We start from the raw sequence: 72,089 nt of genomic DNA on the forward strand, positions 1-72,089 counted from the left end.
TTCACATATACTGTAAGTGTAATTTATTGAACCAATCCTAAATTATAATCCTTGGCAAAATACCGGATGTTGAACGCAGTTATCAGACCAAACAAACTGCCAATTTCTTGAATTTTGACTTACTCCAGTAGCAGGTTGCGCATGCTAGCAACCATTAGCCTCCATGTTCGCTAATGAAAAAGCTTATTAATAGACTGCACAAAATGTGCTGACGATGACGTATTGATCAGAGACACAAAGCGGATCGCAATGACATCTCCTCACACCCACAGACGCCGGCTGACACTTTTCAGTCAGCCCGTCCTCCCTAAACCGAGTCGATAGTCATCCATTAAGAGCGGATAAGCTGTCACAATGACCCCTGACCCAGTCGCTGGTACCTCATGGCCTTGGCTGACCACACTAACATGAATTTAAAACCCACAGTTCTGTCACTACTGGTCTGCACCCATTAGTCATGTATCAATTTCCGCCTGCGCATGTTATTGATTTCTACTAATACCTTTGCCAGAGCATGTACATCGGCCTGATGAGGTCTTTGATGCACTGGGTAGATTTCCGTCAAAGTACAATGAAAGGCTTCTTCAGCTGAGCCCTCCCTCTGTGTCTCTCTCTCACATCCACACAGACTCACAGAAACACACACATACACACTCTCTCTCTCTCTCTCTCTTGCTTTTAAAATGGCCTTATTGCCATGTTTGGATTCCATGCAGATGTATCTGTGTCTGATGTGACAAGATTTGCACTGAAACCTAATACCTGAGTTCCTCTAACAAAAGGCTTGTGGGAGACTAAAGGTCACGGCTATTCATTTTAATTGTCTAAATTAGATTAGTCATGTTACTTGAAACAGTGCGCAGTTCCAGTGTACATCTCCTACTCCTTTTTAACATTTAAGCAGTTCACGACATCATGTCTACTATGTATTGTACATCTTTGAAGTAACTAGACTTACATGTTACTCGTTTGTAATATCATGTTTCTAATTATAGCCAATTATATGTTCCTACCAAGAACTCGTGTTATATATGGATAAAAAAAAAAGAAGAAGAAAAAAGTTATTAAAAAAAAATTGCTGACCCAGCCCAGAATTTGGTGAGGAACACAGTAGTACCTTTGTTCTCTTTCAGTTGGCCAAACCGTCGTATGTCACAGAAGGTCTCGATAGTCCTCTGAATTAATGGATCAATAGGCTATGGATCTAAAGGTCTACCGAGAGTCCAGAGCTCCCCCCAGATTCTCTCAGATTTCAGCTTTTAATAAATGAGATGTTGTTTATGTTGTAAAGTGCTGTGTCACTGACTTCTCCCAACAAGCATTTTCTGAACCTCAGAGCAATGCCCTAGAGCAGCAAAAATGCACCTTTCAATGGAGTATGCTCTGGATTGTACCTTTTCTTGTGCACCTGTCGTTCAGACAACTTGAACAGATTTTTTTTTTTTACTGGTACAACTGATGATATAATTAATGAAGAATTGCCAGACGGGCATTTACCATGAGAAAAACAGTACGGTGTGTGTATGTGTGTGTGTGCTTTTTTTTTTAATTTATTTTATTTCATTGTGAAATTTGTTTCCTCATCCTCTCCACTTTACAGATGATGCTGTTGTGGCCACTGGCTTATTTTTTTTACTGAGCCTTTGGCTAGACTTCATGGCACTTGACCAGGTTTCAGTGGGTATTTGCACAATCTCTTAGCTCTCCCAAGACTGCACAGGGATCAGTGGAATCAGAGGAGGCAACACATCACCTGCCACTGTTTCTCCCAGTGTCTACTCCCACAGCTCGCTGTCCAGGCAGATTTCTAAACTTCATTTTAGAAAACAAAAATTGGCCAGAGGTTAGGCTGAAAAAGTTTCCGTTCAACATATGAGCTTCTTTGAATTTCTTTACTCATCCAGCCCAGTAAATAAATCTATATTATGTTGTGGGGGATGTTCATTTCGTTTGTCTGGACAAGCAAACAAGCTTTAACGTTGAGTCCCGGAGTACTGATATTTCTCACTGTGAACAAATATCATTCGAGGTTCTCTCAAATCAAGTGGTGCATCTGTCTCTTTTCAAGCGGTTACCATGAAAGATTTGAATAGAGTGAAAAGGGCTTGAATCTTAGTTCCGTGATGATGAGATATGTCAATGAAGAAGTATCCTTTTTCGCCCATTTTGCTTTGGCTGCACTGAAAGTATTATGACAGAGCAAATGCAGTCACATAACATTATAAGTCAAAAATCTGTCTGTATGCATCCACTAATCAATATAGTGTATGATAATATCTGTTACTTTCAACATGGCTTTTGACTGTGACTTTTAGAGTTAGGGTCTTGTGGTGATTTAGACTCAAAGATACAGCCTCTGACTTTACAACTGTGGCTTCAAGTACTCCCCAGTTGTGCACTGGTTACTGCACCGCCTGCTCCTTGTGGAAAAATAACGCGACTACTATGGCATCAGAGTTACTTTCATTCCTGTTTTTATTAATGTTTTGGCAATACGAGTATACAAGCTCAATGATGAGCTGCAGTTTGCAAACATATTGAAGCAACCTCACGTTTGTGTGTCCGTAGCAAGTTCTGGAAAAGGGCCGGTGCTGCTGAAATTATGGCCAATTTGTTTCAGACGCCTTATGTCCTCCTCTTATTAAACTCAACTTCCTAAAAAGGAAATTAACGAGTTGTGAGAAAGGTCTTGTTCATTATCAGAATTTTTTGTAAAAAAAAAAAAAAAAAAAATCAATAGAATACGCTTGTATAATTTTCAGTCAAAAATAATGACATTTGCTCAACCCCTTGAACAGTTTGTGCTAAAAACTCAGGGGGTACAGCTGTCATGATCTATAAGAGTTACTCAAATTTTCAACAACCTGAAGAAGTGCTGGCAACTGCTGATAATGTTTTATTAAAGAAAAGGGGGGGCGGGGGGAAGTGTACCTCTCTTTGTTAGAGCACACATTGGCAAAGAATGCCTTAGGTAATGTACTACTCAGCTGCTAATTTAATGTCAAATCTTAATAGCTCAGCGATTAGCATTCTGTGAGAGGAAATTAAATATTACACAAAGAGAAAAAAAAAATCTTGAAAACGTTGTGAAATTGTTTATTAAATGATTTTTAACAATGATTGTTCGTTAAATGATTTTCATTTTAAAAAAAATGTGCCTACATTTTTCATGTGATGTGTCCATTTTTGCTTTTAGGTTAAAAAAAAACTGCAGCTGTGTAGTGGGAATGTGGTAGATGACAGTGTGGTCAATACAGACAGTGCGCAGAAATTAAATATTTTGTTATCGTCACATGCAGGGGGTTTTTTTTGGGGTGGGGGGGGGGGGGGGTTTGAGAGGGTGAGGTGGGAAAAATTATCTTTGATATTAACTGTCTTGTTAGTATTGTTGCTATTGTTTTAAAGTTTTAAACATTTCTAAAATCTTTACTTTACTTTGGCTCTTTTTGAAAAAAATGTCATAACCAAAAATGTACTTGTGAAATAGCGAAGCGAAGGATCAACCTACAGTTTCTCAGGATCTCACACTACTTCTGTTTACATAGCTGACACTCTGATCAAGAGCAGCTCGCAATTACTGTGGTCTATTTTACCTACCTCTGGAGTGCCTTTGAGGTCAAGCATCAGCAGTGAACTTTCCTGCTTGGGTTTCATGCTTTCCACCCGAGTTACTATGACACTTTGTTTTCCACCACATCTCCACCAACCAAGTGTTGGCAGCAGTTGGTATTAAAGCCACATCCCTTACGACACTGGAGTGGTTTGGATCCAGGGGTTTAGAGCACTCGGCCATGCCAGGTTGAAACTGAGAGATTACATCTTAACTTCTGTTCGGGGGAAATAATGTGGCTTGATACACATTATCATTTTTGAGTTTGCAGACTATATTAGGTACCAGGCAAAAGTGTGTATTTCTGTCTTTGGCTTTATAGCTGTGGATTCATCTACAACAAATCATTGGGTGAACTTGGAAAAAATTGGGGAAGTAATTCTTTTCATCCTATTTTGTTGTATGAACCTGCAGTCTTTTTTTCTTAGTGTAATTTTGATCATCCAATTGATTGAGAACTGCAAGAGTTGACTGAATAATGTTTGAAATGCTTTGCCAGTAATTACTGGGTTGCTTGGGTTTTTGTCATTGAAATGGACATAATAACCCAAGCCTGATGAGTGATGAAAGCATTTATTAGTTTCATTGTAATCATAAGCTGAAAACATTATTGCTTTTGAATTACGTATATTTCTGTCATATATTTCTGTCTCACATTCGTGAAAGTATATGAATCCAGTGGTTGTCCTTTAGTTGTCATGAAATAGCCTATTGTTTCAGGTTGACCACATTACTGTTTGCAGTAAGGGTGTATTTGATTTCATATAATGTACTGAAAAACGAGACATTATGGACTCCAATTGAAAACATGTGCTCAATGGGCCAGTCTTGGTCAGAACTGAGAAACGTGCTGACAGGTCTCTGCCATTATTCAAATGTTGGAGCAACACGGAATAACTTTACAAAACTCAAAAAGTCTGCGTCTGTAGAAAACCCTCAGTTCTTTCTAGCCACACTTGGCAGGAAGTCAATAGCTTGTACTAAAGTACCCATAATGCACTCCAGTCATCAATATCTTTAAATGAGTGCATATGTTGTCCTGGCATTGAGATGTTCTGATCAAGTTAAGAGTTTAATGGATTTTACCTCGCCTTGGTCGAGGCTCTGTGCAGTCGAGTGGATAACGGTGCTCCACAGGCAGCCAGAAGGTCATCCAAACCTTGTGGTTCTGTAGCAGATAGCAGGGGGAGGTCCCAGCAGTCATAAGCCCTTGTTCTAGCCAGAGTCAGGAAGTCTGGCTGCCCTAGTGATTCTCATTCCCTCTTCTTACACACACACATACTCTCACACACACACACACACACACCCACACATATACACATACATGCACAGACACACATACACACACACACACACACATACACTCAAACTCCTTCAGCCAGTCATCAACAGATCAGAAATAACGGGAGCAGGGCAGCTATACAAAGATATTTCCAATGAGCCGTCCTTCTGAGTGTCTATATAAAATCCCAAAGTTGATAGATGGATTTAATAACTTTTAAGGACAAATTTCTAAAAGAAATTTGTTTCATTGTAATGTTAGTTGTCATGTCAGAGCATACCCCATTTTTTGCCACATTTGTCCTTTTTAAGTTTAAGGATTTTAAAAATCATGCTGTGGAATGATTCACTATAAAACTAAATGCATAATAGTTTTCTATAGCGTCCCTCACATAATCAGCTGGTTTAATACCTTGCCATACCACCAGATTTAAGCCTGCTTATACGCCGGAGCCAAGCATATAAGCAGGGGGAATGTATGCTCGTTGAGTTAGTACGGTTAAATATCTCACGTGCCCAAATGGGTAAAACTAGGTTACATTCCTGTTTGTCAACTTGACTCAAGGCTAGTAGTTTGCCATCAGATATTTTACATGTTATTTTGTGTGAATGAATGCCTTATCTTTGTAGATGAGTGCTCTTTTTGATTAAATCGGTTTCTGGTGGGGTCAGAGCATTACTGTTCCACACTGTTTCGACTCTACCTCGCTCTGAACTGTATGCATGCAACTACATTGTCTCTGTGCAAAAGTTTAGAAGATGGTCAGCTGAAATAAACAAGACAGGCCCCTGTTTGATCCTGAGTCTTTGAGTCGTAGTCTTTTCTGCAGTATCACTTCCAGTGTGAGATTATTCATCATTACAAAATTCTTTGGAGAAAACATTTTATAACATTTTTACTGTAGGAGTTTACAACTACACGAAGAATATCAAAACACGAATTGCATTAAATGTAAATGTGTTGTAAGGGATCGACATTTTCGAACATTGTGGCGTCGGTAAGCCATCAGCGTAGTCTTGGACTGATTTGCATTGCAGAATGTTATGTTGGGATCTAGAAACGGGGTACCCATTTAAAGATGTGGAGAACTGAATGGAAAACTCCTATCTGTGGTAATGTTCTTCACTAAGGAGGGGAACTGGGAGGAACCAGAAAAGAAATTTCACAGTCGGCTTTGATCTGAATCCGCAGCAATGACAGAAGTAACGGACAGAGGAAAGTGACGGAAGTAATATTGCATAATACATCATTCGAGTATCGCACAGAAAATGCTTTTCGAGGTGAGCAGCGGTCAAAAGGAAAGATTGTACACTACATCGGGTTTTGTTTAACTGCTTTCTTTAGTTTAGTTGTCTGTCTGCATGCTTATTTATTGTTGTATTCATGAATATGACGCAAATCACCCTATGCTCCATTTGGCCTTACAGGAGAATGAGAGCATATTATCAAAGCAAACAAATGCCCTCCTCACAGACTAAGTGGTTGAATGCACAGGTTAACAGTGGCGAGGCTCTGAGTGGCTATGACAGGGAGGAGGCTGCGCAAGACTCCGAGAGGAAAAGAACAACTGACCCGGAAAGACTGAGGGAAGCACAGCTAGTCTGGCCCTTTAGGAAAATTTTCTCGGAGCAGCAGCTCTTGCTCACGACAAACGCACAAGCTTTCAGACACACGTGGGCAGAAAAAACATACACAAAATAATACAAATATATGAAATGGGAATCTTGTTTTTTGGGGGTTTTTTTTTAGAATGAAGCTATCTAGTATGTCTGTCATTTGTCCAGAGCTGGTTTAGATTTTTTTTTTTTTTCATGTGTTGAAATGACCGTTTGTATTTTCGGTGACATAAGATATAGAGTGCTTTGTCAGGTTTTGTAACGTACTGCACTGAGGCGTAGTAATACCACATTGACCAACATCCACTATCTAAAAAGATTCTTTTTTCTAAAGTAGACTATTTGACAATTTGTTAGTATTTCAATATTTAACTGAGAATATTTGAGACTCCTGACAGATTACCTGGATAAGAAGGCGGAAAGGAGTGTTCAACGATAGATCCAATAATTGTGTTTGTGTAGGTGCATGTGTGTAAATCAGCATCCTATCCAAAACATAACAGAAACAAAGAGTAGGCTTTTGAAAAGTTGAGATATGTTGAGAATTTATATAAGGAATTGGCAATGCAAAACTGGACCCATTTAAACTTAAAAAGATCTGTAAAAATGCCAGATTAATGACAGTAGGCTATACTGAAGAACAGATTAAAATAGCAATAACAAAATGTTGCAAATACACATTATTCAAAACGAAAACATTTCATACATTCGTCCAGACAGCACTACTTTTAAACAAATATATTAATCGTTATACAGTGACTTCATGCATATATCATACTTTGGTCCGCTCTTGAAAGTAAGCTAGTTTACGTCTCGGTTACTGCAAGTAACACTAAAGACGGAAAATATCAGATTGTCGTAAAATAACAGATTGTCCCGTGATGTTCTTCAGCCTTAAAAAAACAACTCCTTTTAAATTGTCAGGGAGATCAATTGTTCAAATAGAACACATCTTTATTCGTTGTTTAACGAAACGATTGTTTCAGTCGTTTTGACTGAAAAGTGACACATGCGTATTAGTACAAGAAGTAAAACAGACCCTTACTAACAGTATAAAATTCGTAATAAAAAGTGATGCAAGTGTCAAGGTGTTACTGAATGAAAACATTTTATCGTATATTGCATTGGAGAAAAGCTGTTAAAGAATCAGCCTGACAATGAAGTTCGTGAGGTAACCCTTTAAAATAAATGGCATTTCACAGTGCACACTGACAACAATGAAAGGCCGATTTCCAAAAGAGTCGATTTTATCATATGACCTAGTATTCCAGTAAGATGTCAATCCTGCAAGCACTCATACATCTCCGTCCAAAATGTTGAAATATTTACTGGCGTTGGACATGTATAAGTAAGGCGCGCTGTTTCCTTGATAAAAAACGGGCAAAGGCATGGGCAACAAACATCCACTCAGAATACTGTTCATACTGTCCTTGTACAGCGTTGGAATCTGCAACGTCTTCCCAACATCGGAAAAATGTTCGACTGGGTAGGGGCCCTCTAGGTCCGTGGATAACTGACGTTTCAATTTATTCCGCCGGTTCTGGAACCAAATTTTGACTTGAGTTTCTGTGAGCTGTAAGGAATTCGCAAGGCAAGCCCGTTCAGCACTGCTAAGGTATCTCTTCATATCAAATGTAGATTCCAACTGAAAGATTTGTCTCTTTGAGAAAATCGTGCGTGTTTTCTTCTTTGTCAGTGCTTTGGTTTTTTTATTGAATTTTTGATGTCCAGGACTATGGTTGCTGCTACTCGCATTCTCCATTTTTGGACAATTGTCCGACACCTTTTGAGCGTCATCTAGGCTCCGAGGGGAGACACAACATTTGGCGTCTCCAAGCGCTGTCAAATGACAGGAAAACTCGTTATATAGCCATAGAAAACACAGTTCTCTCAACACTTATTTAATATGTGTTTACAAACCAAATAGTAGCATACACTTGCGGGCAATTACTGTTTCCAAAGTTTGACATGGACATGGGCGCAAATCGTCATTTTATTAGAACATTTAAAAAACGATGGTAAGGTAAAGTGCTCCTACCTGGATCCTGTACTGTGAGGTCATCCACTGATTGTGCCGAGGTGCATCTGTTGTCTGCACCCCAATAATCATTCCTGCAAGTCGAACTGACATGAACTTTGGAACGATATGAATCGAAATCTTTGTTTAGTATATTGTCAATCGTGAATTTTAACGAGGATGGTCGGCATTGCATGACTTCTTTGCTCATATTTCCCGAGATTTTCCGTGGCCCGCTCTTTCAAATCTGACTCCGCTGTGAAAAAGAATAGGACTCCCTTAACTGTCTGAGCACCATAGCTAAACGGTCTGGGGATTCTCTCCGTTTGCATTCGGGTAAGCACTGAACCGGAAGCTTGTGCTTCAGCTGCTTTTGATTGGTGACACAGCCAAGCCTGTATGACGCTAACCTCACGGGAGGGCGGGAGACACCTTGTTGTGCATATAGGATACGTCCTACTTCTACTGTAACTATTATATTTTCACCATTGTCTTACCTTCAACAAAACAAAGTTAAACACGCATTCCCCATACGGTTTGCAAATATTTTCATTTTGGCACACGATTTAACTAATTCCACTGCAAATAAGATAGCTATGGAATCAGGCGGTGTTTGAAATTAATGAGATATCTTAAGTTATTCTTTTGATTGGTCCAATTGCAGCGTTTTGTCCAAGCCACTACTATATTAAATTCGATTCCCGGGTATATGAATATGATGAAGTTGCTTACGATATCGAATGTGGCCTACGTTAAAACTTACACCTATGTCTATTTTCATAGACCTCATACCATGTTGGATGAAAATACGGCGTGGCATCCCTTCTTTAAGTCGATATTGGAGATCATGCCTAAAAGTTAGTATGTTAAATTAGTAGGAGTTCAGATCTTAATGACTGTGTAAATATGTTTTCATGGTCGTTAAGCCACCATTCGCTGGTCACAAACAAAAGCCTAGTTAATGTTAGAGTCAGAATTTTATCTCTGCAATATATTCATAATTTCTTGTGTTAGACAAATTAATTCTTTTGTTTTACCATCTGACCCGTTTTTATTTTAAGAGAAGAGCTTATTGAGTTCGTATTATAATTACTAATTAAAGCTAGGATATCACAACAAACTGTATAGGCTATCTGAAACTAATTGGACCGACTTGCACATTTTCGCGAATTTCCATTTCTTATGTTTTGCAGGCCTACTGAAAGTACTGCATTATTGAATCTCATACAATGCTTTAGGCCGCATTATCCTACACGTACAAGTTTACATGTAAATGATCATGAAATTAATGAAATAGCCAACACAAGCGATTTGCTTTCATACGTTTTATTTTTCATTGAATATTCCATTCTCTTTAAATATGAAAAACATACATATTCATAACACAACTACTGAAATTCGTGACACGCATTACTGCAGACTCGGAAGATGATCAGTTAAGGGCGACAATAATTCTAAATGTTCCAACATACTGCCAAACTAGCTTTTACCAACGTAATATGGCTTCTGCACTTTGCCTCTTTAATAACGTGATAATGTAGGCTATGCAGTCCAGTTTTGTTTGCTCTGTAATATCACACAATACTCAACATTTGTGATCTTCGAAAAGACAGACGAGGCGTGAGTGAGGAGAGGGGACAATTCATACTGCTGGGAAACCCAACCAAATTTGGTGGAGGGACCTGTGACGCGCCGAAGTTCAGTGGTGTCCCGTTTTCACTGTATATTATCGGAACCCGCAGGACTCTTTGGGTCGTACAGGACAGACTGGTAGGCTTCATGTCAGCTGCTACTTGTCTTTTCCACTTGTTTCTGCGGTTCTGGAACCAGATCTTCACTTGCGTCTCCGTGAGGTGAAGGGCCTTTGCAAGTCCCGCCCGCTCGGAACTGCTCAGGTAACGTTTAAAATCAAAAGTGGATTCGAGCTGGAAGACTTGACTCCTACTGAAGACTGTTCGAGTTTTCTTTTTACGCACAGATTTCTCCGACTTGTCACTCTCGGATCGCTCAAGACAACAGAAATTCATCTCGTCGCCTTCGTCCTTTTTGTAGGCCGAATTTTGCTTCTCTCTGAGCTCAGCCTCCTCTTCGTCCACGACTTTATCTGTAAGGACAGAGGAATCCTGGTCGCTACTTTGGGGCACATCATATGGTTCCGTAGATTTTGGATTCGGTACATTTTTTAGGTCTGCAATAAATTATATTGAAGAGTATTAATACAAGGCGAATTGCTCTTGACAGAAGAAGCATATAGGCTATAGCCTACGTTGTTACATCTATGCATTCACTTTAAAGCAGAATAACGAATTCAGCTTCACGCATATGATAGCTCCCTTGCCTTGTTTGAAATTAACTTAGCAACTTGCTTTTGACTCAATTAATTGAAGGCTAATTAAAAAAAAAATCATTTCCTGCTTATCTAGATGCCTAAGTGTTATGTCACATGCGTCTAAAGCGTAGATAAATCATTCTCAGAGATGAAAAATCATAGGTGGGACAAAAAAAGCCGGACCTATCAGTGGTAAGTCTTTAGACACTGCATTTCAAACATCTCTCACCCCTTTGACCATATGCTTTGTCAATGGATGCCTCGCACCATTCCACAAGAGAGACCGTCTCCGCGGAGCATCGTTCCAAATACCTCAGTTGGCCCTGAACTTGGAAATGACGGTGCGCAGTTCTGTTGTGCGTCGTATCCTTTTTACGGTTACTTTCCTCATCTCGGACAGGAAATTTCGTGTCACCCTTTTGAGCTGAACGAAGCAAATCCTCGATAAAAAACGACGACACCCTTGGTGGGGGGTCTGGCATTTTATCTAGCATTATTTCCAAAATAAAGATCCGTTCGGTGATTGTAGTCCTATTCGTCGTTAAGCGTGTTTTGCTCACCTACGCGTAAACTCTGACAACTCCGATGAGCCATATCTTGTCTTTGCGGAATGCGACCATATATCCAAGAAAGTTCTGGAGAGGTAAAGTTGTAGCCTATTGTATTCCGTGATTTTCAAAGCGAAATACCCTAAACGCTGTACATCGTAGCCACGCATATGGTGCTGCGTTGAGATTGACTTTATAGAATTTCTCGAAAATACTAACTTTCTTGTTCAAACCTCAGGTTATCAGTTACTGAAGCAACCCTGCCTGTGAGATGTTTTATTTAGGTCAATTAGAGAGCAAATGAAAACAGAAAACAAGTCGTCCAAAGGCTGGATTTCTCAAAGCGCCTCAAAGTGTATGATACATCCCCTCCTAATGGTTGTTGTTGTCTCTGCAACTAAGTATTTCGTGTGACTGAGGAAATGCGCTTAGACAGTTTTGGGTGAACAAGTTGTTACGACTCTCTTGAGTTTGTTGCATAGAAGAAACCAACTAAATCTTGCGCGTTGTTAAACATCCATTCACAAACTAGCTTACTTCTTAATAATTTCAGCCTACTTTATTCAGTACTGATTCTATCAGACTTCGGTTAATCTCGACTCTGTCGAGCGCTGTCATAAATAGGCTATATTTTAAAACATTGTGCGTAGACGTGATTTTCTTCGTACCTTTTTAATTTCGTGCTTTAGCTCCTCTTCAGAATTTTAAGCTTTCCATTCTTTTAAGAAATTGTGCAACTTTAACCTTAACTGATGGAACAGCTTTGCAAGCATATTCATTATTTAGGAGCAACATTCAAGAACGTGTCTTTGACATGCTTGGAGTGCACATTTGATAAATACATGTTTTTTGCTCATTTGCAGGCCATACAAGTCTTTTGGAGCTTGGTGTTCGTCCTGTCGTTCGTGCACAAAAAACCTTAAGTGTTCTGTAGAGATCCTCATCTAAAGTAAATAAAAAAGTCTGAGAAAAGTTAAGATTTTTTCTAGTTCTTCTGAATTTATTCTCCCAGTTCTCAGGAGAATAACGGAATCAACAGTGAGAATAGTTCCGATTGTAACTAGCCTTTTAGGCTGCAACGTTTCGGCTTTTAGCCAACGACACACTACTACTACTACTACTAATTGTAATTCATTCACTGTTTAGCCTATTTGCTGTCCACTGGTTAATTAAATATCATTCTGGAACTGTTAATTGAAAACTTGATTTTTAAGCTCATTTTGGTCCAAAATTTAAACTGCTCAAACTGAAATCAGGACTAAGCAGGTGAACCATTCGTTGTGGTTGATTTGAATAATGGTAATAAGTACAACCATAATAGATGTATCCAGGCTAAATTATTTGCGGCAAATCTGCGCCAGGGACAGGAAGTTTTGTCCGTTAAGGATGTTAAGATAATAAAAATTCACGACTTTTTAACTAGGCCTCATACATGCCTTTCAAAAAGCTCTCTCTGGCTCTGATTTGTGCTACCAGTTCACAAAGAATTGACAGTAATTTTACTTTACCCCGATGAAACGTAGGCGTAATCTAAAGTTTATTTCCTTCTCTAAAAAGCACAAAAAAGTACTGAAAATCATTCGTGGCTCTCTCGGACCAACCAGGGTGTTGCAAGGTGTGCCTCGATGTGCCTTCGTCGATCATTAATAGCAACAGGGCCGCGCTGTCAACCCTCTTTAAATCCAGAGCGTCTTTTACCCCTGAAATTTGACATTTCCTTAAACGGCTTATGTTTGAATGAGAGTCACTCTTAAATGAATAAGTCTCTTTTATGAGAATCAGTGACATTACATGCATCTTAACAACATGTCGCCATCAGCCTCGAAAGTAGTGTGGAATAAAGACAGTCGGATTTAATTGGGGGGGGGGGGGGGGGGTTGTTTGCCTGTTTGTTTTTTGTTTATTTGTTTCTTTTTATAAAGGTAACGGCAGCAGGACTCTCTAAAGGTTACGTGCATTGTGTTTCTAAGAACAAAAAAAGAAAATAAGTGCTTTTTCCATTCATTCAAGCCACTTCTACCCGTTTTCATTGTTTTAAAACCTGAAATCTAACTATCTACCCCCAACAAATCTTAGTATTTCGAAAAGTCTCTTGAATTCACCGTACAGGCACACACTCACAGATTGCTGTTTCGTTTATGCCTAAATCTCGGATATTTCGCAAAATTGTTTTTTTTTTATGTCCGTGGGAAACATATCATGTTTACTCTTTTAAAAGGACTTCCGTTTGCTTTAATGTTTTCTTCCCACATGTATGTTAAAGCTATGCGCCATTAGCCATTTAGCAGAGGTTTGCATTCTGGGATAGACCCAATGGCGCCAGAATACACTAGTCCACGCCATTCGATAAAACCAAGGCGCAGATGAAAGGTAGACAGTTCCTCCATAGGACATTTCTCTAATACATAAATGTTACTGAATTCTTCGTCTCTTTAAAAAGTTTGCAATAGATTTGCGTTACCATTTCCTTAAAGTTGTTAAGTGTGCAGAAGTCAAAATCCTTTTGTATGGCTTTTAAATGGTTTTCGACCTTGTTTTATTTTCAGGAATGGCTAACATCTCCCAGTCACTGACTTCTGCTTTTTGTTCTTGGAAAGTTACGAATCCATCTTTCAGTTGTATAATGTTTTTCATGCTTCTTCATTTGAAGAAAATAATTACCCAAATAAAGAATAAAACATAATGTTAATATACTGAACTTTTATTTATATTATTGTAAATATACTATCATAACACACACACATACACACACCCAACTGAAGTCAGAAGTTTACATACACCTTAGCCAAATACATTTAAACTCGGTTTTTCACAATTCCTGACAATTTATTCTAGTAAGTAACCATTCCCTGTCTTTGGTCAGTTGGGATCACTACTTTATTTAAAAAATGTGAAATGTCAGAATAATAGTAAAGAGAATGATTTATTTCAGCTTTTATTTCTTTCATCACATTCCCCGTGGGTCAGCAGTTCACATACACTTAGTTAGTATTTGGTAGCATTGCCTTTAAATTTTTTAACTTGGGTCAAATGTTTTGAGTAGCCTTCCACAAGGTCCTCACAATAGGTTGCTGGAATTATGGCCCATTCCTCCTGACAGAACTGGTGTAACTGCACTGTAAAAAAAAAAAAAAAAAAAAAAAAACATTGCTTTTACAGAAAAAACAGGCAGCTATGGCTGCCAGAGTAATTCTGTAAAAAAAAAAAAAAAAGTAAAAATCTAACAGCCTTTAAATAGGAAAGTGCAGGTTTAACTTGTGTTGTGTAGACCAATGGTTCTGAACTTCAGTGCTGAGAAGCCCCTGTTCTGCACCTCTTTGTTTTAACTCTTTATTATCACAGTTAACTGAGTTAATCAAGGGCTTGATGATTAATTGATCAGTGGAATCAGGTTTGTCAGTCCTGAGCACCGTCCCACACTGGACTCAATCTCGTAACTTTGGACATCGGAGGCGGGTATGCTAGAAAGGAGGCTAACCCCACTGGGTGCTGGCTATTGTCACTAGCACATTTCTTCAGGTGTCAGGGAGTGAGTTTGAGTCCGGTGTGGGGCTATGCTTGTCTACACAATGCAGGTTACACCACTACTATTACAGTTTTAGCCTACTGATATATTGTTAAGTATAGGCCATCTCAAGTCTACACAGACACATCACCTGTTCTTTTAAAACCGTTCATATTAACATAATTTTACTGTAGGCCTATTTGTACATATGCTGATCTGTAAAGTGTAACTTACGAATTTGTAAAATGTAATATGCTTTCTTTCTGTATAAAAAAAAACTACCTGACAAAAACATTATTTTAACATTGTCATGTTTGCAATTGTAGCTGTATTGTACTGTTTTTTGTATTACGGTTTTTCTGTGCTTAAACTACAGTAATCTGTAAATTCTACAAAGAAATATGATTCTCTCAACATATTCGTAAAATTAGTATTTTACTATAGTATACTGTAAATCAAACACTGCATTGTTTTCTTATTTACAGTTTTTTATGATGTCATGATTTCATACCATTTCACTGTTAATTTCATGGACAAGTGTGAGTCAGGTTTGTGGGCCTCCTTGCTTGCACATGCTTTTTCAGTTCTGTCCACAAAGTTTCAATACCTTGGCTTTGTTGTCCTTAAGCCATTTCGCCACAACGTTGGAAATATGCTTGAGGTCACTGTCCATTTGGAAGACCCATTTGCGACCAAGCTTCAGCTTCCTGGCTGATGTCTTGAGATGCTGCTTCGATATATCCCCATAATTTTCCTTCCTCATGATGTCATCTATTTTGTGAAGTACACCCAGTCCCTCCTACAGCAAAGCGCCCCCACAACACGATGCTGCCACCCCCCTTGCTTCACGGTTGGAATGGTGTTCTTCTACTTGCAAGCCTCCCCCTTTTTCCTCCAAATGTAACGACGGTCATTATGGCTAAACAGTTCAGTTTTTCTTTCATCAGACCAGAGGGCATTTCTCCAGAAAGTAAGATTTTTGTCCTTATGTGCAGTTGCAAACCGTAGTCTGACTTTTTTATGGCGGTTTTGGAGCAGCGGCTTCTTCCTTGCTGAGCGGCCTTTCAGGTTATGTCGGTATAGGACTCATTTTACTATGGATATAGGTACTTTTGAAACCTGTTTCTTTCAGTCGTTCTGGGGTTAATATACTCTTTCTAGGTCAGGTACATGTATGTCTTCTGTAATTTGGTGTATGTGTTCCTATTCTGTTTCATATCCTTTTTTAAACAGGTTCATGAAGAAAAGGAAAGGAAAGGAAAGGAAAAAAAAGCGACGCAATAACTCCAACCGTCATCCCACAAATATCTTAGAGAGACAGTGCTATACTGTTGACAGCAAATGTTTTTGCGGTTGAAGATCGGTATAATGGTATTGCTTTGTCTCTCATCAGCATCACCTTGTACTGACTAACTTTTTGTCAAACCTAACTTTCTTTGTATAGCTCTGTAATGATGTACAGTTTCACTGAATTATAATTTTAACTAAAGCACAATGACATTTTCTATTTTCATAGGAGTTCCCATGTATTTTTTGGCAACTGCTACCAAATACTCTAAAATGTGTGTTATACAAAAGAAAGAGAGTATTAAACTTTTCTGCAGTTTCAGGCATAAGACTTTAGTATTGTCTCACACAGCTTAAATGCCAGTCAGGCAAAGAAACACGAGGAAACTGCATTTTAAAAAACACTCATAGTATTTTTGCACTGAAGTTTTAAAAGTCAAGGAATTGAAAATAATTGACAATCAGTAAATGTGTAGTAAATTCAAATAATTTGAATTATTCAAATTAATTGCAATAAAAAATAACTTTTAGTCAAACCTCACTGTCTTTGTATAGCACTGTAATGATGCACAATTTCACTGAATTTTTGAACTCTTCACTGAACTCTTCGGTTCATTTTGGTTCCTCTGACGCTTCCCCCCCATCCCCTCTATTTCTGACGCCCCTGAGCATCTCCCACCAAAAACGCTAAATGGTTGGCCGTAGAGTATGGTTAATTCATGATCCAGGTCATCAGTGGTCATGGTCATAGGTGGCTGGCTGCCATCGTTTGGCCCAATGTAGCCCTTGGAGTGTCTGGGTTGAAAGTTGTTGTCAAGACAGCAGAAAGCACTCCAGAAGTGACTGGGCACATTCACCCTGTTATTGATAGACTTGACTGTGTCCCCTCTGCTTGGCACTACCCCTGTGACTACAAAGGCATGGTATGAATGGCAATTTTGGCTCAAATATTTATGGACTTCCTTTTCAAGATCCCACCACAGTACCCCATTGAAATGCGGGTGTTGTGGAGCAGCATTAGTAAGAGTGAAAGTGGAATCAGCACAGCTCTGTGTATTTCTATGGTAGACTGGACAGAGATGGCCTCTATCATATCCACTCCATTTGTAGTCTCCATTTAAGGCTTGGTGAATCCCTCTGATTTGTGGTGGTTTGACTGAGCCTTCAGTGCTCATATCTTTAGGAAGGCTGATGTTATGAAGCTGCAGTGATGTAAAAAATATGTATGTTACAGAATGTAAAATGGACAAGACAAAACTGGATATTTCTCTTGCTGACAACAAGGGGGTATTTGGACAAATATATTTCCCATAAAATCCCAAATCATTGCTAATTGTCAGGAAAGGACAAGAGACTGTGACACAAGTGTAAAAGGTAGAGCTCCATAAATGAACAAACTTTCTCACACTCTCACACTTTTTATGTATGATGGGAAAAGAACTTATGAATTGTTATAAGCTATTAATGTTCTCAACATAACATGTAAATTTTCCACATGGCCCTTTGGTAATGTAGATAAATTTGCTATGACAGTTTTAAATGGCTATTATGTAACCCCAAGGACTGAAGAGTTACTCCTTAATGCTCAGGCTTCCTGTAAGCAAGTGTCTTTAATGGTATACCATGAAATGTTCACAAACAACAATTCAAAAATAAATATTCATAGACTGATTTTATACAGTTTAATTTTATACATTATTTAAGACCTCTTGGTCTGAACTTGGTGGCATAAAAAACAACCATAGTTGGGACAGAGACTTACCTGAGGTTCAATGTACCATGTGTTCTTCCTCTTGCATGTCGCTTGACCAACATATTTATATGCAGAGTACACAGGGATCCTATTTTCAGTGTCATAGAGCGTGGCAAATTCATACACATTCTGTCGTACCTGACAAATCTGTTTGTAACGAGATCCATTAAAGACTGTTGGGGGAGTTCTGTTTCCCCCAGGATTAGCAAAGAAGTCAGGACAGGTTACCAAAAAAGAAGGCACTACTTCCCCCTGTGCCAAGCAGTAAAGAAGCCACAACAGTGAAAACCTGGGACTGAGAAGGATCATGGTGAAGTTTGTCTGGTAAAGAAGACTTTTAATGAGGAGTTTTGTCTGATCTTAGAGGAGCCACAAGACTGAACTGAGGAACTTTGAAGTAAAGCTTATAAAGAACATGACTGAGGGAGGAGCAAAACGGTTCACAAACCTCACATCACATCCTGACGTGATGAGGAGATAAAAGTAAATCATCTAGTAGCACTTTGTGGAATGTTTCATCACGATACATTCAGTGTATTTCATCCTGATTTTACATTCAACTTCAAATTCTTTCAAAATTGGAATCACTCAGTTACTGTATTGCACAGAACAACACAGTCACCTCCTGACAAAAATATGTCTTTTATTTTCTATAGTAAGGCTGTCAGTGGTATTCTTAACTGTAGTTGTAGGAAGTCAGTGCGGCCAGTTTTGCTGATCAGCACAACACTATTGTAACTACTCAATATACGTGTTTGCTACATAAAAGTACATTACACATCAACACAGACACTTACATCACGATGCAATGCAATGCAAATGTTTTATACTTATTTTGTATGCAACAAGAAACCTGGTGAACTTCTATTACTTACAGATAGATAGATAGATAAATATACAGATAAATACATACATACATACATACATACATACATAGAGCGAGTGAGTGGGAGAGAAATAGGAGAGAGAAGAGAGAGACAGACAGACAGACAGACAGAGAGAGAGAGAGAAAGAGAGAGAGTTATAAAACGTTTCCAGGAACCTAGAGAACTAAGAAAGAGAAGAGAAAGCATTATTACTATATTAGTAATGGGTGGCTTGATATTGTGTTGAATCTGCAATATAAGCGTAAGCATGACTGAAAGAGGGAAACTGTCAGAGGCTGTCACCTGACTTCTTTAAAGCCTGAACTCGGGATCTGAAATGGATCTGTGGACCTGCACATCATGTATTCTTCTAATCTGACTTTAAAGGAGCTTTATCATTTTTTCATTAGATCAGCATAACAGTAAGGGATCCCATTTGTTTGTTTTAGTCAGAACACCAAAATACAAAACATGCAACTCAGCCAGTGCTGTTTGAAGGAAAAGTGTTGCTAATGTATCTCTGGATTATTTGGAATAGTTTGGATTATATGCTGTAATAAACATTTTTCTAGCAATTTGTCCACCTGTTTTGTCATTATTTTCCTCTCAGGCTGGTATAACAGATTCTGACAAGACACATAATGTGTATTTTAAAATCATGAGTACCATTTTGGTTTACCTACAGAATGTCTGCTATTCAACACCAAATCAATCAACCTATCGACCAGCAAACCAACCAACCAACCAATCAATCAATTAGTCAATCAATTCCTACATTACATGAGAGTGGAATTCATATTCATTTTGCATTTGAAATGTATTATGGTCTTGTATTATTTAGAGGATGGAAAGATTCACGAGACAAACAGAGGCAAAAACTGTTCTGTGATCATGTTTATAAGCATATGTGTTACACTGCACACATCATTATTTCCCAACCAACATTTCCAAGGCATGTGTTGCTGAGAATCATTTGTTTTATCAGTCATTGCTAATGACCTCACAACAACTTACACAAACAACTGTCTTCATGAAGAACAGCACTAAAGTACAATTTTGTTGAATTGGCAAAATGACAGTGAAGCACAGTGACAAATTCTGATTTTTCACAGGGAATATGAGCTGCATTTTTGCACCATTTGGCATTTCAAACATGACAATGTGCTACACAGAAAGACTTCATATTTTTGAGGCACACATTATTGTCCAGGTGTACACAGGAATCGCAGGTGTTATAACTAGAAATTAAGGGAAATTAACGCTTTACTGGAATGTGTACTGGAATGTGTACTAGATCATTAAAGACCAACAGGATAGCGTTAAAAATGAGAATTATTGGAAAGGCTATGGGCTGTTGCACAGTTCTGCTTTCCAAGAACTTTGAGGCATCAATTTCACACTTTTGGTTTCAGATCACTTTAAAAGTTTTAATGGTTCATGACCCCTCCATACAAATAGCTGATTACACAGCAAATTTGTTTCTTGATGTTGATGTAAATAAACTGAGTAAATGGCATTTATGTAAGTAAATGGCATCCTCTCAGCAGTAACTGCAGTAATCTAGGCCTTATAAAATGGTTTTTATAAGGTGTAATACAAGATAAAATAGCTCTTAAAACAATTCAAGACAACTTTAGTCTGAGAAGTAAAACCAAAAATTTGCTAGGTGTACAGATTTCATTTGACTATTCTAAGGAACTGGTATTTTAAGAAGTGCAGATTTTGGGAAGTGTACTTTGAAAAGTCCTGTTTTTGTAACCGTAGAACATTTTGCAAGAACAAATTCCAAGAGAAGATAAAAACATTTCGGAGGGGAAATGCCATCTAGCATTTTAAAAACCTTAACACGAGAGTTCAGCCAGAGTGAGGCTATATTGTGCCTTTCTCATCATTTGAGCGTTTTTGCAAAATATTGTTTTGGGCTGTATTAAGATGGTTGAAAATGGTAGAAAAATATGCATGTCTAATATGAAAATCTAATATAAAAGTATTCAGATCCAATATAGTAGTAGAGACATGGGCTCCTATCCAGGATTCTGAGGTGTAATTGGCTTGGCCAAGCATCCACACAAATGTTCATCAGGAGACTGTGTCTGTGTTGCTAACTTTGATTGGCTGGGATTAGATAAGTGATGGGCTGTGTTGCTACCTTTGATTGGCTGGGATTAGATAAGTGATGGGCTGTTCTGGGGAGAATAGTGTGGACCTTGTGAATAGTGTGGTTCCCTTGTGAAAAGAAGCGGCAGCTGACCCCTCGTGTTTTGGAGGAGATGTGCGGAAGGCTACACCCACCCCACCTTTTAACGCAAGGTGCAGAGGCCTAAGGCAATAGTGTTTATGATGGAGTCTGGGGTGGAGCTGGACCACTGTCAATGTGGAAGAAAATGAGATTTGGACAGGATGTGAACATGACTGACAGATCTAGGCTGGAACTGGGCCAGATTTTATGATACTGAAGGTGGAGCTGGTTCAGGTCTTGCCCTTGCTTGCATTAGATGATCAAAGCAGACCATCGCATCGTTTAGCCCACGGTGCAAACACACACAGGCCTTTTTTGTGGATGTGGGCTGGATTCGACATTTAGAATGGATCTGGTGCAGTGTTCATTTGCAATGTGAGCAGTCAATTGGTCATTAGCAACAAGCAGTTTGATTTTGCAGTTTAGGTTTGTTTTTATATTTTAACCAAACCAAGGTGCAAATGTTCCTGAATATTGAAATTGCTTTTTTGATCAGTCCTCCTGTCACATGCTGTATTTGTCTCTACCTCTTACTTGCCAGCAGATGTCACCAAGAAGTGGTCTTTTGAACAGTTAAAACAGTAAGTCATTCAGTCAATCTTTGCGGTTCAGTTTCTCAGTGAAGGTCTTGTTTCTGCCTTCTTTATGTTAAAGGTTCAACTGGAGACCACAGCTGAATGAGTGGACCTGTATCCCGTTGTGTGGTCCACTGATCTGACTTTATTCTTATTCAGATAACTGGAACCGCTCTAACTGTTGAGTCAAATGTCACAATGCACAGCAATTTGTTTTGAGCCTCACAATATGGTGTCCAAACCCCAAATCTCCAATAGACAAAGCTGCCATCCCAGAGGGATGTGTTGACGTATCTTGTTTGAGCCGCTGCTCCCCAACATCACTGCAACTCATGTCTTTACTGTTCTCTGTGCAGATGAACCTCAAAAGTTTCTTTTCTCATATGTAGGCTGTTTCTCAGTGTCAGTGAGAAACAGCCCACACTCATCAGTTAAACTCATTAATTTCCTCATAGTTTACTTCAGTACAAATCTATCGAGTTTATAGACTTTCCACCTGTCTGTGATAACTGGAAACATGTCTATCTAATAATATCTGTGTTAGAAATTGTTTTGGATATGGGCGTGTGCTAAATGAGTAAATGTCAATGTAAATGTAACAAGATTTGTTCAATCATTTTAAAACAAAAATAAATCTGACTTTTATACATTTTTTGTCAGTTAGAGGCACCAAAATGAGTTTTAAAATGTGTAAAATCAGTTCATTCTCAGATGGATAGATCCAGTGACTTCAATTTATCTTGAAAATAAATGTGTTTTGACACTAAAGATACGAGTGTGTATTTATTAATGCATTCATTTATGAGCACTGAACAGCAGAACAGTTTCTCACTTCAAGGTTCTCTGTAGCTTCCATGAGCTAACCACCTAAATCAGCTCAAGACTTAAGTTTACACATTTCAAAATCATTACTGGCAGGAAAATCATTACTGGCTGTAATCAGCAGTGGGAGCAGCAATTCCCTGTGCCAAAATCTCCAGTTCAAAACAAATTATTTACAGTGTTTGGGCTTACAGTTAATTCAAAAGCTGTAGAAATAATAATTAAGATGATGAAATGGTAATCAAATCAGACATGGCACTGAGTAATGTATTTCTTCATTATGATCAGGACACAGTAAAACCAGCTGTCATGGGTGGAAAGGAGAGCTCTACCAACTTGGCAAACTCCTGAGACAGTTCAGAGCAATAGTCTGCCTTATCCCCTTCATGATCTACCACTCAGTGACTGACAGTGGTTGGTTATGTCTTACCCCACACAATATAGACATGCATACACAAACACATACACACATACACACCTTTTACATTGCGACTATGTGTGAAAAATTAGACATGCCCTCTAAATAGTGAAAAATGTATGATGTGTGCTAATATCTACATTTACATGCAACACACTGACATAGAAACACTGCTCAGAGAAATGGCATGAAACTTTTTAAAGCTTTTGTTCATTTTATTTTAGCACTTAAACTGGCAACCGGCACTCACAGTATTTATTTGAAAATTTACAGGAATATTGAACAGTTGGTATCTGAAAATTTAGGAGCTATTGCAAATCAGTCAATCAGTTATTTTACTGATCACTCATTGCTGTTGTTACCCTGTGTTTACCCTTTACCATATTTGCTTTGTATTGCACGGCATTGAAGCAAGTTTTTATAGAGAATCGCTGCGAATCAGATTCATTTCACGACTTAATGCAAGGGTCTCCCTCGCTTGCCCTCAGCATCGCCCTCCAAACACTTTAAAGGTTTTACCATACAATGCGGTTAACCGTCTATCCAGGGCACTTACAGTCATACTTGCTGGTTGTTGATTGCTGTTTGGACTCAAGTAGCCTACAGACTGGATGGGCCTGCGGTTGTTGTCAAGACAGCAGTACGCACTCCAGAAGTGACTGGGCACATTCACCCTCTTATTGATAAACTGGGCTGCGGCCCCTCTGCTTGGCACTACCCCTGTGACTACAAAGGCTTTGTTTGGAAGGCAATTTTGGCTCAGATGATTGGCTACACTTTTCTCCATTGCCTTCCAATGGCCCCTATTGAAAGACGGGTCTTGTGGAGCAGCGTTAGTAAGAGTGAAAGTGGAATCAGCACAGCTCTGTTTATTGGTATGGAAGACTGGATAGAGATGGCCTTTATCATCTGGTTGCCCTGCGTAGTCTGCATTTAAGGCTTGCTTCTTCCCTCTGAATCCTTGTGGAACAGAGCCTTCAGAGTTCATATATGCAGGAAGTTGTCTGTTATCAAGCTGCAATGTTTTGAAAACAAGGAATAAAAGGCATATTAGGAAACACACTGTGCATGTTACAGAAGGTGAAATGTAGACCAAACAGGACAATAAATCTTCTTGCTGAAATCATGGGGCTGTTTGGACAAATAAATTTCCCATAAAATCCAGAATCAATGCTAATAATCGGGGAAGGACTTTCTCACACTCTCACACTTTTCAGGTGTGCTAGAAAGAGAGCTTATGAATTGTTATAAGCTGTCACTACTCTCCATGTAACATGTCGATTTTCCACATGGCCTTTTGCTAATGTAGGTAAATTTGCTATGACAGTTTTAAATGGCTATTATGTAACCTCAAGGAGTGAAGAGTTACTCCTTAATGCTCAGTCTACCTGTAAGCAAGTGTCTTTAATGGTATACCATGAGATGTTCACAAACAACAATTCAAAAATAAATATTCATAGACTGATTTTATACAGTTTAATTTTATACATTATTTAAGACCTCTTGGTCTGAACTTGGCGGCATAAAAAACAACCATAGTTGGGACAGAGACTTACCTGAGGTTCAATGTACCATGTGTTCTTCCTCTTGCATTTCACGTTACCAACATATACATATGCAGAGTACACAGGGATCCTATTTTTAGTGTCGTAGAGCGTGGCAAATTCATACACATTCTGATTCTGCTGTAACTGACAAATCTGTTTGTACACAGGTGTACGAAAGACTGTTGGGGGAGTTCTGCTTCCTCTGGGATTAGCAAAGAACCGATTACAGGTTCGCAAAAAAGAAGGTACTACCTTCCCCTGGGCTAAGGAGTAAAGAAGCCACAGCAATGAAATCCTGGGACTGAGAAGGATCATGGTAAAGTTTGTCTGGAAATGAAAAGTTTTAAATGACCTTGGAGGAGCCGCAAGACTGAACTGAGGAACTTTGTGGAAAACCTTATAAAGAACATGACTGAGGGAGGAGCAAAAACGGTTCACAAACCTACCATGACATCGTAATATGATGAAGAGATGAAGCTAATTTATCTGACAATGCTTTGAGGAAGTTTCTACCGCATTCTCTCTAATGTCTTTCACCCTGGTTATACATTTAACTTAAAATTTTCAAAATTTCAGAATTTGAAATCAAATATATATATAGTGTCATGCTGATCAGCATGACACTATTGTAACATCTACTCAATATATACGTGTTTGCTACATAAAAGTACATTACACACCAACACAGAAACTTACGTCACGGTGCAATGCAATGCAAGTGTTTTATACTTATTTCTGATATTATGGTGGAATTTAATTATTTTTAGATAGATAACTAAATTTATAATTTATTGTTAGATACCAGACAAGAAAGAGAGAAAAGAGAGAGAGAATTGTGAAAGGTTGAGTGCCTGACATTGTGCTGAATATGCAACATCTTAAGCATGGCTGAAAAATTAGAAAAGAAGTATATTGCCAGACACTTTCACCTAACTTCTTTAAAGCCCAAACTGGGGACCTAAAATGGAGCTTTGTGGACCTGCATTTTATCATGTATTCTTCCAATCTGTCTTTACAGCAACTTTATCAGTTTTTCGTGTAACGATGGTTCTAATGAAACACATCACAATACAAAAATGCAACTCTGCCAGTCTGGGCGGCACGGTGACACATTGGGCAGCGCTGTTGCCTAAAAGCAAGAAGGTCTCAGGTTTGATTCCTGGCTAGACGTCCAGGGTCCTGTCTGTGTGGCGTTTGTATGTTCTCCTTGTGTCTATCTGAACATGCTGACAATGTACAATAAGTCAGAAGAGAAGCATCACCCAGACACAAGGATATCATTTTGGACAGAGCACTGTGTAATTTGGCTGAAGTCTTTTGAAATAGTGCAAGAGTGCAAACATTAGTCAATCCAATGACTCCAACATAGTGTTGATGTATTTTGATTGTGTAACTACACCACAACCAAGTTTTTATCACCACTTATCATTAGCTATGAGAGTTTGAAGTCACCTTTAATGAGGAAGTGAACAATTCCTCTTTTATGGTACACACAGTTTTTACAAGAAAGTGGGTCTTCTTGCAAATTATTAGACGATTACAAGTAAAAATTCACACAGAAACATCCTTATCCATGTTCGTCTTCAGTGGGGTAACTTATCAAAGTCAAAGGTGCAAGATGGTGTTGATGTGCTGTGTTTATGTTACTGCAGCATAACATTATTACAATGGCTGTTTCAATTGCCCTCATACATCAAATGTACATTTCTCTCATTGTTTCCTCTCTGCTTTGCTCTGCTTTGAAGTGGCTTGTCTGACAGCAGGGAATGGGCAGCTTTATGGTTCATCTTTCTACCAAAAAGTTTGTCCACTTGCACAACTCAAACGCCAATGACACTGTCATCAATAACAATACAAGTTTAGGACATAGGCTTCGAGGTTCAATATGTAATAAAAAAAAAAGATAAAGCATTTTAACCGACCTCAAAAAAGGAGATTCTGTCCGTGGATCCAGAGAATCACCTCCAGACAAAGACCAAAGTGTTTTATATTCTATAATACAGCTGTGACTGGCGAGTTTGAGTGTATAACAGAAGATAATGCAGACAGAAATCTGATCACAGGGCCAATCTATGATTAACAAATTCATGATACGTTTTCCTGTGTCAGGAAAAATAAACTTTTTCACATTGTTGACTTATCATTTTTGATAGATAAGTACATTTTTAAGTAGGTGGCAAGAGACACAGAGAGAGCGAGAGAGAGAGAGAGAGAGAGAGAGAGAGAGAAGGGTGGGGGGGGGGGAATGAATTATGAAATGTGAAATCCACTACTATTACCATATTAGTGCTGAGCGGCTTGAGAGAGCAACTTCTGAGGTGCAGCTGAGAAAAATAGGGAAGGAAGATTCAAGCGTAATCTCACTTTACACACACCTCTTGTTCTCCTCTGAACATACTTTCAATCTAAAAAGGTTACTGACAGGTCATATTTAAGTCATCTTAAGATTCATAATACTGTATCAAACATGGATTTTAATCAAGGTCATAAGTTGCAAATAAGAAGTATATCTGGGCCGCTTCTGGCCATTCAGGTGCCCTAAGCGTTATTTCCTCCTGGAAAATAAAAATCACAAATATTTGGAAGTGCAATCTTCTTGAAACCAAAGAAGTATATCTGTAAGCGATGCACAGGCGCCATCCCAGTTTCTTCTTTTTTCTCTTCCCCCGACTCCTGCTGCCTTTTTGGGGCCATTCTTTCCGAAATTGTTGCATTAGCCTCAGGCCTGAGTCTGTCAGGTGCAATCAAACGAACCACAGGGAGATGGAACATTTTTTGATTTCAAGCAATTATGTATGTCTTGTATCGCGTGTAATGGTCTGACGGTGCCCACTGTTCTTGTGGTTCATCTTAAATGTAAATGTCACAACCTGCACCGCCATTTTGGACTTTTGGTTTGACATGTCTTTGTGCTCCTGTTCTCTGTCTGTCTCCGCCCCTCACCTGTACCTGTTTGTCTAATTATTACCTTGTTAATTTTATCCAATCCTGTTTTGCCCTGTTTAGTTCTCCCTTGTATTTAAGTCCTAGTGTTTGCCTTGTCTTTGTCTATCGTTGTTTGTGTTAGTTTGCACAACAGTCATGCTGCACCTTTTTTGTTATTGGTTTTTTGTTCCTTTTTTGCACATGTATTTTGATCTTCAGTTCCAGTAAAGTCCTCCGTTTTTCACTATCATCATCGTGTCTTTGCACTTGGGTCCTGCACCACATCACCAGCGTGACAGTAAATCATTTTATCATTATGATCACTGTGATGATCATTAGGCTGTTTTGGTTCCCCCTCTGACACTTGGTGCCCTAGGCACAGCGGGTGATGCAGGTACGTTACGGTGGCCTGGAAGTATATTATATTTCGTACGTGGCTTACAGATAAATGAAAAACGATAGGAACAACTAATTGCAGTCAGTTAACAACTTATTTTTGTGTTTAACCGAAACATGAACGAAATCACAAAATAAGTGAAGGCATTGGTGTGAGCACTGAGTAATACATTTCTTCATTTAACTCATGACAGTATCTAATATCTGGTGTCACTGATGTCTTGACAAACTCCTCAGGCAGATAAAGAGTAACAAGGCCAGATTCTCTCCTCACAGCAATAGCATGAAAATCAATTAAATGCAAGTATACATGTACAGACATAGACTTACATGGATATATAACAATTAAAACCACAGCTCATTATCTGTCGAATTTCTTTTTTTTCTCTCTCTACATCTCTGGGTGTGTGTTTGTGTGTGTTAACCAGTGGGTATATAATCATTTATACACATTCATTCTGTTCTCTGTAATGACCTTTATGTCTGATTTGCTGAGTTAGCTCTCTCATCTTGGTTAAAATAACGGTTTGGGTATCGCCCTGCTCACAGTGAAGTTCTCAGGCAGAAGAGCACAGCATCATCAGAGATAAGGTCTTGTTTTTCAGGAACTGGCAAAAAGAACAGTTGAAGGTTTGTGAAATAAAGGAAAGAAGAGGAGTTGCTTGCCTTTTGATTCTCTCTCTTGGAAAGTGTTCTTAAGTCGGTCAGGGCTTCACCAGAGAGCAGGATACAAGTGCGGAGCAGCAGGGGGTTTTTCATCCCAACAGGCAGGTGTACAGGCAGGATTCACACGAGGCTGGGTTTGGACAGGCCTCGAAGAGAAGAACAGGCAGGAATCAAACTTGATACAAACAGAAGTGAGAAGCAGGCAGGATACAATCAGGCAGATACAAACAGGATGTCAGAACATGCTGAAGTTCAAAGTTTGGCAAAACAGCACTCAGCATACACATTGTTGGATTTCCTTGTGATTTTACAAGTAAACGAACCGGAGCAAAAGCGCGCTTGGAGAAAAGCTTTATTTGGTGGTGGTGGAACCCGGCAGCAAGTCCGCTTGCGCCGCAGCTTAACTCAGAGAACTGTTACCATGATCAGCCTTTTATACCATGAAGCAGACAGACAATAGGTTTACAACGTTGCTTGGTGCAAATCAGAATCTAGGTGTTAATGCTAAAAGCCCTTTTGTCCGTGATGACTGCCATTCGCCCATTACCGGTTGTATTTTGCCTTAATCAATTGCTCTTGGCTCCAACAGTAACGCGGCACCAAAGGTGGGAAGCTTTCTTTGTATCTATGGTAATAAGACCATCAGGTTAAACAGTTCTCCTATCATGAACCATGTCTGTTCAGATGTCACTATAATCTTAGACATGATAAGTGTAGACTTTGCTAAGGCAGAGTGAGATACAAAGAGAAGGGAAGAAATAGGGGAGAGAATCAATGGATTACAAGGTGGGGACAGATGAGAGAGATGATGAATGATCAGACCGATGATTGGTAAACTGATCGCTGGTTGCTGAGTGGCTGAAGTCGGCGTGGAATGAGACAAGGTTGGTATAAATAGCCTTAATAGTTATTCAATCCAAAATAAATGAATTAATAAAACAAACACGATCAACTCGATTACATTCATATCTTTATTTACTCATTAATCGGAAACTTTTCTCCACTACATTACGCATGCATGCAACATGTTCATGACTAAACTGACATGAGACGGACAGTCTCAGTAGGTAAGGGGTCTAGTTATAAGTGCCTTAGTGCAGCTGTGAGTCCAAAACAACAAAGGCAGAAAACCTAACAACCAAGCAAGCAAACTGACAGATCAACACACAGTGCAAAATGCAACATCATCCTGTACCAACCATCTAACTCAGTGGCTCCCCACCTTCTTTGTCTGATGTACCTCTTGAGCTGTTTAACCATGCCAATAGTACCCCCCTCACTCATGCATGTTGATGATTCTCCTAACTTTGTTCTGTTAAACTCATATTAAACTTTTAATATCTAACACAACCAGTTATCAAATGGAAATCATTTGAATCACTCCCCTTTAACACAAAGACATTTACACTTATTGTGAGTGAAAAAAAAAATATTCGGACTCACCCAGTAGCAGTTTTCAACTCCTTTTCATCAGTCACCTGAGCTTTAATGAGGCACTTGAGCTTGTTTGTCTCTTGTTTGTCTTTCATAAGTTTTGATAGTTCTCAGCTAGTTCTCAGAAAAAAGTCCTCAGTTGTACCAAGCCAAGACTCCCTGAGTGTTTGGTGTTCTGGTGCCGTTGTAGATGGGCTGGCGGCTTCACTGAATTATTTGTTAGGACCTCGCCACTAAGAAAACACTGGGGCTGCGGTGGATCCGCGGACCTGCAAGTAAATCCATACAAAGTATATTTTTCACTGAACTGCTGGTGTTTGGGCTTGGCCTCTTTTTGCCTTTTGAAAGACAAGTTAACATTAGTGCCTATGGACGGTTAGAAAACATGTTAGCTCAGCATCAGCTATCTAACATTAGCTTGTTACTAGTTTTGTACCTAAGGGAGGTTAACTTGATTAGACTGCCGTTTGCTAAATATTTTGAAATGATAAGAGAGCGTTTGTTTGCTTGCCACACTTGTTCGCATAGAGTGCTGGCTTTGCCATGACTATAAAAATGGTCGGGTAACTTAATCAACAGACGAACAACACGGTGCATCCCGTGTGTGCAAAACAAAAAAAATAACAAAAATCTTGCAAAATACAGTTATTAACTTTTTAAAGGAAAGCTTTCATTGTGTGTGTTTTTTTTCATGTTGCATTGCAATAGCCTGTTTAAAGTGATCATATACCAAACAACTAATCAATGCTGATACTGTATGCTAATAGATAAAGGAGTGATGATAATACAGTACATGCTTTGAATTCCTCTGATATAGCAATGCAGTGTTCCGAGCAGACCAGCTGGCATGCAGCAGATGATAGACTGCTCATTACAACCGTGAGAGAAAGGCCACTGCGGCAAGACCTGTGGATCACAGATCCTTTGAGGTAGAACTGGACACTGGAAGTGTTCTTAGGAGGAACTGCCGTCACTTCAGATGGGACCAAGGCCCAACTCCCAGTTTACCAACACAAAGAGGGACAAAGACAGTTCCATCACCAAACAGTGCGCCTGGTGACATGCCACAGATGGTCACTACCAAGTCTGGTCGTGCAGTGGTTAGACCAGAGTAACAAAAAAACTATACACACTGAGAAAAAAAATGAAAGATGGAAATTTTGTTATTGTTATTTTGACATTGTTGGGATATGTTGTAATGTCGCTGTGAAAATATTTTATTTTGCCATTGATATTGAGTGAGGATTTGGTTTGTTTATTGAGCAATAGAAGTTAAGAAATGAAAGTGACAAGCAGTTATTTTAATTGTTGTGAAAGCTGAAAGTTACACTGTTTATTTTTTGACATTGATATTGAGTAAGGATTTGGTTTGTTTATTGAACAACAAAAGTTAAGAAATGAAAGTGACAAACAGTTATTTTAATTGTCATGAACGTTGAATGTTATTCTGTTGAGGAAAGAAGGAAACTCAAACTAAAAAAGAGAAAGGATGTAACAACATTGTTATGTGGTACAGGTTGCAGCACAGATGCAGTTAAGGGACACACACACACTTGAGTTTGTCTGCATCACTGCACACAATATTGTGAGTCTGTTGATTTAATAAAGCGTTAAGCAGCTAATATGCTTTACTCGTCCGATTTGTATATCTGGATATAAGGTAGGATAGAATAAAGTATCTCCTGATGCAATTTGAATGATTTCTCTCAGTCAGTTATCTTCTACAATGTTAAATGGGCGGCAGTTTTTAGCTATCCAAGTAACCAAAGCATTAGTTGCCTTGTCACTTACAGGTTTTGTAATTCACCCATGAGTACTACAGTGCTGTTAAGTAGCCCGGCAAGGCCCCCTAGAGGTAGTTTCGGTAGGGTGTTTTGCGTTGAGGTGATATGTCAAAGACGACTTACTTTTGTGGTAGCCTAATTAAATGCACTTTGCAAACTGTGCAGATTACTTTTGTTTTCTTCACAAATCCATCGGGCAACTTTCTAAAGTGGAACCTTCCGTCTAAAACTCCTTCCTTGTCCTTATCCATCTTTAACCAGGACGGTTTGGTTTGGCAGCTTACGTCATCACAGGTCATAGATCAGCCACCGCAGGTAGTAAACAAAATGCAGCTGTTTTAATTGCGTTGATTTTTTCAAATGCGTTCAATATTTCAAATTAATAAAAAAAAATTAACGTGTTAATTTTTACAGTACTAAACTGTACCAATATTTGTTCAGTCGTTTTAAAACAAAAATAAATTGAAAAATTCTCATTTTTATACCTTACTATTTCTCATCTCAAGGTCCTCAGTTGCTTCTATGAGCTGACCATCTAAAAGAGCTCAATACTACAGTTTACATCACAGATATGGAAACATAAATGCCTCATTGGCCACTGCTTTATATGCGTCTACGCTTCCGCCATATTGGAGCGGTCATGATCCACTTGTAAACTAATACAATGTGTATTGAGAGATGCAGACCTCTCTCCAAAATCGACTGTCGTTTAATTCTGAGCCGATTTTCATGAAATTAGCTAGTTGTTACCAAAATATTTAGTAAGTAGCGCTGTAATAAGCGGGATAATGCAGCTTTGTGTCGAGGTTCTGCATAAGCCTGTTGGCGTTTATTTCGCAATAACAACCGGCCCGCTGTAAATGAACCCTTCATAGTTATAGTCACATTTTTACATTCAAATATTTTAACCTAGCCTAATTGCCCTTCAGTCACAGCGTTATCTCTGCACACGCCGCTTCAGCCAGGACCTCCTGTTCAATTCCATCGGGGCATCAGGTAGGACTTACATTTTTGATTACATTTGCTCCAGTTTTTGGAGAAATTCACAAAAGCTGAAATTCTAAATAATTTACACTTGATGTTGCCTATTCGTAGAACAGAGCTGGTATGTCCCAGAGGAAGCTGTGGCTATTTAGAAGGTTAATGTTTTGGCATAGAGCTGATTAGACCCTCCCCAGTAACTGTATTTAATTCCAGTAAATAACCATATCATGTTCAATGTCTCACATTTATAACAAACCAAAGTTCATGAAAAGCGAGTTACAGTCGTTTTTTGTACGGAAGTCTGCATCTCTGACAATACACATTTTATTTGTTTACTAGCCTTTTGAGGAGTGAGTTCTTTTGACAATGCCTTGCCCTAGAGAGTGAGTGTATTTTCTCCTGTCCTTCTAGAATTTCATACTAACATTCTGGAACTTCACTGTTAACTGAAAAGTCCCTTAGTGGAATTGTCGCATCATAATACGGACTTCTCTGTTCTCTAATGTTCTAATCACATATTTGTGATCGTACTAACCAGGGACCAACCAGAGCTCATCACATATTTGTGATTGCACTCCTCAAAGGGCTAGCGGATCTTGACCGCTCCAGTATGGTGGACATGCAGACGCATAGCAGCGACATACAGCAGGGGCCAATATGGCATCTATGTTTCCATAGCTGTGGTTTACACACTTAATAGGAAAACCATTATCTTATATAGCTCCCTCTGGCTGTAACCAGCAGTGTGAGTACCAATTCCTTGTGCTAAAAATCTCCAGTTCAAAACAAATCATTTACAGTGTTTGGGCTTACAGGTGAGTCAAAAGCTGTAGAAACAATAAAACCTAAATAAGATCCCCAACTTGCAACCAAATCAGACATGGCACTGAGTAATGTATTTCTTCATTATGATCAGGACCCAGTAAAACCAGTTGTCAAGGGTGGAAAGGAGAGCTCTACCAACTTGGCAAACTCCTGAGACAGTTCAGAGCAATAGTCTGCCTTATTCCCTTCATGATCTACCACTCAGTGGTTGATAGTGGTTAGCTCACTTATGGTAGCAGTTGTGAAGGATAAGGTCAAGATATTAAAGAAGTCAATTTAAGGGGGTTTTTTTTGTTTGTTTGGTTAGTTGGTTGGTTTTTTGGTGTATGGGTGTGTGACATACGCTATAGAACAGATGTTTATATATATATATATATATATATATATATATATGTATATATGTCTGTGTGTGTGTGTATAATGTCTGTATTGCCTATATTGACTCACCTAAGGCTGGGTGATATATCGAATATACTTGATGTATCATGGCTTGTTCTGTGTTCGATGTAGTAAATGACTATATCACGAACATCGAGTACAAATTGTCGCATAACTTTTTTAAGCTGCTGGCATGAGACTTGCTTTGGCGTTTCACTTCTTCTGCTCTCTCCTATGGCCATATGATTGTAACAGGCAGAGGGTTCCCCCTAACAGCATGTTCTGTGGATCCTTCCAAATACTCTGTAACTTGGGGAAACACCCATTTCATAAATAGCCACACTTCATCCGGTTTTATGCACGTTCCCTGGGTTTCCGGTGCTGTGCTATGTGCATGGTGTCTCAGCAAACACGTTGTTTTGCTAAAAGCTCCACAAACTAACTTCGTGTTCTGGGTCAATTGTAAGTTTTAGCCTAACGGAGGTGAGCGCGGTATAGCCATTGCTTTCTTTTATTGGGGTTCATGGCTCAAACTGACCACCAATGTTTTACAGGATCCGTGATTCCATTTTTATCTTGGTTTGTGCTGGTAGTCCCACTGGATGAGGTATGTTTTAAGGTAAGGTAAAGTACCTTATGCTGACCCAACCCAATACTCACCATTGTCTCGTTTTAGCCAATGTATGCTCAAGACGGAGTAGCACCTGCTACCCTGCGGGATCCAGGTAATGGTTTTACCCCCTGTATTAGTGTTTTAGTATTTTTTTGGGACTGATTTATAAAATCTTAATCAGTTTTGCGTTGTCTTCTAGGGTCAGAGACACTGCTGTTTTGCCTCTTAGTCGTTTTGCCTTGTAATTGTTTTGCTTATTAATTGTTCGCTGTTTTACTTGCTAATTGTTCGCCGCTAGCTTACTGTTTTGTCCTTAGCTTTTTGTTTTGCCTCTTGCTCACTGTTTGTCCTTAGCTTCCTGTGTTGTCTTGAGTTTATTTGTTTCTTTACGTTTTGTTTCTTTTTTTTCCTGTTTGGTCTATGGTTTATTTTTTTTTATTACATTCTGTTCATGGTGTATTGTTTTACCTGATCAGGCAGGCAGCCTGATCAGTTTGCTTGCCTGAGTTAGTTTGGCTTGTATCATCCTGCCTCGGTTTATTGTTTTGCCTGCTTTACTGTTTATTATTTTGTCCGCTTTACTCTTTATTGTTTTGCTTGTTTGGGTTTACTGCTTTGCCTGCTTTCCTGTTTATTGTGTCGCTTGCTTTACTGTATACTGCTTTGCCTGAGTTTTGTTGTAAACCTGCTTGTTGGGTAAACCAACTGCTCTTGCTCTTGCTTTCAGTATTAGTTCCTTCCTCTGCAATAGAAGTGACCAGTGATGTGTCTGGCGGTCGTGCTGAAGTCTCATAGCTGGGTTCCCTAGTAACCCTTGCCACTGCATACTTAATTTATGTGCTTTTCTTGCACCTAACCCCTTCTTGCTGTGTGTGTGCTGTGTATCTGTGAGTGTGTGCATGTTCACAGTCATGTGTTGCGGTGGAGAGTATTCCCCTCCCCAAATTAGGTAAGCCCCCCATTAGCTCCCTCTGCAATCGGCCTGCCTCACTCTTTCTTGGCGCCCCTTTGAGGCATCCTAGTAATCTTAGTGGCAGTTGTAGGCACAGAAACACCTTGTTTAGACTCCTCTTTTATGCTCTTATTAAGTAGTAAATGAAATTCTTTAGTATCTAAATGAAGTGCTGTCTTGTGCATTAACACTCTCTTGCAGCTCCTTTCTCCCATTACAGTAAATTTAAATAAACTTTACTCTTGACACCTGAAAACTACATCTCTGCTCTTAAGGACCTGTGCAATACTTGCTGTTTACTGAGGGATTAGATATAACGCTATCTCTTCAGGTAAAATTCTCAAAGTGCCATTGTTGGTATATATATTGTTCCGGGGGGGACCATTTTACTTACCCCCCATCACATATATGTTTAAACTTCAGTATAGAAGCCCCTCTCTGCTGGCACGCTTGACGCTTGCAGAACACAGGCAGTTTCAGTCCGTGTAGCCCAGTCAAGGTACAGCTCACTGAACTCATGCTGGAAACATCAGGAGATTGTTGGGATGGTCTGTCAAGGATGGCTGGGACTTGGAAACTACAATGCCAAGGGATGGAGCAAGGCCAATGCCAAAGGCAAGAGAGGACTCACGGTAAAGAGGGTCCGAGAGGCAGTAGAAGACGACCACCACATAAAAGTGGTAGGGCTCCCCTTACGTCCGGATTTTGTGGAGGTATTGAATGAATGACTCTGTAATGTTGACTTATTCTAACAAGTCTGATTGATTTTTATTTTTCCTTTCAAGTCTCCTCCCGATATACTCTTCATTGCTCTTATGTGCACACTTTACCTTTCCCAAATTGAAGTTCTTAAATTTTATTTATTTCTTATTATGTATTTTATTTTTATTTTCTTTGTAATTGTTAAAAAAAAAAAATCTGGATGGCAGGAAAATGAAAACTATCTCTGGCTTGATGTAAGTTTTGAAATGTATGCTGCTATCTCAAAATAAAGAATTAAGAAAAAAAAAAAAGTGGTAGGGCTCGCCTGCCAGGGACAGTGGATGCAGTGAGAACAGGCACTTGAGCGATCGCTGTCCTGGAAGGAACTCTGGGGTACCAACCAGGGCAAGCTGACCCTCTTCCTGTGTGCTGTGGCTGGCCTCTTGCCAACTCCAAACAACCTAAAGATCTGGGGCAAAGAGGACGACACGTCCTGCAAGTGGTGTGGAGCAACCCTTTGCACCCTGAATCTCATCTTGACTGGATGTCCCAAAGCACTGGGAGAGGGCCGATACAGGCGGAGGCACGACAAGGTCCTTATAGCAGTTGCCAAATGGACAGACCTGCAGAGGGTCAAAGCCACCAAACCTCAGGTACCAGCTCCCAAAGTTGTCATTTTCCAAAGGGAAGGAGATAAGGCTCCTTGGGCAAGAACAACTGCCAAGAACCCACCCTCCATTTTGCATCAAGCCTCTGACTGGGAGATGCAAGTGGACCTGAAGAAGAGGCTTGTCTCTAGTAGCTGAATTCACAGCACCCTGGGAGGACAGGCTAGCCATCTCTCACCAACAGAAGAAAGCCAAGTACCAGGATTTGATTTGAGTAGGCTCTTATGAAAGGACGGCAAGCAACCTTATTTCACATCGAAGTCGGCCGCTGTGGTTTCCCAGCAACATCAGTGTGCCATTTCTTACAGAAGATGGGTTTGGAACCCAGACAACTGAAGAAAGCCACTGGGGAGTTAGCCATGGTGGCTGAGACCAGTTCAAGATGGTTGTGGTTGACGAGAGCCCACAGGTGGAACCCTTCTGCAGGTGAAGGATAATTCGGTCTTCGCTGCCACACTCAGGCAAGGCGTACAGACTAAGGGACAAAACGCTTGTGACCCTGAGATACCTGCTGAAGATGCAGAAGGGTTCCCAGCAATTCGAATGCTCTGACCACTCTGCCACCAAGGAATACCATCAAGAGGAGTAACTTGCAACACCATATCATAAGTAGCTCCTGCAGTTTTTGCTTGTAGCAAAGTGTCTCTGATGTTTATCTCACTTGCCTCACCCCATGACAATGCAGACATGCAAACATAAACTCAAACACACACACACACACACGCACATACACACACACAGTCCTTTTGCCCTGTGTGTGCGAAAAATAAGACATGCCTGTTGAAAAGTGAAAAATGTATGATGTGTGGTAACATTTACATTTACATGCAACACACTGACATAGAAACACTCCTCAGAGAAATGGCATGAAACCTTTCAATGCTTTCATTCATTTTATTTTAGCACTTAAACTGGCAACCAGCACTCACAGTATTTTAAAATTTACAGCAATATCAAACAGTTGATATCTGGAAATTTTAGGATCTGTTGCAAAGCACAATCAGTTATTTAGCTGATCACTCATTGCTGTTGTTACCCTGTGTTTACCCTTTACCATATTTGCTTTGTATTGCACGGCATTGAAGCAAGTTTTTATAGAGCTGGCAGAATCGCTGCGAATCAGATTCATTTCCTAACTTAATACAAGGGTCTCCCTTGCTTGCCCTCAGCATCGCCCTCCAAACACATTAAAATTTACACCATACAATACGGTTAAGAATCCATCCAGGGCAGCTACAGTCATACTTGCTGGTATTTTATTGCTGTTTACACCCAAGTAGCCTTGAGACCAAAGGGGCCTGAGGTTGTTGTCAAGACAGCAGTACGCACTCCAGAAGTGACTGGGCACATTCACCCTGTTATTGATAAACTTGGCTGTGGCCCCTCTGCTTGGCACCACCCCTGTGACTATAAAGGCTGTGTTTGGAAGGCAATTTTGGATCAAAAACGTAGCTACTCTTTTCTCCAGCTTTTTCCACTGGCCCCTATTGAAAGAAGGGTCTTGTGGAGCAGCATTAGTAAGAGTGAAAGTGGAATCAGCACAGCTCTGTGTATCTCTATGGTAGACTGGACAGAGATGGCCTCTATCATATCCACTCCCATCGTAGTCTGTGTTTAAGGCTTGGTTATTCCCTCTGACTTGTGGTGGGACTGAGCCCTCAGTGCTCATATCTTTAGGAAGGGTGGGGTTATCAAGCTGCAATGTTTTGAAAGGAAAGAATAAAAGGCATATTAGAAACCAAAATGTGTATGTTATGGAAATTAAAATGTAGACAAAACAGGACATTTTTCTTGCTGAAATCATGGGCTGTTCGAACAAAAACATCTCCCATAAAATCCAAAATCAATGCCAATGATCAGAAAAGGAACAAGAGACTTTGACACAAGTGTGAAAGGTACAGTTCCATAAATGAACAAACTTTCTCACACCCTCACACTTTTCAGGTATGCTAGAAAAAGAGCTTATGAATACTTATAAGCTATCATAAGCTATAAGCTATCATAAGCTATATTCTCAAAGTAACATGCTATTTTTCCACATGGCTTTGTGGCAATGTGGATAAATTTGCTATAACAGTTTTAACTGGCTATTATGTAACATCAAGGACTGGACAGTTCCTCTTGTATGCTCCATCTTCCTGTAAGCAAGTGTCTTTACTGGCTTCCCATTAGATGTTCACATAATTCAATAAATAAGTAGAGTGATGTTATATATTTTAATGTTATGCATTAAAACCTCTTGGTCTGAATCTGGTGGCATAAAAACAACCATATTCAGGACAGAGACTTACCTGAGGTTCAATGAACCATGTGCTCTTCCTGCCGCATGTCGCATGGCCAACAAATTCATATGCAGAGTACACAGGGATCTTATTTGCAGTGTCATAGAGCGAGGCAAATTCATACACATTCTGCCGTACTTGACAAATCTGTTCATAACTAGGTCCAGCAATGACCGTTGGGGATGTTCTGCCTCCTCCAGGATTAGCAAAGAACTGACCACAGGTTTGCAAAAAAGAAGGTACTACCTCCCCCTGTGCCAAGCCGTAAAGAAGCCACAGCAATGAAAACCTGGGACTGAGAAGGATCATGGTGAAGTTTGTCTGGTAAAGAAGACTTTTAATGAGGAGTTTTATCTTATCTTAGAGGAGCCACAAGACTGAACTGAGGAACTTTGAAGTAAAGCTTATAAAGAACATGACTGAGGGAGGAGCAAAACGGTTCATAAACCTAACATCTTCATATGACGACAATCGTGACATCCTGATATGATGAGGAGATAAAGCTGTTTTATCAGACAGCGCTTTGTGGAAGTTTCCATTGCAATCTGTTCAATGTATTTCACCCTGTTTATACATTTAACTTAAAATTTTCATTCATTCACTCATTCATTTCTGAGCCGTTTACCCTAATTAGGATTGCAGGGTGCTGGAGCGTAGACTCGAACATAGTGTTGATGTATCTTGATTGTGTTACTACACCACAACATCACTGTAAAGGCTATTCAGACACTTCTCTTGCATCATAACATGCAAGTTTTCATCATCACTTATCATTTGTTATGAAAGTTTGAAGTCATGTTTTATGAGGAAGTAAGCAATTCCTCTTTTATGGTACACACAGTTTAAACAAGAGAGTTTGTCTTGTCGCAAACTATTAGATGTTTATGAGTAAAAATTCACACAGAAACATCCTTATCCATGTTCGTTTTCAGTGAGGTAACTTATCAGCAAGTCAAGGGTGCAAGATGGTGTTGATGTGCTGTGTTTATGTTACTGCAGCATAACATTATTGTAATGGCTGTTTCAATTGCCCTCATACATCAAATGTACATTTCTCTCATTGTTTCCTCTCTGCTTTGCTCTGCTTTGAAGTGGCTTGTCTGACAGCAGGGAATGAGCAGCTTTATGGTTCATCTTTCTACCAAAAAGTTTGTCCACTTGCACAACTCAAACGCCAATAACACTGTCATCAATAACAATACAAGTTTAGGACATAGGCTTAGAGGTTCAATATGTTATAAAGATAAAGCATTTTAACCGACCTCAAAAAAGGAGATTCTCTCTCTAGATCTGTTTTTCTCTCTCTAGATCAGTTTTTCTCTCTCTAGATCTGTTTTTCTCTCTCTAGATCAGTTTTTCTTTATTTTTTACCCTCAAGAAGCCCCCGGCAGGAGTCTTAAAACCTGGTTGTAAATGCACACAAAGAGTGACTGTATTCCTATATTACGCCTTCTCAGAAAAGCACAGTATCATGGAATACACAGTATATTGGTATAATGTAACACTATCACCATGCAAATGTATTCAATCTCAAAGGTGACGTTTAAGAGAAATGCCACTAAATTTAACTGCCAAGAGGTGAAGCTACAGCACTTCTTCACACAGCCCAAGAAATTTCCTCATTGATTAAACTAGAGGAATTTAATGGCTAGATACACCAAGGCACTTTTCCCTTTATCTTTAGCTGAAAAAAATATTGCCTGTAACAAACAGCCAGGGAGGAACAAATGACATTGAATTGAATCAATATTTGAATTGAATACTGATACAAACAGTTGTTGTACATCTTTTTGTTGTATATGTTTCTTCAGGGGTCCATCCTGCAACCAAAAAAAAGGGAAAATGGGAAAACAAAATTTACTTTTCACAGAGCTGGGTTTCATACTCTTATCTGAAATGTATCCTGGTCTAGTTTTAGAGAGCAGCTTTTGGTTTAACACATTCCTTAATACTGATGTTAACATGGTGATTTCATCAGAGCATGTGCTTAACGCACTGTTTGTGTTGACGGAAACCTTGAATTTTGAGGAATATGCAAGTGGTTTTGTAGGCAAAGTGTGGAACAGCACAGTAAAATAAAAGAAGCTTTTTGTGTCCTGATAATTGATCATTAAGACAATTAATTAAGTAATTTAAAAAAAACCTCAGAAAGAAAGGTAAACCATTTGTAAGTCAGGCAGCCAGACAGTGAATCAAACCAAAAGCACGACTCACATGTGAATATGTCGGCTCTGACCACATTGCTTTCCAGAGAGATATTCCGTCCTGCATCCATGTGTGGAGACCATAACAGTGTACTTTCGTGCTGTTTTCAGTTTTGTGAAGGTGTATTTTTTTTCAATTACTCCGCAGTCATATGGATTATCTGGTATATAACAATAAGTTGTGAATTTATTGTTAGACACCAGAGAAGAGAGAAAGACAGAAAGAGAGAGAGAATTATAAAAAGGTTAAGTAGCCTGACATTGTGCTGAATGTGCAATATCTTAAGCATGGCTGAAAAAATAGGAAAGCAGCAGACTATCAGAAAGTATCACCTAACCTCTTTAAAGCCCAAACTGGGGACCTAAAATGGAGCTTTGTGGACCTGCACTTTATCATGTATTCTTCCAATCTGTCTTTACAGCAACTTTATCATTTTTTCATGTCATATGAGGTATGGTAAGGCTGCTGATTGGATTGTTCAAATAAAAAAAAAGCACAATTAAAAAAAATGCAACCCAGCCAGTTCTGTTTTAAGAAAATGTATTGATGATATTTCTTTTGTTTCTGAACTTGCTGACAATGTACAATACATCAAAAGAGAAGCATCCCCATGCTCATGTCACCACATAAGTATATTGTTTTGGACTGAGCACCGTGTAATTTAGCTGAAGTCTTTTAAAATGCAAGAGTACTAACATTGGTCGACCAAATGTTGACTAAGATTGTGGTCTAGACTCCAACATAGTGTTGATGTGTCTTGATTATGTTACTACACCACTGTAACGGCTATTCAGACACTTCTCTTGCATCATAACATGCAACTTTTCATCATCACTCATCATTTTTTATGAAAGTTTGAAGTCATGTTTTATGAGAAAGGAAGCAATTCCTCTTTTATGGTACACACAGTTTAAACAAGAGAGTTTGTCTTGTTGCAAACTATTAGATGTTTATGAGTAAAAGTTCACACAGAAACATCCTTATCCATGTTCGTTTTCAGTGAGGTAACTTATCAGCAAGTCAAGGGTGCAAGATGGTGTTGATGTGCTGTGTTTATGTTACTGCAGCATAACATTATTGCAATGGCTATTTCAATTGCCCTCATACATCAAATGTACATTTCTCTCATTGTTTCCTCTCTGCTTTGCTCTGCTTTGAAGTGGCTTGTCTGACAGCAGGGAATGGGCAGCTTTATGGTTCATCTTTCTACCAAAAAGTTTGTCCACTTGCACAACTCAAACACCAATAACACTGTCCTCAATAACAATACAAGTTTAGGACATAGGCTTCGAGGTTTAATATGTTATAAATATAAAGCATTTTAACCGACCTCAAAAAAGGAGATTCTCTCTCTAGATCTGGAGAGTCACCTTCAGACAAAGGCCAGCTGTTTCATATTCTATAGTACAGCTGCGACTAGCGAGTTTGATTGTATGAGAGAAGCTAATGCAGACAGAAATCTGATTATAGGACCAATTTATGATTAACAAATACATGATAAGTTTCCTTCTCTCAGATAAAAGAAAAACACTGTATTTTCCACATTTTGTTGATTTTTATCATTTTTGTTAGATAGCTACATTTATAGGTAGGTGGAAAGAGAGAGAGAGAGAGAGAGAGAGAGAGAGAGAGAATGAGTTATGACATGTGACTACTACCATACTAGTGCTGAGTGGTTTCAAAGAGCAATTTCTGAGGAACAACTGAAAAAAAATAAGGAGGGAAGATCTAACAGTAATCTCTCTTTACACACATCTCTTTTTCTCCTCTTAACATTTTTTTTCACCTGAAAGGTTGAAATATTACAACAGTATAAGATACAGAATTCTGTATGAAACATTTTGTTGGTTTGTTTTGATCATATTTTGTACACATTTGGAATTTCATTGAAAAGTTTCTTTGCATCTTTAAACATGAAGGAAAAAACGTGCACACCTAAACATGATGAGAGTAAATTTTATTTAAAATGACAGGTTGAAAATGAAAAGTACATCATATACCTATCTTATGTGGCTTTCAGATAAATCTATAGGAACATCTAAGTACAGTCAGTCAACAACTTATTTTTTCTGTTCAACGAAACATGAATGAAATGGCCAAATAAGTGAAGATAGTAGTGTTAAGTACTGAGTAATACATTTCTTCATTTAACTCATGACAGTATCAAAAATCAGTTGTCACTAATGTCCTGGCAGATGACAGTAACAAAGCCAGATTATCTCCTCACAACAATAGCATGAAAGTCAATTAATTACAAGTATATATGAGCATACATAGACTTACACGGATATGGTTATTTGTGAAATCTGTGTGTGTGTGTGTGTGTGTGTGTGTGTGTGTGTGGAGAGATTTCCCTCATTGTTTCTTGTACTTTTTCTAGTCAATCGTCCAAAAGACCATGTCACTGAAGTTCTGTTTGAAAAGATCCTTTAGCTGTGCCAACAAAAGAGAAAAAAAGATCATGTGTAATTGAATCGAGAAATCGGTCAAGTAAACATCTCTACGCTACGATGTTCTTGAAGCTTATCTTCCCAGGTATGGCTGGCACTGAAGAGCACAAGGAAGGAGAACACACATTCAGTTTTCTTTATGTTTTACCCTCAAGAACCCTAAATTTAACTGCCAAGAGGTGAAGCTACAGTACTTCTGTGCACAACCCAAGAAATTTCCTCATTGATTAAACTAGAGGAATTTAATGGCTAGTTACACCAAGGCACTTTTCCCTTTATCTTTAGCTGAGAAAAATATCGCCAGTAACGAAGATGAAAACCCAAAGAAGAACAAAAGAGAAACATCCCCATATTCATGTCACCGCATAAATATATTGTTTTGGACTGAGCACCATGTGATTTAGCTGAAGTCTTTTAAAATAGTGCCAGAGTACAAACACTAGTCAGCCAAATGTTGACTAAAATTGTGGCCAAGACTCCAACATAGCGTTGATGTATCTTGTGTTACTACACCACAACATCACTGCAACGGCTATTCAGACACTTCTCTTGCATCATAACATGCAACTTTTCATCATCGCTTATCATTTGTTATGAAAGTTAGAAGTCATGTTTTATGAGGAAGTGAGCAATTCCTCTTTTATGGTACACACAGTTTAAACAAGAAAGTTTGTCTTGTTGCAAACTGTCAGATGTTTATGAGTAAAAATTCACACAGAAATATCCTTATCCATGTTCGTCTTCAGTGGGGTAACTTATCAGCAAGTCAAGGGTGCAAGATGGTGTTGATGTGCTGTGTTTATGTTACTACAGCATAACATTATTGTAGTGGCTGTTTCAATTGCCCTCATACATCAAATGTACATTTCTCTCATTGTTTCCTCTCTGCTTTGCTCTGCTTTGAAGTGGCTTGTCTGACAGCAGGGAATGGGCAGCTTTATGGCTCATCTTTCTACCAAAAAGTTTGTCCACTTGCACAACTCAAACGCCAATAACACTGTCATCAATAACGATATAAGTTTAGGACATAGGCTTAGAGGTTCAATATGTCATAAATATAAAGCATTTTAACCGACCTCAAAAAAGGAGATTCTTTCTCAGGACCTGGAGAATCACCTCCAGACAAAGACCAACTGTTTCATATTCTATACCATACTAGTGCTGAGTGGTTTCAAAGAGCAATTTCTGAGGAACAACTGAAAAAAAATAAAGAGGGAAGATCTACAGTAATCTCTCTTTACACACATCTCTTTTTCTCCTCTTAACATTTTTTTTCACCTGAAAGGTTGAAATATTACAACAGTATAAGATACAGAATTCTGTATGAAACTTTTTGTTGGTTATTTTGGATGATATTTTGAACGTATTTGGAATTTTATTGAAAAGTTTCTTTGCATCTTTAAACATGAAGGAAAAAACGTGCACACCTAAACATGATGAGAGTAAATTTTATTTAAAATGACAGGTTGAAAATGAAAAGTACATCATATACCTATCTTATGTGGCTTTCAGATAAATCTATAGGAACATCTAAGTACAGTCAGTCAACAACTTATTTTTTCTGTTCAACGAAACATGAATGAAATGGCCAAATAAGTGAAGATAGTATTGTTAAGTACTGAGTAATACATTTCTTCATTTAACTCATGACAGTATCAAAAATCAGTTGTCACTGATGTCCTGGCAGATGACAGTAACAAAGCCAGATTATCTCCTCACAACAATAGCATGAAAGTCAATTAATTACAAGTATATATGAGCAGACATGGACTTATACAGGTATGGTTATCTGTGAAATCTGTGTGTGTGTGTGTGTGTGTGTGTGTGTGTGTGTGTGTGTGTGTGTGTGTGTGGAGGGATTTCCCTCATTGTTTCTTGTACTTTTTCCAGTCAATCGTCCAAAAGACCGTGTCACTGAAGTTCTGTTTGAAAAGATCCTTTAGCTGTGCCAACAAAGGAGAAAAAAAGATCATGTGTAATTGAATCGAGAAATCGGTCAAGTAAACATCTCTACGCTGAAAATTTCTACCGCTAACAGCAGTGGTGCTGGATCTGACAGAGAAAAAAAATCAACCAAGACCCACAATTTCCTTGACTAATCAAATCAGTGTTTAATGCTAAATTGGGGTCTATATCAGAGTCAATAGAGAGGCCTCCTCCTTCATAGCAAATTAAAAAAGGAATCAGTGTCGTTAACCGGTGGGCATAAAATCATGAATACACATTCATTCCATTCTCTGTTATGACTTTTATGTCTGATTTGCTGAGTTACCTCTCTCACCTTGTTTAATATAAAGGTTTGGGTATCGCCCTGCTCACAGTGAAGTTCTTTGACAGAAGAGCACAGCATCATCAGAGATAAGGTCTTGTTTTCAGAAACTGACAAACAGACAGGTGACAGTTTGTGAAAAAGGGAAGAAGAGGAGTTAGTTGCTTTTTGATTGTATTTCTTAGAAAGAGTTCTTACAGCGCCAATTTTTCAGTCAAAAATAAATGAATTAATCAAACAAACACAATCCACGCAATTACATTTGTCAGCAAACTGACAGATGAACGCAGTGCATAATGCAACATCATCTCGTACCAAAGATCTAACTAATCCGCACATAGTTATGTCCAAATACAACCTGTCAAAACGCTCATATATGCTCAGACATGCAAAAAAAGGAAAAGAAAAGAAAGAAAGAAAGAAAGAAAGAGAGAAAGAAAGAAAGAAAATAGGTCTAATTTAACCAAGTGTTGCCAGCGCCGTTAGATCCAGATTACATACTGGAAAACTGAACAGAAATATGTCATATGCAAAAGCATTTGGAGTCAGTTCTCTAGGAGGAGGTCCTTAGACACTTACCCGTAAAGTTATAAGCCTGTGACGGACGGCTCTCGGTGCCATTCGACACCACAGTAACATTGAAATTGTACTTTGTCCCTGAATGTAAATCGTTAAAGATATGATCGGTTTTGTTAAAAACAATGGCATTTCCCATAAGATTCCAAAAGGTGGACTTATACATCACATTATACGTAAGGTTAACTCCATCAGACGCTTCCGGAAGTTCCCATTCTAAACTTATTGAAGTTGTGTTGGTGTTCTTGAAGCTTATCTTCCCAGGTTTGGCTGGCACTGAAGAGCAGAAGAAAGGAGAACACAAATTCAGTTTTTCTTTATGTTTTACCCTCAAGAACCCTCCATGAGGAGTCTTAAAACCTGGTTGTAAATGCACACAAATAGTGATTGTATTCCTATATTACGGCTTCTCAGAAAAGCACAGTATTTCCAAGGTGCTTGGTTTGATGGTTTATAAACAGCCCATTGTCACCAGGATAGATGAGTTGACTTTGGAAGGCATGACATTAACATTTGTGTTGTGTTAGTTCTAAGTGAAATAATGTAATATTATCACCATCCAAAGGCATCCACTCTTAAAGGTGACGTTTAAGAGAAATGCCACTAAATTTAACTGCCATGAGGTGAAGCTACAGTACTTCTGTGCACAGCCCAAGAAATTTCCTCATTGATTAAACTAGAGGAATTTAATGGCTAGTTACACCAAGGCACTTTTCCCTTTATCTTTAGCTGAGAAAAAAATATTGCCAGTAACGAAGATGACAACCCAAAGAAGAACAAAAGACATGATAATGAAGCAATATTTAGATTAAATACTGTCACAAACAGTTACTGAGCATATTTTAGTCATATATGTTTCTTCAGGGGTCCATCCTGCGAGCACAACAAAAGGGAAAATGGGGGGGGGGGGTCACATTTCACAGAGCACATAACACTGGGTTTCATACTCTTATCTGAAATGTATCCTGGTCTAGTTTTAGAGAGCATCTTTTGGTTTAACACATTCCTTAATACTGATGTTAACATGGTGATTTCATCAGAGCATGTGCTTGACGCACTGTTTTGTTTGACGGAAATGTTGAATTTTGAGGAATATGCAAGTGGTTTTGTAGACAAAGTGTGGAATCATCATCATCATTATCATCATCATCATTTTCTGCCACTTATCCAGGAATGGGTCGCGGTGGCAGCAGGCTGAGGAGGGTACAACGACTGCATGACTGCCCCCGCGCCCCGATCCGCCTGTCGATCTCCCACTCCATTTTACCCTCACTCGTGAACAAGACCCCCAGATACTTGAACTCCTCCACTTGAGGCAGAAACTCAGCCCCAACTCGGAATAAAAGTGTGGAATACCACAGTAAATACCACAGTAAAATAAAAGAAGCTTTTTGTGTCCTGATAATGGATTATTAAGACAATTAATTAAGTAATTAAAAAAAAATTCAGAAAGAAAGGTAAACCAGTTGTAAGTCAGACAGTGAATCAAACCAAAAGCACGACTCACATGTGAATATGTCGGCTCTGACCACATCGCTTTCCAGAAGGATATTCTGTCCTAGTGTGGAGACCATAACAGTGTACTTTCGTGCTGTTTTCAGTTTTGTGAAGGTGTATTTTGTTTCATTTACTCCACAGACACGTTGATTATCTTCAGGGATGAGCTTCACACAGAAGCCTTGGTTAGATCCAGCTGGCTCACTCCATGTGGCTGTGATCTCTGTGCCAGAACTGTTCAAGTTCAAATTTGTCACAGGTCTGGGTACTGTGGAAATATTTTATGAGGAAAAACAATTAGAATTGAGTCCTTAATGAATGTATCACACTGGGTTACCAAGAAACTCAGTCAAGCATGTGAACCCAAGTAAACGTTATTCAGTTGCCCTAAATTTTTGATGCATACATTTGGATGGTCGCTCCAAATTTTAGTTTTGCCCCAGCAATACATGGTGAACTAGTTTTAGTTTAAAGCATTGCACGTGTGCATATTCAGCTCTACTCATGTCAGACTGAACCATCTCTCTGTGCTCTTTATGCTGTTAACCTAAGACTAAGATCTCAATTACTGTAAGTCATAACTAGTAGGTGATTTGTTATTTTTTTAACAGGGGGGATGGGAAAATGGTCACTGACACTACTCTATGGAGTTTATAGGGGGATGGCAGGTTAACAAGGGGGATGCGATAGGACACGGTGTGGAAAGTGCCGTTTTAAAGATGAGAAGATTCATGTAAAGACAAGCTTCAGTCAGAACCTGAGTTGTACTCACATGTGTAGCCATATGTGGACACTGTTTCTCCCTCCACTGAGCGATCTGGTACCAGTGCCGTCACCTTCACTGTAAACTGGCTGCCAGGTGACAGCTGAGTGTTATTGATTACGTTGATTACGCGTACCCACATGACATTAACAGTGTTGTTGTAGACAATAGTATCTTCAGAGGGTTGGGCTCTAGTGTCTTCTTCTGTGACAACTACACGAAAATCATAGCTCTTCCCCTTGGGTACGTCCCACCAGACAAGTAACTCTGTAGTGCGATTGTTCCCAACACGAAGGTTCTCAATTTTATCTGGCTCTGCAAGACGGTGATAGATTAGAGACTGTAGATTTGTGAACTGTGAATAATATCGTAATTAAATTCTGATTGTTCTTAACTGGAAATTTGCACTCACTTGTGTAGACAGATTTTTTGACAGGGTTTCCGATAAGTTCACAATTATTTACTACAACTTCTACAGAGATATGGTAATTCTCTCCCGGTATGAGATTCTCGATCACGTATGTCTCGCTGGGAGATGTGATCACCGTGCTCTTGTCACTGCTGTTCACCGTTATTGTATAGTTGTCATGCCCCCCTTCTGGTGCAGTCCAACTTAAATTTACCCTGGTGTTGCTCACCGCCTCAATGGTGAAATTAGTAATGTTATTAGGCTCTGAAGAAATAAAGACAGAAGAAATAAAAGAGTTTCAGAACTCATACAACTCCTCTATTCTCTTCACCTTGCTTGTTACATCTGTCTGAGTAAACTACAGATTAGCCCATAATATTAGTCTAGTATTTTTGCAAATTCATTGTTAACAAAATCGTTAATGTTTAGTTAAGACAGGCAGAGGTGAATTTATTTATGTGACCATAAGAAAAAAATAACTAAATGTCTCAGTTTGTATTAAATATCTCACTTGGTATTAAATTCTATCAGTAAGATCTGCATGGTCAAACATTTACTCGAAGCATTTGAATGATCAAATACGCCTCACAGCCTTGACCAGTCTGGACTCACAAAACAGAGAAAAGATTAATGAGGGACTATGAAAATGTCCCAGCCATCAAATTGTACATAAGAAGTCTCAACCACTGAAAGTCTTAAATCAACACAAGAGGCAACGGTAAATGTACATACTGGTACAGAAACTGCCGTTCTGAGGGTTTAGATCCCTGCCACACTTGACAGGAAAGACCTGGATCTCGTAGAAGGCTCCAGCAGTCAGGTTCTGGATCTCAGTGGACAGGCCTGTCTCGTCAGTGATTGAATGGACCAAATCCCTCGAAGACCATTTGACTACCACTCTGTAATGGGTGATGTTAGTCCCTGGCCCTGCGCTCCAGTTGATGAGCACCTTGCTCTCTCTGACTTCAGACGTGTTCACCTGGCCATAAAAACGATCTGCGTGCAGATGGGTGCAAAGGGGAAAAAGAGAGAATTGACCAAAAAAAAAAAAAAAAAAAAGGGCAGCTAGGATTTTTTGTTGGGAAATGAACGAATTGTTTACACAAACAGGATTTATAACAACAACAACAAAAAAAAAAGATGGTGGATGAAACAGAACAGAGATAATTGATGTGTTGCTCCAAAAACACTATTCACTCTCTACCAGAATCAGCTTTTCCATTTTCCAGCTTTTCCAATGAATTACTTACTGTTCACCAAAAAAAGAAAAAAAAAATTTTTTGTTTTTCTTGCTGTGCGAGAAAAACAAAAAGTCAATTCATGTACCTTGAGGGATTCCTGTCTTACCTTCATAACAGATGAAGGGCAAAAGCTCATAGCAATGTCTTTCCCACCACATCCCAGAACTGAGCAGAGAGACACAGGCATCTTCAATATAACCATCAGGGTCTGGATCACTGCTGCTATTGGTGTTGTTGGTGGTGGCATTCACAGTCGGGACGCACTGCACCGTGGGAGATGGACTGGTGTAGGTTGTCGTGTGCGTGGACGGGCTGGTGTAAGAACTGTAGCTGTAATTAAAAGTACTGTTTCCCTCCCAGTCGCTCTCATTCAGGCATGCCAGTAGTCTGTACAGCTGGGGACATCTGTCTCTCTCGCTGAGCTCCGCTGCCCGGCCAGACTCGTTAACCTCATTAACTCTACACTCGTTCACAGTCGCGTTGGCACTTTGGGGTTTCGGGATTTCTTTGATCTCTTTCTTTGGCACTGGGTGACCTGGATACCAGTTCTGATAGAGAACCGGGTCATCGTTGGCCCAGCGGGACCACGGCAAAGAGCCGTTCATGATCCTTCGGAGTCCGATCCAATGGTCCGTGGTGAAGTTCCGCATTAGCCGTTCGACATTAGTGGGAGTGACGGGGGCCAGGTCCTTATAACACATCTGGCAGAACTGTCTGGCATCTTCCCAGGCAGACGCATTGAGCTGTGGGAAGAACTGTCGCTCTGCTTGGCTCACCGATGCTAAAAGACAGACGCCAGAAATAAAAGTTCAGCAAACACCAAGTCAACGAGTAGAGCAATGATGCTGTTGAATCAAAGTTATATTTCTGGTATTACAATATACTGTTTTGTGTTTTTGGTAATTATTTAGGTGTAAGATGTTGTGACGTGTCTAAAACACATTTTCAGTATTATATAATATAAAACAATATTATCTAATATTATATCTCTCATCTACATATTGTAATACAGTATGTAATACAACATTATGCAATATTGTATTTTTCCACTACATAATAGTGGAAAGTAAGTGCAAATGTACAGGGAACAAAGTTCATATGTATGTTATTCCCTCTCCGATGGAGAAGAATTGCAGCGAAGACAGTACAAGAAGAAAGTCTACACACTCTTTCCAAAGTTTTCTTCTTTAAAGTATATTAAATTGCTTAACAGAATGAAATTAAGGCACACTAAATCAGAATATATCTTGTTTGCATATTTGCAAGAGACACCTTCCGAGTGAGAACCTGTCAAACTTTCTGAAAAAATAATTCAAAATAAAAACTTAGAAAAAACTGAGTTAGCACTTGTTCATATAATCTTATTTTCCAGTTATGGTCATAATCAATGTATCTGTACTCACACAATACTTGTCAATACACATACAATTCCACATTCCATCCATACAAATTCAAGCCAAATTTAGCAGTTTTATGTATCAAAGTGGTATTGTTTTGATTAGGGATTTGAGAACAACAAAATTATAAGAAGGAATTTATTGCCCATTTGTCAAAAGACGTAACTGACCATCTGTATAATTATGTAGGACTGCGCACAAGCTCACGCATATTCATCAAATGTCACATTACCCAAAAAGAGAGGGAAAAAAAACACCAAAAATGCATAAATGTTGACTTTTTTTTCCCTATTTTACATAACTGGGCAGGTTTCAGAATTATATCCCTTTACAGGTGAAAAGTATTAAAAAGGTAAAGATGTCCACATTTATTGCCTGTCTCCAATGGCATTTTCCAGGGATGGTCAGGGGCTTATTCCAAATTCCCCGTGACCAGATGTATAAAGTTTGATCAGTGTGACCAAGTAAAGCAACCTATCCATGATGATTTTCATGCATTTTAAAATGCACACAAAATGTCAGTGAGGACCTGTGTATTTCTCATTTGCATACTAGCCTGCAATGAACTACTTCACAAGTTTTCAAATACACATATTACTGTGTGTTTGTATTTCACATGTGCTTTTCACTGATGATTCTGATGATTTGCCAAAAATAGAACAGAAGAGATAGGTAAAAAAACAGAGCCTGACAATAAAGATTTAATTAAGTCAACGAGGACAGAATCTCAGGGAAATCAGAGGTTCTCTCCTGAACGACGTCACTGTCATCAAAAGAAGAAGAGAAAGAAGTTGAATCTACAGAGAGGGAAAACATGATTTAAGAAAATGACACAAGAATTGCTATGCACTGTGAAAATCACCTTATGAAAGAGTTTTGTTTGAACAAACATATTGAACTGATCCTCCCCCAAGTCTTATTTATTTGCCCTGCGCACATTTAGTTTGCATAAAGGGGATTAAAATAACCCAGTTGAAACCAGGAAGTCTTTTGTTTGTATACTGATGATTTACATAGAAAATCATACTGAAAACAGTGCTGTCAGTTGAGTCTGACCTATATATGAAATCTAATAAAATAACCGAATTGTTTGATTAAATATTTTTAAAAAGCGCTGAAAGTAAAACATATTCATGTGTGTCCTTTTCCTTAGGGAGACAACAAATTTCATACATTTGAATTACGCATCTGATCTGTCTCAATCCTAGTCAGTTATTGTTCTTTTTGAAGCGAAAATTAAGTTAGGTTTTTGGATGGGGAAAGTGTCTAGTGATTTGAAGCGATGTGTTCCAAGCTTCAGACACTCACCCATAAATAATAGGAGTCCCAGGAGCAACATCTTGTGGAGTAAGTGTAGCAGTACACGCAGTTATTCAGTGAGCAGTGGCAAAGAGAGAAAACCGTCTGACCCGTAAAGCAATTGCGCTGGCAACACACATGGTTTAAACAAGAATACACAGTATATCAAGAGCAAATGTTAAGACATCATCAAAAATACATGTAGCAAAAAGTCATTTTGAAAGCCAGAGTCATTTCTTTAGCCAAATCATTGACCAATTTTTCAACTAGGCCTACGTATATGTAGGCCTAGTTATGGAAACCCTGAGATATAGATGTGTGTGTGTGTGTGTGTGTGTGTGTGTGTGTGTGTGTGTGTGCGTGTGTGTGTGAGTGTGTCTGTACACACACACTCACACACATACATATATGTGGCGGCTGGTGAACTGGAAACAGAGGAGGAATAAACCTCCCTTTTAAATCTATCATTAGTTTCAACCTTTTCCTGTTAATCCGTCTTGATTAACAATTAAACTTACCATTCGCAGAATAATTGACACCAATCGCGTCAATAGAGCAAATGATTACCAGTGGCATTTTGTGATAGTATTATTTCTCTTTACTGAACTGTGTTACATTTGTTGTACCCACACGTTCTTGTAATTTGTGGATACTTGTACTTTTCGCTCTCTGCCCAGCGTCAGGAACATTAATGTCAAATGCGCTCGTCTGCAAAATTCTGCCGTTATAAATGCTCGCGAAACACGATGGATTGTTTGAAGCTTGTGTGATATAGCGAAAGCTACAGCGTGAAATTGTTTAACAAGGATGGCAATTATCTGAATACGTATTGGAAAACTAAAACTAATCCCTCAGTGTGTTTTACACGCGTGTTTTGCTGTGTTACGAAATTCAAATTTAAATAAACGGAAGTAAAGTTATTGAAATCGATATCAAGATCTGAGAATAAGCTTTTAGGTTAGAAAAACAGGATCTTTTATCTGTATAATGCATCAGCATTGAGTGAAATGCACAATAAAGTTTAGCACTCATGCCTCAACTAGTTGCAAAAAACAGTAGCCTAACTCTGTCACAAAATGACACTGATATTCATTTACTCTATTCACGCGACTGGTGTTAGTTTTATTGCTATTCAACGCGGATTAACGGGGACTAGTTGAAATCACCGAAAGATTTAAAGGGGAGGGTTGTTCAGTTAGTTATATTCGGATATTCGCTGGATACTCGGCGGTCGTGTAAGGGACCGTCGGCAAATTACACATTTCATGGATGTTCGCTTTTTACATGCTAGCTGGTATTAAAACAATATTCACTGAAAATAAATAAAATGAGCTTTACACCTCTTTAACGTTCTAGTGATTCATAAATAAAGTAACTGTCTTCCCACGACGCATATTTGGAGTAAACTCTTTATGGAACGTTCTTAGAGAAATATTCACTAAAAATACAAAAAAAATGACCTTTCTCATTCTAATGGCTGTAAGTGGCGCAGCATTAGAGTGTATCATTTACTACAGGTGAGAATTTGTTGAAAAGTCAAATAACAAGGAACTAAGAAGGATTTGTTTCTGAAAAACATTCACTAAAAATCAACTAATAGACTTTATTTCATCATGATTGCTGTAGTAGTTCCCATTTATAGTGTGTTGCTTACTACAGGTGAGATTTTTGAAAAAGGTCAACATATTTGGAAACAGAAGTCATTTATTTCTGAAATATATTCACTAGAAATCAACGACATGACCTTTTCTCATTCTGATTGTGGTAGTACTTCCCAATTACAGTGTCTTGCTTACTACAGGTGAGGTTTTTGTGAAAAGTCAAATTATATGGAAGCATAGGCCAATTATTTCTGAAAAATATTCTTTAAAAATCAACTAAATAGCCTTTTCTCATTCTGATTACTGTAGTAATTACCAATTACAGTGCATAGCTTAATATAAGTGAGAATCTTTTATGAAATGTCAATTTATACGGAGGCAGGAGTCAATTAATTCCGTATAACTTGATATTTCACAAAAGATTCACTTGTAGTAAGTTACGCAGTGTAGTTGGGAATTACTACAGCAATCAGAATGAGAAAATGTCATTTAGTTGACTTTTAGTGAATATTTTTCAGAAATAATTGACTCCTGCTTCCATGTAAGATGACATTTCATAAAAAGTTCACTTGTAGTAAGTTATGCACTGCAATCGGGAATTACTACAGCAATCAGAATCAGAAAAAGTCTATTGGTTGATTTTTAGTGAATATTTTTCAGAAATAATTGACCCCTGCTTCCATGTAAGATGACATTTCACAAAAATTTCACTTGTAGTAAGTTACACACTGTAGTTGGGAATAACTACAGCAATCAGAATGAGAAAAGGTGATGTTGTTGGTTTTTAGTGAATATTTTTCTGGGAGAAAAAGAATCCCTTTGAGTTCCATGTAATTTTACTTTTCAGGAAAATCTCACATAAGTGACATACTCTAATTCTACTACGCCCATCATACTGAGATATTTATCAGTTCAGATAATTTTATGGATTTTTTTGGTGAATATTTCTCTTAGAAAGCTTCTAAAACTGGGAATTTCTTCTAAATATGCGTTGTGGAAAGTCAGTTATTTCGTTTTTTGAATTACTAGAACGCTGAAGAGGTGAAAAGGTAGCGGCTGAAGGTATAATGAAAGTACCGTGAGGATGTTTTTCGATAAAAATCGATAGCGACAATAAATATTGTTATTGTCTTCTGACACACCATATTATAGTGTACTTTCCATGCCCTCGAACATGTAAAATTACATGTAAAATTAACCTGAAGTGCTTTGTCGTGTTCGTATTTCGGAAGGTTTAAAACCGAATATCCAGCGAATATTCCAATCTAAAACCAACTTTGCCACGCTGGGTTATTCCTCTGTTTCCAACTCACCAACCACCATTGATATATTGGTAGTTACCGGTTTTTACCCGGTAAGATTTATAAAGAACCGATAAATAAAAAATATAAACAAATAAACTCACCTACACTGATGTCTCTTCCTCTCAGTCTTGTCATTTTTTGAGCGAGAGTGTACACCTTTTCAGGCAAATATGGAACCAGAAGTATTTGCATGTGCGCAACCTCATTGGCCGTTACATTTAAAATTGTAAATTCACTAACACCAGACTGAGTTGTGACACAGGTCACAGTGAAATTCGTCATAATTTTAAGAAACGTAAATTCTACTCTAGACGATGAGTTTCCAAAATCCATTCCTTAAGGTTCTGTGATCATGTATGATCATTACGTATCATGTTGATTTTGGATAAGAGAGCACAAGGGGGAAGGGGCAAAAGAGAGAAAAAACACCCCTAACAGACTGAAAACCGGGCAGGTGCTTATCATTACTTATGTTTAAATGTTCAACTAGCTTTTAATATATTTTCAAGGCAGGTATGAGAGTTAAAAAGTCTTAAAAATAGTGTCAGTACACCTACTGCTCCAGTACAGTTCAGTTCCATGGTAAGAGGATACACCGACATGAATGTGAATTCTTCATCAAGCAAGAGCCTCAGTCAGCATTTATTACAGACAGCTGGCACAAATCTACCTACACAACAATAAACCAGGAAATTTTGCAGCAGCCTGAAAATTCCAGCTTCATGATCCAACATCAGGAACAGGGAAAGCGAGGTCTACATGTCAGAGAACAGCTTTGGTTCTACAGTGCTGATTCTGAATACCTCGATTCTGAATAACCGGGTTACTTTGGTGCCCAATTTGATTTGGCTAGTATAAATCAGTCATAACTATTATGGCTAAAATAGGACAGAATATAACCTGGCTGAATACTCAGTGAAGTCTTTTATGTCAAAAACATTATTTTATGTAAAATAACTGTTCTAGATTTCAATAAAGGAACAGTTATAAGCAAATCACAAAACCACCAGACAAAATATGTTTTTAGCAAAGACATATTTTATTAAAGAAAGTTTTATTTCAGCTCTTTCATTTCAGGATGAATGTGATGCATTCTTTTTCATGAGGAAAAGAAAACAAAGAAATGCAAAAATTGCCCATATGAGAGAAGAAACTTTTGCATTTGCACACATCGTGGTGCATGCAAATATGGACTACTGGCAGTAAATACAAGTGTCATTTGTTTGCGTAAGGAAATCAAACCATACGTGTATCTTTACCGTTAAGGTTGCACAAAAGCTTACAGTGGCTGTGAACTAAGCCTCCTACATAATTATCATATAAAAAAAAAACTTAAGCCAAAAAAATATATTTTGGTGATAAAAAAAAACAAAACATACAAACATGTAAATAACATTTAAAAAAAAGAGCACAAAAGAGATTAAATCCACCCCTTCAGAGACACCAACGTTGGGGAAGAAGTAAAATACTTTCACTGTGACAAGAGGACGAGCAGAAACGCGAATCAGCAAATGTTCAGAAAACTGGTCACCAAGCAACCACCAGAACTAAGTTCTCAACAAACTCCAACCTGTCAGACTGGTCCAAAGCGAATCATTTTAGATGGTTCAAAAACAAAGCTCTTGATGCAAACGGCACTAACCACCACCGCTAAACAAACAGGCAAGGGCTCTAGAGCGTAGACGCGCGCGTCACCCATGTCTTTCGGAACTACTAGCAGAGCATTAGACAGGCAGTAACAGTGTAAAGGGGGTTTTCCTGAAGGGAAAGACATGGAACGCTGTGGAAAGATGAAAGAAACGCCGCTCGTTTCAGTCTGTGTCGCTCCTCTCGTCCTTGGTAAGCAGCCTCTTCCCGTTCTTCGGCTGCACGGGCCCCGGCTCGCTGACGAGAACGCTCTTAGCGGCCCTGACAAGAAAACACAGAGAGCCGCTTTCAGCACGGACACACAGACGTGCTGTTATTTACATGTCTTTTTTTGGACCACGTCCGTCGTTTTTTTTTTAACATTTACGGTTGGTTTCCTGGAAAAGGATTAAGCATAAAACTGAAATAAAACTTCATTTAGTCATGTGTGGTTTTTCATTCATCTTCCCTCTTTTCCCTCTTTAAATCTGACAACAAGTATACCCCCCCCCCCCCCCCCCCGTGACCCTGATTAAAGAGCTGAGTAAGTTATGATCTGACCCCAGCTGATGAGCTGAGCTTTACACAGGGGGGGTTGGATGTTTTTAGGCCAAAGTCCTTACTGTTTCTGTCTATATTTTTCCTGGTCAGCAGCAGGCATGAGATCCATCAGTTCCAAACTGTCGTTCAGTCTCTTAAACATCTCGAATCTCTCTCTACCACGTACCTGTGAAGGAAGGAGGGGGAGAGGTGTTAAACAGAGCATGGTCACCCCATCATGAACAAACAGGGGTGTAATCTTTTTTTTTCTTGTGACAAAACAGCCACGCATTGATCCCCTTTCCGTGGCTTTGTTAGAGGACTCGAGTCACTTACGTGTAAAACGAAAACATCCTCCTCGCCGCTGGAGTCGGTTTTGGTTTTCTTGCTGGATCCAGGTTTGGCAGTGGACTGCGACTCCCTGGGTGATTCTAAAACCTGAGCCTCTGAAAGTGAAAAGAAGCCATAATCAGTGTTTGAATATACTTCCATTTCAATTCATATCCACAAAATGATCCCCAAAAGATCAAAATTCAAAATTTCGAAGCACGGTTTCTACTGAATGCACATTGCTTTCGCACCATCGTAAAGTCGAAAAATCTTAAGTCAAACCATTGTAAGTCGGGGACTGTCTACATACTCAACAGACCTTTCTTTCTCAATTTGTTTTTTTTTTTCTTTTTAAACTTACTTCTCTTGGTACCCATAGCAACCTTCTCCCCGCCCTGTTTCTTGACGATCTTCTCCTCTTCGGATTTGAGATCACGGCCTGGGCACGCGCAAACGCGCACCTCGAAACAACGGCGTCCCAAAACCTTACCGCTATTTACGGGAAGAGAGGGGAGGGGGGGGATTATTAGGGGTCTGTCTATACTGACACGCCCATTACATTTGACTTGTTATGTAAATACACTGCTGGACCTACTCGTGTGTTTCCAAGGTGACGATGGTGAGAATGGGCCGGCGGTTCATGCCGCCCATACAGCTGCTGTGACACATGTAATTCAGCAGGATGGTGGTGCCAGTTGAGCCCAGCTACAAAGACCAATAAGACCAAACAAGACAGAAAAATATATACATCACACGCTCAAACAGGCACACACGACAGTGCAGCCAACAGGCGCGGAAAAAGAAGCAGCGAGAGAAATCCCTCCACACACAAACACAAACACACACACACACACACACACACAAAGATTTAATCGGTTTCAGGTTTCTCAGTCCTGACTTAAAATAAAGACATGCAGGACAGTGGGCCCCTCGGGAGTTGAGACTGGTCTAGTAGGGCAGAGATGCAAATATTACAACCAGTGTTTACAAACATACAGGTTGCGTGATGACCCAGAGATGCATGAATGCAAACAAGAAAACGCACGCAACACATACACACTCGCAGAGAACAAACACATGCAAATACTAAAAAAGAAAACATTACAGCAGCGACACAGATTCCATGACACAGTTTCTAATGCAGTAATATAAGTCACAATTTAATCTCGCGTCACTACGTGAGAACCACATAAATATACATTATTATATCTGGTGTCGAGTCTGAATGAAATGTGTCTTTTATGCTCATGCGAGGGTGTGGCAGGACCTGGGGACGTTCGTAGGGCACGGTTACACTCTGTCGCTTGGTGTTGGTGTCCTCCTGGTACTGAGCTCTCTGGCCGCCCTCCATGCGGATCAGGTGACTCCGCTGAGCAACCTCTGTGGATGGAGGAAAAGAAAAGAACAAGACTCAATTTGGCTTTCAAACAAGTCTTTGTGGTTACAGCATTGGTCAAACTGAATGGAAAAAAGCAATGTGGCAAATGACTGGTGCGCCTTGCCCGTGACAAACGGTTAAAAAACAAACAAACAAAGTAATGCTGCACTCACCTTCGTTGCTCTCGGCGACCGTCTGGTGGTGGGGGCAGCGGAGCACCACGTCGGAGATGAAGCGCGGTTCCTTGTAGACGGCCATGGCCCGCACGAGGGCTCCCTGAGGAGGCTCGCGCTCCAACACAATCTCCATCGGACAAGGTTTCGCAAGCTGACAGAAGAGCTTGTTCAGCTTCTTAGAAAACTGCAAAGCAAAGGAGAAAGAAGAGTGAGACACTGCTTGGAACAAGGTATTGCTTAGATATTTTATAAAACTGTCCAAATAAGGTGGACAGTTTTAGTACTAGATGTGGGTTTTTTTTTTCCCCCTCCAACCGGGACCATGAGCGAATATTAACTCCGACATCTTGGGCATGTAATGAGTACTTCTAAAATGGAAAAAAAAAAAAAAAAAAGGACCGGTTTCTTTGACTCAAATTCAATTTGTTGTTAAAATGTTTTTAAAATGTCAAGTGTTTAAAACAAAAACAAACAAAAAGAAAATGCTTATTTAAATAGTATTCAAGAAACTCTGAATACCTTACGGTGGAATCAGCTAACGCAGTGATAGTTTTGATCATAAGGAACAGCAGGACGGCGGAATCTGACCTCATCCAAGACTTGAGGACATGCCCGGTCATGTTATTACAATGAGTTACCATTCAACCAGTCACCACATCCCACTGCTAACAATGGGACAACAAGAAGGACGCATAGAGGGAATGCGTGATTCTCCCGTCCCGTTACTCTTATATTGATGCTATCCACTCGGATAAAAGTTGGTGACCTTCTGACTCGTGTTTTCTAGAAGATGTTTCAGGCCTCAAATGAATCGCAAACGGAACAATACGCTAGGCTAGACTGAGCTACAATCAACGTGGAGACCGAATGAATGAAAAACTCAGAGCAGCGCCTGCTTTGGACTGTGAAAGGAGCGCCAGGTAATTCTGTTTTTCCTCTTCTTTTATTTGTTCCATCGTTCAGGAGCAATCATGAGGCTGATTTATTGGTTTCTGAAACTGTCTGAGGAATCGTTATGTTTTAAGTGATAATTCAGATCCTTCATGGGAAATGAACCACAAGCTTGTTTGAGGAATTCCAAAAAAAAAAAAAAGTCAGACTGAAATTCTTATTTAGGAGTGTTTAAGTCCAGAAATGTCCATATAATTGTACCTATATGCAAACTGTAATTAAGATGGCTTTGCAAGTGGGAAAAATCAAAGATTTCTCTAAAACTTGAAGATTTTTTTTTTGGTTTACCAAATTGTAATTTTCTAATGTGTGGATTACTTTCTCACGCATATAATCCGCAAGAAAGATAATTCTAGACAGTTTTCAAGGAAAATCTCTTTGCAGTGATAATAAATTAGACCAAAATGGCACCAAGGTTTTTTTTTTTTTTTACTTTACCATATACAGTGCATCAAATTCACGTCAACACTGAAATCCATTTCATATCACAGATGAGATAGTGGATCTGTACTGTCAAACCAACTGTACGAAACTGGTACTTAAAATTCAATAATAACAAACCTACTTACCTAGAATTAATTAGTGGATATCTTTGACTGCCAAGTCACTGTAAAACTTCAGTTTACTACATTCTTTACTTGGCCTCTAGATGGCACTATCGCATTTTTCCATTTTTAAGGACTGAACAGGCCAATCGAAACTATTCCTAAGATGTACTGAACGAAAATACACGAATTATTCCCGTAAGTCAAAGCCCAAAAGAATCTGTGCTCCGAACTCACGGTTGATGTCGCTGACTTGGCCGTGCTGGACTGGTGGAAGACCACCTGAAAGCCATACTGGCCGGGGTAGTCGGCTGTGGTGGGCACGGCGGTGGCGGGAGGGGGCAGGCTGTCCAAACGCTCTGACTCAGGGGCTGGAGGGGCCCCCTCAGGAACGAGGGTCTTCTGGACAAAGTCCTCAAAGTCCTGAGTGAAGGTGACATAGGGCTGAAAATCACAAAGCAGGTTAATCGTCATTGCGTGTCTTGAGAAAACAAAACTGGCATGTACAAATATACACATGGAGAATGTCTGTCTTTTTTTTTTTTTTTTTTTTTAAAAAAGAAAAAAAGGCTATCCATGAGATCCGTAACCTTGTAAAAAGTTCCGTGCCTCTCTCTCGTGAAGGTTATCAAGTTTCACATTTGGAAGTTGACATATTTTCGTACATGCTTCTATGAAATGTTACCAAAAAAAAAAAAAGAGAGAAGCCATTTAAGGTACAACTTCTGTTAATGGCAGCAATGAGCTCTGTTCTAAACCCCGAGTTTGCAAAGTAAAGGGTCAACTCATAAACAAGGAGCAACATTTGAGGCAACATCATCTTCAAATGTATTTTAGGTTAACTGCAAAATATGCAGTAAATACGCAATGTCTCATAAACTTGTTGGGTATTGGGATGGCGATGTGAGATATAACAAAACAGAGATTTAAGTTACAGTTTCACTGTGGCTCTATACATGCCGCAAGTATTAACCCTGCAAATGAATGGAGTGTGTCTGCTATGCAATGCAATCAAAATCATTTCCAACTATTTACGAAACGCTAGTTTACAATAATTCACAATAACGGCGACGAACAATAAATATAAAACTAATTTAGAATAAAACCAGCTAAATTCTGCACTCTCTATTTTGCAAAGTGTCGAAAAGGAAACGGTAGCCTAATGAAATAGTTCCAGGACAACCTGACTTTTTGTGCAACTGTACAGCTATCAGGAAAACAGCCATCATGCCCTGAATGTCTTCATGCATTTTATTTTAAATTCCATTAATTCAGCAACTAGTTAATTGATCACGTTTTTGCTCAGCGCCCATCATGCAGTTCCTTACGGTTCTACCGCAAGTGAATAACACAGGTTTGATGCGTGGCCGCGGCTACCTGAGACGTTTTGCACAAAAAAACTTGCATTTGCAAACAGTTCTCTGCTTTATAACCAAAGTGCTACCACACAGCTGATGTACTTCCCCTTTTCAGCACCGAACCCTCCGCCGTTGGATGGCCTACATTCTTGGTCTCGGCTGTTATTTCAGGACGACTCATTTTAGTACTTTGTTGCTCGACTGTTTCATTTCTCTCTGCGTCGCACTCCGGTTACGTCATCGCAGAAGCAAGGCCTAGGCACCGCAGACCTGTGTGCGGGTAATGCTAAAGCAGAACCAAACGTCTGCTCTCCAGCCTCATCAATGTCGTCAACTTTCCCGCCTCATCAATGTCTGCTATTCGGAAATCGCAGCCCTTTGCGAAGCGTTCGCTGCGGAAATTCCGTATCACGATCACGATAAAAAAAAAAACAAAAAAAAAAAAACGATGCAACGTGCAGGCCTAGTGAACTATTTGTGAAAAGTACATTTTGAAAAAAAAAAAAAAAAATCAAACATACCTCAGTTGTACCCTCTGCTGACTGTAGTTCCTGCATAAGATCACCAAACTGCCTAAAAAAATATAAGCACTTAGCATGAGGCACCATTTCCTCAATATCACAGTCAATTATCATTAGAATTCATTTTATGATATCACTTTTCTTCTGCCTGCCAATCAAAACAGTACGCAGAACAGTGCAAAGGAAACAGGTCATAAAAGCAGGCAGCAACATAAGTTCACTAACAGGCATGCAAATAAGTCAAAATGGAAAGCAACAGGCAAAAGGGACCAGACACTTTGTGACTAATTCCCCATCCACAAAGCCCCTACATTTTCTACTTAATTTTCGTTTTTTTCCTGAGGTTGCATGCTGGAAATTCCAGTTGCTAGGTTTCTATACACATATTCCCTCTGAAATAAAATAAAATTTGAATGAAAAGAGAAGCAGAATCATGCTTTCCAGAAACATTCTCTTTCGCTTCCTTATCATGTAATGTTCATATAAAATCAGATGCAAAATGCGTTGGCAAGCACCGACCGGTCTCTAGGACACCGCATGACGTCACGTTTCCCCCAAAGTGTTTGCCCTCCACTTCTGAAGTGAACTTACATGTCATTATCCAGACCCATCCACAGCTCCTGAAAGGTGTCCTGACTCATGGGCAGATTGGCCGAATCCATATCACCCATCCCGGTTCCCCTCCACTGGCCCTCTGTGCTCAGGAACCTGGATGGACAACGAGGGGGATGAAGGGGGGCTGGGAAGGGAAAGGGGTGGGGGTTGGGGGTTCTGTTTTGTTTTTGTATTTTTTTTTTTTCCTTTTTTTAAAAGAATCTTAAAGCATCTGGAAATGAACTGTGCCTGTCAAGTTAAAATGTAGTAGAAAGAATAAGCAGAGCAGCATAGGTTGTTTCAAGTTCAAAACTGCCTCTCTTAACATTAATTCTAAGCGGTCTTTATCCATCTTGGGAATCACAATTGATCATCATGAAGACGCAGTCCATGGAGGACCTGGTTTTTCAAAGTGAACCCGTGAGAATGTATCACAGATTGGGAATTCTGAAATGTTACAATGACCATCACTTCAAAGCTTAAACCGTTTAATTAACTGTCAATCAGCACGCCTGAACATTGTGATGCAAACGTAATCAGACACTTAAATACAAAGAACTACAAGCTTTTGTCGAAAAATCGCACTCCCAAATATGAAATATCATCTTCCAAGCCCCACTTAAAGGTTAGGTAAACGGTTCATCATAAAAGAAGCTGACCAAAATGTTACTCGCGTTTGAAATTACACGCTACAACGACGGACGTCGCCGACTTTTCCAGACCAGCACAAACAATGCAGAATGCATTGCACGTGCTTTGTTTTAAAAGGATGAAGATGAGACAATGGCGGCTCAAATAACGAAGGAGACACGGTCGACGCGCGAAAAGATTAAAACTAAGAGCTGCTCGCGTGGACAAGGTGCAGGAAGTATTACAAAGGAAATCGCTCATTATTGGCACATGCAACTTAGTGCTCAACTTGATAGACGAGTAGCTAGCCAGTTAGCATAACAATGTAACTTATCCAGCATCGACCGCAAAGTAGTTCCATGTGTAAATTCCATGATATGCTCTCATAAGGAAAACTAACACTATCAGCTATCTACATACACTCGTACAATAAGCCTGAATCTAACCATAGCCGAGTGACCTATTTTACAAAATTAGCAATTTCCAAATGGTCGAATCACTTCAGCGTTTAGCAATGGTAGGGGCTAATTCGCCGATATTTAGCATCACAGATCAATACTTCACCTCGGGTTGAAATTCCCACTTTTGGAGTCTCAGATAAAGTCGTGATACTGGGTTGGGATATACACGTATTTGGAGAGGGACAGGTCAATAAAGACTGCCTCGGAGAAGTCGCTGACTTCGCGAAATACCGTCGACGTCCCAAAACAGACACCGTACTGGGACTTCCCGAAGAAAGTTGTGATTTTTTTTAATGGGCGTGTTTCGTTACGTGTCAGAAGTTCATAGGCCGCCAATCAGAGGGGTGATCGTCAAGCATGTGTATATTTGAACATAACAGCGCGTATAAATTTTTCAGTCGGGACAGAAGAATACAAAGTTTATATAGAATTTATACGTCATTCTGTCCAGTCTCTGATTTTTTTTCTTACTGTTTACTAACTCACTGGCTTTGTTTTACTGATTCTGTGAACAGCTTTCAGAAACTATATTAAGTTTGAATAATGTAGGAAAATTGCATGACATACTATCTGGATATCCTGAATTAAAAAGCAGATATCTGCTGTGTTTGAAAATCACCATGTACACTGCCGTGCATTGTGAAAATTAGTCTTTCAAAGCTTGAAATTATTACTAGTCCTAAAATATATATGGCATACTTTTAATAGTTGCAATATGTGAGTCAAAGCAAAAGGAAGTTTCAGGCAAAAATCTCACAGAAAAGTTCTCCTACAGATCACGTTACATTTGACCTTGGATTATAGTGACACTGACATGCACCACTTCCTCCTCATACTCTTTTCCATCCAAGATCTTATGATGCCCTTAACTCAGATTTGGTACTGAATGTGATCCATTCCACCTCTTCTGTAACATTAAGAAACATGACTCAACAGACCCCCAATGGGTTTGCTATGACAAGGGGGCTTGGGCTTTCATTTAAAGTAGCCCTTTTGTGGGTTCGGAATGTGAGGCATTTGGTCAGAATCTGAGGGTTCCACTTGGTGTGCAAGGTGGACTAAAGTCTTAGAAGTTCCGGCTCTGCCCTTTTAGACTTTGACGACTGTTATTACATAAAAAGTGTATGTGTGTGTGTGTGTGCGTGTGCGTGTGTGTGTGCGTGTGTATGTGTGCGCGTGTGTGTGTGTGTGTATGTACGTGTGTGTGTGCGTGCGTGTGTGTGTGTGTGCACGTGTGCACACGTGTTTGTATCTATGGATAGAGAACAAATGCCGCATGAGTAGACTGATGCTTGTTGTCAAAAATCTGTTGTGAGTGATTCATGTTAGAAACTCAAAGACTGTTAGGTAATGTATTTGAACACAAGCTATAAGTATCAAATTTGAAATGACTCAGTGTATGCATAATATCCTTGAGAGCTCTTGTTGTTGTGGTAAAGAGCAGGATTCCTGTTGGATAGTGTGAAACGTACAGAAGTTTCCCAAATTATTTCCGGGTTTGCAGCTTTCTTGTTGATTTAACAACAGTTTCAAGCCAATAAAATGTTGTGACTTTTCCATGACTGATCCACAGAGGTCCAATGTCTGAATTCTGAATTTTTGAGTGAACCCAGACGAACAGTTTGCAGATAGGTCTTTCTTTTTCTAGAAACATATTTTAAGTAAATAGAGCTACTTAGCATATCTGAGAGTAATGAAGAATGAACATTCATTTTTCTCCTGTTCATACACACTCTGCTACCCCTAGTCAAGGCCTCTGGCTGAAATGCAGTGTCAGTCATGCTAGTTTATTTTGTAGAAAGAACCCGTGTACATTGTTTAAATGAGCCAAAAAAGCAGGGTTATATACCCAGAACCCATGAATATTTAATTGTTCTGTATCTTATTGGTTAATTTTGGAATCATCCAATATGATGCATTGTAATTACATTGTAAATACAGGTCTTGCTAGACCTTTAGGTTAGCATGTGATGCTGTGGGCTCAGATCTGCCACATTCAAAACCTACGCTTGGTTCTAGCGGTTCACAGAATCCACGAATGGAGTAAGGTCTACTCGGAGCAGTGTGAATTTAGAAGAGAGGCAATTCTTCATTGGAGCCCATAATCTTACCAATTTCCTTTATTAGACAATGCAATGGAGATGTGTAGACATAGAGCCTATTGACAGAGTTCCTGGACAAGGGCTAGGTTTAATGCTAGACAGTATTTTGCATTCTGAGTGGCAGCTGGTAGCTATGTTTCCCACCACAGGGTGTCAGACTGTTCTTACTGTCACCAATGTCCTTCAAAACAGGCTGTTACATCTCTGATCTCAGATATTATTGAAGCTTGTCATGTACGAAGACAGCATTTGATCAAACATTTTTTTTTAATGGAGTTAATAAGGTAATTAAAACAATGTCATAATCCACAGTGAAAATATAGCGTCAGTTGAAGCTGCCTGGTGAATGACTTTATGCAAAGTCTAGACAAACTCCATAATTTACACAGTTTAAGGAAAACATGTAATGGTAGTATACTTGAATCAGCCTGGTTATGATATGTGCAGTGTTGATATGTATGACAACATGGAATGGGCTATTCAATGTGTGTTGTCATAGAGCTAAATATTACTGAGGACGGAACACTCCTGCAGCCAAATTAACATAATCACCACAAGGACTGGCAGTCACATGACCTTGTGTGTGTGCATGTGTGTGTGTGTGTGTGCGTGAGAGAGAGAGAGAGAGAGAGAGAGCGTGTGTGAGTGTATGTACACGTGAATGGTTTACTGCATGACTTTCCTGATAACAGCGATAGGCATCTGTAAAGAGTTTTTTGATGGAAATGTTGAGCACTGTAAACCTTTGATATTGGAGCATCAAACATCACTAATCTGAGCATTGGCTAAGCTGTGTGTTTTACTGCAGGGTAAAACTTTGACAGGAGATACACACTGACACATGTATCACCTGGCCTCCATTCTGCTCTTACTCCCTTAAGGTCTATTGACCTTTCAGTCCACTTTGACCTTTCATGCCTTCAGTAAGACTGCTATGCTTCCATCTCCTTTGTTGGCTGGAGGTGACCTTGAGGAAAAGTTAATATTCTCCAAAGGAAACACACTATCTCGTACAAAATAATAGTACAGCAGAGTCACTTCAGGCAAAACATAGCCATCAAAGCTGGTTATATCCAGTGATTCGGGAATCTGCTTGCAATTATGCGAACTGTTCCACTGATAAAAAAGTCCTCGTTACCTTTGGGACTTTTTCCAGTTCAGTTTCTTAATTACTCCAACAAAAGTGACAGAAAATGATTTCAGTGGAAGCGTTAAGAATAAAAAAAAAAAAAAAAACCACAAACGTTTCGGTAATGTCGTCTAACATTTGCGCTCCCTTATGCAGACTGAGGGTTGGAGACCAAGGACACTGTCTGTGAGGGATTAGGTTACTTTGGGTTTAGTGAGAGAAGTGCACATGACTCTGGCTGGGCCCCTTACTTCAGCTGCCTGGTGTCAAGTTCGTCTCCACTCTTTCTCAATCATCCACATATCAGAGCAGGAGCGAGAGGAGTGGGAGGAGGAGGAGGAGGAGGAGGAGGAGGAGGGGAGGACGCCCGGGACATGGGGGGTGGGGTGGGGGTGGGGGTGGGGTGGGGGTGGGGAGGGGGGGAGGGCAAGAGAGGGAGGGATAGAAAAGAGGGAGGGATAAAAGGTGGCGTGAGATGAAGGTGTGGTTAGCTAAAGGGGTGTGAGTATGGGTGGTTAGGCTTCAGGAATATAGAGCGAGAGATCTAGGACAGCCGTTTTTTCCATTGCGTCCGTGGCATCTTCTACTCCACATCATGATCACGTCTATAGCACCGCACTCCCACTAATCCCCACTCCCTGATCAGCCCCCTGGTCAAAAGCCTGAGTTTTACAGTCTACAATCGAGGACCACCTGTTGCCTGGGAGGATTAATCTCTTTTTCATGTGGCGCAGGGGTGAGTTGGTGCGGTGGGTATACTGGCTGAGTGTGTGACCACTTTGGCATCTGTTCTAAAATAGTAAGGGATTTATGGGTGATGAAAAGACATGGACAATGGTTGCCAGGTTGCCTCTGGTCCAGTCCTAAGGCTGTGACTGTCAACTCATACCTACAACCAGATGAATTTTGGCACTAAGGTTCCTTTCTTGCTATCAAGTGCCCCAACCCCCCCCCCCCCCAAACCCCCACCCACCCCCAGCCCCCTTGACCCCAAATAACTGAGCTTTGTCCTTTCTCAACCTCTATCAATGAGGAGGAGCAGTAGTAATGGCATTCATGTGAGAAAACATGAAAGATATGCAGCACTGATTTCTCAAATTTCTCACATTTAGGAAATGAAGAACTCTGGTTAACTAATCAACTGATTTAAAAAAAAATAATAAAATAGAATAAATAAATAAAAATTAAAAATAAAAATCATACATCACTCTTGATCAAGGCTAATTGGTTGTTCTCATCACATGGGCTATATTTTACAAGGAAATCAAATGCTCAAAAAGGTGCAAGTTCTGATATTATACAAAAAGCACGGCATTGCAATAAAGAATGATTTATCAAACAAATGACTGAAGCAAAAATACATTTACCAAACTCCATGCGCACCAAACTTCAACTCTTTTTTTCTTAATTTATGTTTCCCACAGCCAAACTTTCTCTTGAAAATGACTGCAACCATTGAATGTTACCTTGGAAAAACCTACACTTAAACTAAACTTCACACACACACACACACGCTTGTTCCCGGTACTGTATACACAGATAATACACTCCTCGCGGCTTCAGCCAATGACAGATAAGGTCAAGACAAATTTGTGCTCTCGTCTCGTCCCACGAGACGACCTCTGGTGCATGGCTTGAGGGGGACGGGATGGCTGACACCCTTTAGCGTAGTGGCTCTCCCCCCTCCCCTCTCTTTCCCTCATTTAAAAAATTCCAGGAGTGGTGTGCGAGTGTGTGTACCCATGTCATTCTGTCCAAACTGAACCAGCGCTCTATGAGTAAATTACAGACACTGCAGTGACTATTAGGCTTCTACAAGAGAGCGCGCCGTAATATACATTTGGATTCTCATGTTGCCATTTTTTCTGGACCCTGCTTTTTCTGTTCTCAACTAAGTACTATTTAAGAGACGAATTTACTTTCCTCCATCTAAACTCGTTTGGAATTACTTACTTCACGTGGTCTCTGCCGGCAAGAGTGCGCTCTGAAAGCGCGTCAAGAGTCTGGATTGAATCTGCGTCTCATCCCTTCAAAGTCATGCCGGCTGGGTTTCAGCAGCTAGGTGGGGAGGTAATATCAGTATTGGTTTCCATGTCAACATAGTGTTTCTACCCAAACCTAATGATCATGGATTCAAAATTTTAAACCCGTCATCCGGCGGTGGATGACAAGATTTGTTCAGTTCAACCGAATTATAGACAGCTTTTTCAGTTCACTCGATTAAAAATTTGTTCTTGCAAACATCATTTTTTAAAACTTTTGGTCTGGCTGCCACTCACAACCTTGAATGAAACCGTCTGATTTTAAGACTATGATACATTTAAATAACAAAATGTCTTATTTATTTATTTATTTATTTATCTATCCATCCACGTGTTTCAATGTTTATTGTTTTCCCTTAGCTGCCTTTTAAGTACTTGGTTTCCCGTAGTTGTTGTATCGTAGTTTTCAGTTATTTATATTCTGCTTTACAAGGATTTTAAACCAGAAATGTGTTTACTTATTTGATAATATGCACTGAATTCGGGGGCAACATATTCACTTCGTAAGCGAGGCAAGAATACCTACCACCTCTCCATCTTTAACAAAACGAATACCTGCAGAACTTTCTTTGACTTCAATTTGTGTGCTGTTAGTCAGCGTAGCATTGTTTTACTCAGACAGAGAATTTAAATACCGTCATGAAGGGAATGGCTATGCTTTTGTAATTTTACTGTCTTATGCGCATGAATCCAAATGGCAAGTACAAGAAATTATGACTGTATGTGTACAGCACGTTAACAAACCATACGTCTGTACAGCACTTGTAGAACAACCATATCTAGCATTATGCCTTTTCTAAAGTGCGTCACACAGCAAAGTGTGAACATGAATCTCTGAAAAGAGTGTAAAGAGTTTGTTTATATGTGGCAGAATCCTGCCAACCAGTATGGTGCTTTACAAAGCCTGTGTTTGTAGACAGAAGTGACCTTGACAAGGAGAAAGGGAAAGAGAGACCTGGCTGTCTTTTGGGCAGGTCATCGGGACTCATTCGGGAATGTGGGTTGGTGGGTCATAGACCTCTGCGTTGTGGTTTGTCCTCACAGAACCAGAATCAGGGCCAGACATGTTTTGGCAATAGATATAGAGAGAAAGTTGACCTTAAGTCAGCTGATCTCTTCAGCAATTGACATTATATTACAATAGTAATTTCATAAACCCATTTCAGTTATGTATCTGACAGCATTAGAAACCTTAATGAAAACATATGAAAACACTATATGTTGTGTACTAAGACTGTTTGTAAAAGCTGGAGAAATGAGTGGTGTCAGTTTGGTAGCAATGATGTCATTACTAAGGATAGAACAAGAAATAATGAGAAGCCAAGACTGAGCACAACCCTGAGTCATTCTAATGTGTCAGCTGACCTCCTGTCATAGGTAGATTTTTTCACAGCTTTGTTTTAACCGTCCATTTTCACATTCATTTCACTTTGCTCATGCAAATTAGTCATTAGAACTAAATCGTTCTTTTTTTCCCTTCTTCTTGCCTTCGAAATAACTTGAATGTAATGTACTTAAGTTGTTTGCATTTTCTAATTGGGTCAAACACAAATCTGTATACTGTTCCTTTCTCTTTCTTTGCCGCTCTCTCTTTCTTTGTTTTGAGTTTTGATTACAAAACACAACTTATCCTGAGACTCAACAAAGCAAGGTCACGTAAGCGAAACACGGA

At 39.3% G+C, this 72,089-nt stretch overlaps 4 protein-coding genes across 5 annotated transcripts in view; 1 reads left to right on the top strand and 3 right to left on the bottom strand.

Moving 5' to 3' along the window:
* Positions 1-10,099: 10,099 nt before the first annotated feature.
* LOC115816237 (homeobox protein HMX1-like) lies at positions 10,100-11,336 on the bottom strand. The gene is made up of 2 exons (XM_030779202.1): positions 11,084-11,336; positions 10,100-10,713 (listed from the first exon to the last, which is right to left on the bottom strand). Exons 1-2 carry the CDS (start codon positions 11,334-11,336, stop codon positions 10,100-10,102), a joined length of 867 nt encoding a protein of 288 aa, XP_030635062.1.
* A 25,655-nt stretch (positions 11,337-36,991) lies between these two features.
* On the bottom strand, positions 36,992-39,332 carry LOC115816238 (endonuclease domain-containing 1 protein-like). Its single transcript, XM_030779203.1, has 3 exons — positions 39,033-39,332; positions 37,987-38,437; positions 36,992-37,161 (listed from the first exon to the last, which is right to left on the bottom strand). Exons 1-3 carry the CDS (start codon positions 39,330-39,332, stop codon positions 36,992-36,994), a joined length of 921 nt encoding a protein of 306 aa, XP_030635063.1.
* A 17,757-nt stretch (positions 39,333-57,089) lies between these two features.
* Positions 57,090-65,381, bottom strand: LOC115816578 (cellular tumor antigen p53-like). Of its 2 annotated transcripts, none has more exons than XM_030779557.1 (11): positions 65,248-65,381; positions 64,051-64,167; positions 63,460-63,511; positions 61,818-62,024; positions 60,082-60,268; positions 59,798-59,910; positions 59,126-59,235; positions 58,892-59,022; positions 58,537-58,646; positions 58,284-58,387; positions 57,090-57,942 (listed from the first exon to the last, which is right to left on the bottom strand). In XM_030779557.1, exons 2-11 carry the CDS (start codon positions 64,128-64,130, stop codon positions 57,846-57,848), a joined length of 1,191 nt encoding a protein of 396 aa, XP_030635417.1. In that variant the 5' UTR covers positions 64,131-64,167; positions 65,248-65,381; the 3' UTR covers positions 57,090-57,845. The 2 variants fall into 2 exon arrangements, with proteins under 2 accessions (XP_030635417.1, XP_030635416.1); XM_030779556.1 differs by having other exon boundaries at positions 64,051-64,198.
* Positions 65,382-70,412: 5,031 nt separating this feature from the next.
* Positions 70,413-72,089, top strand: part of LOC115816577 (solute carrier family 2, facilitated glucose transporter member 4-like) — an 11,213-nt gene continuing 9,536 nt past the window's right edge. The window contains exon 1 of the mRNA XM_030779555.1: positions 70,413-70,445. Within this exon, the coding sequence (XP_030635415.1) occupies positions 70,413-70,445 (33 nt within the window). The remainder of the gene's footprint in view (positions 70,446-72,089) is intronic.

This window comes from Chanos chanos, chromosome 7 (genome assembly GCF_902362185.1).
Source record: "Chanos chanos chromosome 7, fChaCha1.1, whole genome shotgun sequence".
Lineage (NCBI taxonomy): Eukaryota > Metazoa > Chordata > Actinopteri > Gonorynchiformes > Chanidae > Chanos > Chanos chanos.

What these genes read in the sequence shown, in the direction of transcription:
- LOC115816237 (XM_030779202.1), bottom strand. Translation starts at nt 11,336, where the DNA reads ATGCCAGACCCCCCACCAAGGGTGTCGTCGTTTTTTATCGAGGATTTG. An exon ending in CAAAGCATATGGTCAAAGGG is followed by an intron (nt 10,714 to 11,083) that starts GTGAGAGATGTT and finishes AATTTATTGCAG; the next exon opens with ACCTAAAAAATGTACCGAAT.
- LOC115816238 (XM_030779203.1), bottom strand. Translation starts at nt 39,332, where the DNA reads ATGATCCTTCTCAGTCCCAGGTTTTCATTGCTGTGGCTTCTTTACGGC. An exon ending in CATGGTTCATTGAACCTCAG is followed by an intron (nt 38,438 to 39,032) that starts GTAAGTCTCTGT and finishes AAAACATTGCAG; the next exon opens with CTTGATAACCCCACCCTTCC. An exon ending in CAGCAATAAAATACCAGCAA is followed by an intron (nt 37,162 to 37,986) that starts GTATGACTGTAG and finishes CTTCACCTGCAG; the next exon opens with AAGGGTTCCACCTGTGGGCT.
- LOC115816578 (XM_030779557.1), bottom strand. Translation starts at nt 64,130, where the DNA reads ATGGGTGATATGGATTCGGCCAATCTGCCCATGAGTCAGGACACCTTT. An exon ending in TGCCCTACGAACGTCCCCAG is followed by an intron (nt 59,236 to 59,797) that starts GTCCTGCCACAC and finishes TGGTCTTTGTAG; the next exon opens with CTGGGCTCAACTGGCACCAC. An exon ending in TGCTATGGGTACCAAGAGAA is followed by an intron (nt 58,647 to 58,891) that starts GTAAGTTTAAAA and finishes TTTCACTTTCAG; the next exon opens with AGGCTCAGGTTTTAGAATCA.